Source organism: Cupressus sempervirens, chromosome 9 (assembly GCF_028749045.1).
Source record: "Cupressus sempervirens isolate cs-2001-9-10 chromosome 9, ASM2874904v1, whole genome shotgun sequence".
Classification (NCBI taxonomy): domain Eukaryota; kingdom Viridiplantae; phylum Streptophyta; class Pinopsida; order Cupressales; family Cupressaceae; genus Cupressus; species Cupressus sempervirens.
In genome coordinates this window covers 830003932-830076020 of record NC_143126.1, presented here as the reverse complement: position 1 = coordinate 830076020, position 72089 = coordinate 830003932, and the positions used below count along the sequence as shown (strand labels likewise).

At 34.4% G+C, this 72089-nt stretch overlaps 1 long non-coding RNA gene and 1 pseudogene across 2 annotated transcripts; both read left to right on the top strand.

Moving 5' to 3' along the window:
- The first annotated feature begins 49914 nt into the window (after positions 1 to 49914).
- On the top strand, positions 49915 to 52969 carry LOC149541249 (pentatricopeptide repeat-containing protein At2g39620 pseudogene; annotated as a pseudogene). Its single transcript, XR_016356498.1, has one exon. The product of XR_016356498.1 is annotated as a pentatricopeptide repeat-containing protein At2g39620 pseudogene (transcript).
- On the top strand, positions 52873 to 54039 carry LOC149541248 (uncharacterized). Its single transcript, XR_016356499.1, has 3 exons — positions 52873 to 53010; positions 53212 to 53275; positions 53883 to 54039. It is a non-coding gene; the product is annotated as an uncharacterized LOC149541248 (long non-coding RNA).
- Positions 54040 to 72089: the final 18050 nt, after the last annotated feature.

Sequence of the window (72089 nt, the reverse complement as noted above, 5' to 3'; positions counted from 1 at the left end):
TCCTTTCTCTTAGTGGTTCTAGAGCCAGATGCCATTGTTTGCCAAACTAGGGTTTATAGTTTAAACAAGGTTATAAACACTACGTAGCTCGGCACACAAGTAAAATACCTCAAATCGATGAAACTTGTGCTGAATCACTGTGGAAAGCTTTTACAAATGGCTTCTGAGCTGACCTTGATCTTCTGTGCTCTTCTTGTCTTTGCTTCGCATTTGAATGGTGAGAAGTGATCAAAAATCAAACTATGTACCTTCAAAATAAAGAAATTAATGCTTAATGTGCTGACAACTGTCTACTCATCTCCTGAAGGATTTCAACATGACTCGGCACCCATTGTGTTTCACTTCGCTTAGCTCCCATTGATATTTCACAGCTCGGCATCATCTATCAACTCGATCGTTGTTAGCAACTCGGAACCTGAAGACAACTTCAGAAAATTTTGCAAGATTCTTAATTTTGACTTAGCATCTTTGTTTATGTTGATTTCTTCTTTGTAGTTCTTCTATGTCTTGGGACTGATGTATGATGTAACTTAGTTTATCAATCCCAAACACACCCATTCTTACTTAATTAGATGAAGTGTGATCACTTGACCCATTAGGTGAAGTGATCTCTGCATTTGATGTGCCACACTCATCTTTCTTCTTCCATGTCTTATTCATCTCACTTCTGATGTGTTCAACATCTATCTTTGCCTTTCCATTGTTGTACTTAGAACTTGGTGCCTTTGACCTTGTTGGGCAATTCCTGCTGACATGACCAATTTTTAAGCAACTGAAACATGTGGTTTGACTCAACCATCTTTTATAGTTCCCCCTGAAATCTGTTCTTATGCAATTCTGGGGTATATGTCCATATTTTTGACAATAGTGACAACTGTACCTGGTGTTGTAATCCCAATAGTAGTGATTTTCATGGTTTGATGTCTTTGCTGGTTGATTTGATGTCCACATAGGCTTTGATCTGCATTCAAAATCTCTATGCCCATATTTCTTGCAATTATGACAGTGACCCTCAAATCTTGATGTCTTAATAGTCTTGGTTCCACATTCATGTGCTTGATGACCTTGCTTCTTGCACTTATGACAATAGTTTACACTCTTAGGCTTATCATGCTGATGGGCATTCTTTCTTCTACATACATTAGATGTATGTCCTTTCTTTCCACAGAAATGACATGTAGGTTTGACATTTTTACCTTTGTCACTTCTTTGTTCAGCACTCTTTGATGATTCTCCAACTTCAGTGCTGTTGTATCCAAGTCCTGATGTATCATGGGTTGATCTTGGGGATTTTAGTAATTGCTCAAAATACTTGATAGCTTCATTGGGTTTGTTGATGCTTTCTAAAAATTTCTTTTCTCTTCTCAAGTCAATCTGCAATTGTTCATTCTGCATCTTCAGTGTAGAGATCTCAATGTCTTTCACATTGAGTTCATGATGAAGGTTCATCATTTGGGCAAGTGTATCCACTGCATGTTTGAGATCCTTGTCAATTTAGTACATTTTTCTTCAAGTCTGTTTGCAAGATTTCTTTTGTCATTTTCCATCATGACTTTATCTTCAACTGCTCTTTTCTTTTGTTCAATGATTTCACATAGCATTATGGCCTATGATTCATGTTCCATCTTGAGAGATCTTATTTCATCTGCTTGAACTTTGTTTTTCTCCATCAGTTCTGCAATTGTTGCATCAAACTCTTTGATATCACCATTGGTAAATATATTTGTGGTATCAATCTCCTTGTAGTTTATCTCATTTTCAGCTATGGCTAAATCCTTCCTTCTTTTCAAGGAATTTCTCAACTTATCTCTAGCTTCCTCCAAGCTATGCATAGCAAGTTGCACATCTATCACCTGGTTTTCAATGATCTTTCCAAGTTTGAAAACTTCCATCTTTAGATCTTTTCCTCCAAGCTGTTAGGATTTTTCTTGTGAGAACCTAATTTTCTCTAATACCAATTGTTTGAATATTCAAATATGGAAAGAATACTTATGAGAGGGGGGGAGGGGGTGAATCAGAAGTATCACACTTTAAGCAATAAAAATTTTAACTGAAAGTAAATTGCATGCATGTAAACACATCAAATAAACATGAAACTAATACATGCATCAACAACACATAATACTGGAATTTGATAACCTAGAAACCCTCCAGAAATAAGAAGGTAAAACTGGGGTGGGGATGATACTCACAAAAATCACTGCAGTAATATTGTTCAACCACTTTAGATGGTTTGCCTTGTTAAAGGCTTTATACTATGTCAATAGTGACCTGGTTAAAGGATTTACAAACACTTAAAATGAAGTGTCACCCTGTTAAAGGATTTAATCACCTTTTGATAAGGATCTACAAATAGCTATTAAGCCAACCTATCTACATAGGATTTCCTTTCTAATACAATGGTAAAAGAGTATTAGGTATTATAAACCTGATAGTTTGTAATCCTTGATTGCTAAATGTAGGCACTTGTTCTGGCTCTCTCTCTGATTTTGATCCTCTGAGATTTGATTTCTGTTCGTCTCCTTTGCTTTGTTCTGATCAACTAAATACTGAATTGCTGCTCTTACTCTCTATGTCTCCTTTAACTGAATTCCATTATGTTTTTCTTTTATCACTATTCTCATTCTCTCATCGCTATTAAAATGAAACTTTCATCTTCCTTAAAAAGACTTCAAAGACTTAGGGTTAGATATGGATCTACGATCTATATATGAGCAATGTTAGTATGCTAATAGAAACCAAATTTAAATAAAGCTTCTACAAACTAAACAAAATTCATAAACTTCAAGATAGACTAAGATGAGCTCTCAATTGAGAATATGAGCCATTAATGGGCTCTCTCAATAAGAAGCTCTCTTGTTGAGTGGCTTTGTCTAAATAGATAGGATGTATGCTTAAGCTTATGCTTCAAAAAGGGCTTCAAATGGAGTTGGAATTTGGGTGTGAGTGTATGGTTTTGATGTAAAATGGCTTCTTAAAATGGCATTATGACTTTACTTCATGGATTGTGTGTTTTGCAAAGGGGAAGGATCCAATTTATAGGCAAGAGGCTTGAGGGATTGAGGGCTAAGATGCAAGGATATGGAAAAGCTCATGGAGGGCTCAGATTGCATGAGAGGAGAGAACATGGATTGTGCTTCCTTACAACCAATCAAGGAGTGACACATGTCACAGGGTGAGAGGATGGAGGACAGGGGAATGCTGAGTCAACAAAGGAGGCTCAAGGGATAAAATCTTCATAAAGACCCTCATAATGGCTTGTAAGAGCAATGAAAGGGCTTGTAAGAGTCATTTATGGCCTAGTGGGCTTCATAAAGTTTTATGGTTGGGATATTTTGAGGGAGATGAGAGGAATTTTGACTTGGGCTTGATTAGGAAGGTTTTTAGCTTGCTTAGGATTGTGCAAATGATTAGAGGATGGATTAGGATGGTTTAGGATTAGCTTAGGGATAGGCAAGTGGATGACATTTAATGAGGGTGGGTGAAGGAGGAGATATTTGTTAACTTTGGCTTGGGTTAGTAAGTCTTAACCCATGTTTAGGGAATGTGACAAGGTTAGGAGGGGATTAGGATTAGGTTTGAAGACATCTTCTAGAAGAGTCTAGACTTTGGATGAGGATAAAGACTTTCTAGAATAGTCTAGAACTTCCTAGGATGAGGATGAAGACTTTCTAGAAGAGTCTACAACTTCTTAGGATGAGGATAAATTAGATTTTAGGAAATAAATAAAGTTTTATTTATTTCAAGGGTTTGGGTTGAGGAGATATTTATTAAAACTTTTTTAATAAACATGAGGATTAATATTTAATCTTAATTAAATATTTTGAGTTAGGATTAGGGGTACGAAATGATGGGATTAGCCTTTAATCAAAATTAAAGAAGGATTAGAAGATTTTGGAAGAGGTTAGTGGTCTTAAGGAAATTGGCCAAGTTTTGGGCAAAAAATAAATTTTTTATTTATTTTGAGTTTTTTGGTCAATTTATTAATTAAATAATTAATAAATAAGGAAATAATGTTTAAATAAGATTTAAACATTTTTGGGAGGGATTCCTTAATTAAATATTTTTAATTAAGATAAAGAGATTTAATGGCATAAAGATAAATAAATAAATAAAATAATTAATTAATTAATAAATGATGATGTCATCAGGAATTTTTTCAAAAAATAAAAATACTTTATTTTCTAAAGGATTTAGGTGTCTACATGATCCACATTGAATCTCAATTTCTCGCTCAATACTTCCCTTTTTGCTGATTGGTTGCATGCCTTTCCAATTTTTCAATTGGCTGCATGCAAATTGCATAGGAAGTGTAAAATATTGGTTCTTATCTCTAGATCTTTTGAGATTTACCTTGTGTCGGCTACAAAGATGGTTTACATCATAGTTTGTGCAATTACAAACTCTTATGCTGATATTCTGAGTTACTCGGCTCATGAAGCATTACTGATGCTCGACACATGTTGTTTCCTGGATAGCTCGGCACCTAAACAAAACTGTATCACTCAGCACCTTATGTTACTCAGCACTTGATATCACTCAGCACTTGATATCACTCGACACTTGATATCACTTGGCACTTACTCTTTTCTTGGCATGTATAGTGAAAAATGATTAAGTGTATTAACACTCAGCTGTCAAAATTATTCTTTAAACCAACACATGTTTGTTTGCCAAGTTACAACAGAATACAATTTAATCAAAGTTTTGATTTTTTTGACGTCTAAGGGATTTGAGATTTATTTTTGTAGTAACTAATTCACTCCTCCCCTCTTAGTTACTCCTCTTATATATCCAATAATTGGTATCAGAGCCTTTTGGTGCTTGTAGAGAAGGCTTCAAGGAACTAAGCTAAAGATGAGGATGTCTTATAGAAGGGAGATCCCAAAGTTGAATAGAGACAACTTTGTAGTATGGAAAGAACTTATGAAGTTTCATTTGGTAACCATCAATGATTAAAGTTTGAAAAAATTAAACACCACTTACAAAGCTCATACTGGTACAATGACTGTAGAAGAAATTGTTGAAAAGAAAAATCATAATATCATGATGATTGATATAGCATCATCTCTTAACTATGCTGAATTTGATGAAGTCAAAGGATGTGCTACTACTCATGAAATGTGGACCAAACTGAAGGATATCTATGGAGGTGATGACAATGTAAAAAGAGCCAAGGTAGAAAGCTTGAGAGACCAGTTTGATTAGATGAACATGAGAGAGGATCAAAACATTGCAAAATATGTTGAACAAATCAGAGCCAGTATCAATGATATCAAAGCCTCTAGAGTAACAATTGAAGATGTAATAGTGGTAAGCAAGGTAATCAAAACCCTTCTTCCTATCTATGCAATCAAAGTGCTTGTTGTTCAAGAGATGAGATGTGATCCAAATAACAAGATAACTTTGGATGCTCTAGTTAGAAGATTGACTACATTTCAACTAGATAACTATGATAATTATACTCCTAGTTCTAGCAATCTTGAGTCTACATTTGAAGCCAAGGTATCACTCAAGAAGAAAGCTAAAAAGTATAAAAGAAAACAATTTGAAAGTAAAGAGGAAGACAATTTTGACAATTATATTGAAGCCATTAAAGCATTTCTTGCAAAAATGTATCCCAAAGGTAAAGGAAAGTATAAAGGTAAGATTCCTCTAATCTATTTTTCTTGTGAAGAAGTTGGACACATTGTTGCAAGGTGCCCAAACAGAGAAGACAAAGATGAAAAGAAACATAGCAATATAATGCAAGAAGGATTTTAAGAACTTCAAGCACTACGAGGAAAAAGGTAAGAAATCTTTTTTTATGGCTAAAGATTCAAATAGTAGTAAAGATGATAAAATGGTTTATATTATTGTAAAAGATGAATCTGATGATGAAGGAGATAAAATGTCACTTATCTCTCATGTTAGCAAAAATGATACATGGATTATTGATAGTGGTTGCTCACATCATATGATTGGTGATAGAACAAAGTTTAAACACATGGAACATTTTGATGGTGGTAGTGTGAGATTTGGAAATAATGAACCTTGTTGCATAAAGGGAAAATGTTGTATCTAACTAACTAATGAACTTAGATGTGACAATGCTTATAGGGTTGAATGACTAAAGGATAATCTACTGAGTGTGGCACAGTTCAATAACATTGGATTCAAGATAGAATTCATGAATGGGAAGGCCAAACTGGCGGATGGAAAAGGAAATTTGGTTGGGTCTAGCAAACAAACAAAAGGTAACCTATTCTACCTAGATCATAGTGAATGTTCATGTTTTATTGCTCATGTAGAAGAAATCTCATTATGACATAAAAGGTTGTGTCATGTGAACTTTGATAATTTGGTAAAGATAAGAAAAAATAGAAGAGTAAGAGGTATTTGTAGTATGAGGAAACCTAATATGGGTCTATGCAAAAATTGTCAAATTGGTAAGATAAGAAAGACAAGTTTCAATAGTAAAAACTATCATTCAGAAGATAGTTATGTGGACCTATTGGAATAGAGAGCTACAATGGAGATACATATTTTATTCTATTTGTTGACGCTTATTCTAGAATGATGACTGTAATGTACCTAAAAGAAAAATTTAAAATTTTTCAAAAGTTTAAGTGGTATTTGGATAGAGTGGAGAATGAAATTGGAAAGAAGTTGAGATGTTCTAGATCAAACAAAGGAGGTGAATTCATTTCTAATGAATTCAATAAATTCTGCACTGAAAAATGAATTAAGAGACAAGTATTAGCTCCTGGTACACCTTAGCAGAATGATATAGCTAAAAGAAGGAACTGATCCGTCATGGATTGTGCAAGAACCTTAATGATAATAAAAAATGTTGTAATCAAATACTGGAAGGAAAAAATTACTACTGTAGTGCATACCTTGAATAGAGTACAGATGAAGAAAGGATCAAATCAAACTCCTTGTGAAATGTGGTATGGCTACAAACCCAATATAAGTTGCTTGAAAGTATTTGGAAGCAAATGTTATATCTTGAAGGAATCTAGGAAAGGTAAATTTGATGTCAAATGTGATGAAGGCATATTCCTAGGATACTCCTACAAAAGTAAAGCATACAAGTGTTTGAATCTAACTACTCATAAGATCATAAAAAGTGCAAATGTGAGAATTGATGAATTTGTAGAAAAGAGTGAAGAAGAAAGTAGCAGAGAACCTGAGGATTACAGAAAGTTTGTTTATTATGAACCTGATACATTGCCAAATCTATTTAGAAGTCAGGAGGCCTCATCTCTCAAGTCCCCAAAATCTCCAAAAGTTATTGAGTTGCAACCAGTGCAATCTAAGTCATAGTGTGCAGGACCTGAGTCACAGCTAGAAGCTACCAAGCTGTTGTTAAAGCAAATCAAGTCAGATGGACCCGAGTCACAGATAGTGGAATCCAAGCTTGATATAGAAGATCATGAAGAGGTTAGTGGAATATGTTCTAAATCCAAAGTACCCATGTTAGAAAGATATGTTAACAGATACCATGCACCTAATCAGATCATTAAAGACAAGTTAAATGGAATAATGACAAGAAACAAATTGAAAGGTACATGTTTGCTTGCTGAATTTGAACCTAGAAATGTTAAAGATGCTTTGGATAATGAAAGTTGCATTAAAGCTATGAATGAAGAAATATAATAGATAGAGAAGAATAAGATGTGGACTCTTGTTCCTATTCCCAAGGATAAAAATGTAATTGGCACAAAGTGACTATTTGGAAATAAGCTAAATGGGGATGGAAAAGTTTCAAGAAACAAAGAAAGGTTAGTTTGTAAACATTATTCTCAAGAAGAAGGTATTGGTTATGGTGAAACTTTTTGTCCTTTTCCAAGATTAGAAGGTGTTATAACTTTACCAGCATATGCAACACATAGAGGATTTAAAGTTTATCAAATGGATGTAAAATCTACATTCTTGAATGGAATTCTTGATGAGGAAATCTACATAAAATAACCTGAAGATTTTGTAGATCCTAGTAAAAGAGATATATCTGCAAATTACACAAAGTGATGTATGGTCTTAAGCAAGCTCCCAAAGCTTGGTATGAAAGACTTCATAACTATTTGATAAAGATTGGTTTTCAAAGAACAAATGATAAAAACAATCTATATATCAAAGAAGGACCATACAAGAAGATTGTGTTGGTTGAAATCTTTGTGGATGACACTTTATTGATAGGAAATGATAGTTTATGCAAGGCATTTTCAGTAGAGATGAGTAAACAATTTGAGATGTATGTGTTTGGAGAGATAAAATTCTTTGTTGGATTGCAGATCCAACAAAAGAAAGATGGTATCTATATTACTCAATCCAAATATATCAAAGAGATACTAAAGAAGTTTGGAATGGAAGATTCAAAACCTGTTGGAACACCTATGTCTACTAGATATAAGCTTTCCAAAAATGATGATTCCAAAGGGTAGATCAAATCACATATAGATCAATTATTGAAAATTTTTAGTATGTAGTGCACACAAGGCCTGATATTGCATTAGCAATTGGTATGGTGGCAAGATTCTCAACAAATTTCAAATAAAATCACATAATGACAATCAAGAGAGTCATGAGATATCTAAAAGGTACTGAAGACTATGGATTATGGTACAAAAAAAGAGGCAATTTGTATTTGAAAGCATTCATAGATGCTAATTCGGTAGGAAGTGTTGATGATAGAAAGAGCACAAGTGGTGGAGCATTCTTTTTTGGTAAAAGACTAGTGTCTTGGAAAAGTAAGAAGCAGAATTGTATTTCTCTGTCCACAACATAGGCCGAATATGTGGCAGTAGCAATTAATTGTTCCAATATTGTTTGTTTCAAACAACTGCTAGAATGTATGAAGATAGAAATCAAGGATCCAGTGGTTATCTTCTGTGATAACTGTGGTGCAATTAATATATCAAAGAATCCTGTGATGCATGCCAAAATAAAGCACATTGCTATAAAATATCAGTTTTTGAGAGAATTGGTACAAGATAAAGAGGTAAGATTAGAATATGTGAATACTAATGAGCAAATTATAGATATATTTACTAATCCATTACCTAAGGATGCATTTTTGTGTCTAAGAAGTAAGTTAGGGGTCATTCCCCTATCTGAAGCTCACTAAATGCAGTTTTAGTGATGCATCAACCAGAGCACATTGAAGATAAAATAGTTGATGCAATATTGACAAAGCACATTACATATGAATCAGTACATGAGGTACATTGATTTCACTGAATATTGTCTTTGGCATGAGATTGTCAAAGAGGGAGAATTTTTCTATCATATCTCATAGAAATTTTATCACTTTAGAGATGTCAAAGAAGGAGAACTTGGTCTGATATCAAAGAAGGAAAGTTTTCTATAAAAAGAAGATGTTGAAACCAAAGTTTTGCTGATAGAGGGAGAAACTAAAGGTAGATGGAGTTTACATTGATAGATGGAGTTCTCATAGATGAGAATTAGAATGAAACTAAGGATATGTTCTTTATATTACTCTTGCTCTAAAAAAATTCATTGTATTATGACATGTTGTGTTGCCATCAATGCCAATGAGGGAGATTGATGAAAATAATTGATTAATTGTGTGTTATCTTTGATGGTTACACAAAATATCATATCATTGCCAGTTAGTGCATGATGATCTCACTCAAGTGATAAAGACAATTTCTTATGCTTGCCGAGCATTCTAGAGTTTGCCAAGTTCAGAAGACTTTGTCTACCAAGTTCACTCAAACATCAAAGGAAAGTTTGCTAAAGTTGAGTGTTAAATGAGCTCGCTCAGCTAATGAAGAAAATGTTGAATGGAACTAGTGTTAACTGAGCTCACTTGTTTACCAAAGGAACTTTGTGAATATGCAGTGTTAACTGAGTTCACTTGGTTAACATAGGAAATCATTTCTGAGTTAGTATCTGCCGAGCATGGTTGGCTAACAAAGAATTTTCTTATTTTGGCATATTGAGTTCAATTTATTTAGTTGTTGGTTATATCCAACTAAGAAGATGAATATTAAGTATTCTAAGTTGTATTCAAGCCGACTTGACAATATGTAATATATAAATATAAGATCAAGTTGAGGATTGAATGTGTGGAACATAATAGACGATTTAATGATGCTTAGAGGAAGTGATTTAAAAGGACAAGAAGAAAATCCTTGTTGAGCTAAAAAGATACATTCGATTAGGAAGGATCAAGTATTCAAGCTAGAATTGAGATATGTAATCAACAATTTAGTTACATCAGAAATAAGGTCATTTCGTTGTTCCTCTCTAACCATTGTAGCAGTGATCTACATCTCTTAATAAAGTTGGCTTAAAAAATATTTTTAAATCCTCTAACAAGACCGCTCCTAATAGGGTGATTAAATCCTCTATAGGGTCACACCTAAAAATGTGTTTTGTAACCTTTAATAGGGTTGGTTCCTAAAAGGGCTCACTTCAAAAGAGTGAAAATCAGCAACTAGTTGCAATTGGTGTTTTTTTCCCAAATTGGGTTTCCACATTAAATATTGGTGTCACTTATGTTCATGCTATTTATTTTATGTGTTTTGTAACTAATTAAAATAAGGATAAACACAAATAATATCTTATGATTTTTTAGTTAAGCATTTTCCAAGTTATTTTAGTGCTTGTCGAGTTAAATAGAATATAATTTAATTAGAGTTTTGATTTGTTTTGACATCTAAGGGATCTAGGATTTATTTTTGTAGTAATTGATTCACCTCTCCCCTCTCAGTTACTCCTCTTATATTTCCAATAGTACCATATGCTTGAGGGTTTTAGGTTTGAAAACTTTTACATCCCTAGTAAGATAGTTCTTTAGACCTCTAATAAAGTGATGAACCATCAACTTGTTGAATTCTCACTGGCTCCAGAATAAGGCATGAGCTCATAGAATATTTTCTCATAATCTATTATGGTCAAAGTAAATTGTCTTAGTCTATGAAATTCATTAGCCCTTTGTTGGTGCCATTCCTTTGGTAGGAAGAGTTCATGGAAGTTCTTAAGGAATAACTCCTATATAACGGTGTTCATGTTTATACCCTATTTCTTCTATTTGATAGTCCACCATGTGGCTCCAAAGAGTTCTAGGTGGGTGATGGCAAACCTTGCTTTAGCATTAGATTCAAAGTCCTATATAGAAAAACATCGATCTAGAGCAATAAGCCATTGCTTGGCCACATAACCTGAACCTAGCCCATCAAAAGCTTTGATCTTCAACCTTTGAAGGTCCTTCATCTTAGCAACTACAACTAACCTCTGTCTATCAATGTGAAAGTTCCTTTGAGGACTCTAAGACCTAAGTCTCTCCTCACTCCCCGCATGGCATGACTCCTGATGATTAGCACCTCGAGGAGGAGGTAGACGATCCATGATGGTCCTCATGATCATTTTTTGCAAGTCAACTTCTTCTAAATTTGCCTAATTCTCCCCATTATGTTCTTCCATGTTTCTCTCTGCAAGAGGAATATCTAGAAAAAGCTCATGTACACTAGTATCACTACCTTTCCCTCAACCTCTACTATAGTTTGAGCTACAACCTCTAACTAAAGATCTCATCCCAGATGTCATCCTACAATAATATTCAAGATAATAAGATACTATGATAACCATAAAAATATACTACTATAAAGCATACACATAAGAAACATGTTTTGAATATAGTACAAGATCAATTTCAGTTTTTCCTATTCTAAGTTTAAGTATATTTATGTTTTGAAGTTCAAGTGTTCAAGTTTGACAATATACATATCATAGTTTAAGTTTTGTTTCAATTCAACTAGTTCAAGCTTTCAAGTTTGTAATAGATACATATAACAATTTAAGTTTTGTTTCAGTTCAACTAGTGGTGTTCCAATATACCCAAAGCTCCCAATGTAGAAACTCATGCTCTGATACCAAATGTAGCTCCCCCCCCCCCCCCCCCCCCCAAGGGACCCAAAAGAAACTAACCTAAAGTTTCACTAAGTTTTTCATACAATTTTTTTTCTTCTAAAAGATAATATATAACAACAATTATAAAATATTGGAAACAATAACATACATTCATACATAAGCAATACATAAACAAATTACATCTCTTAAGGATCCCATGATATTGAATTACGTTTAAGTTTAATTAATACTAAAACCAATATATAAAAAATCCACATTAAAGAATATTTACAAGTACGAATCCATATAAATAATATACAATTATCTCGAATTCCATTGGGAAATAATTAGAATAAACAATCATCTACTATATAAGTCACAAGGTATTAAAGGCTAAAAGAATATACATCATAAAAATAGATTACATCATCTTGTAAGATCTATGAAATCAAATACAATACAATACAATACAACCATCCATCATAGTACATAAGAAACGAAATGAAAGAGAATACAGAATAGGGAACTCCAGCCATGACATCAAACTATCAGATCTCAATGGTAAAAGTAAAAAGCACTACCACTTGACCTTGTGAAACCCAAAAAGGTCCACTCCCACTATGTTGAGGAGATAATCTCAAGTCTCAAATAGGATATCAAACTCCAAGGTCAAAATCAACATCTAGGTCAAGGAAAACCTGAAAGCAATCTAACTCAAAGGTACCAAGATATAAATGACATCTAAACCCAGAGGCAACAATGAGACATAGGAAATCTACTATGTAAGTGACAAAGTGTCATTGCATGAGCCAACTCTAAGGTTACCCAAGTAGTCTTTTAATATTTTGGCCCCCTAGTGTCTCTATGCAACATCAGTATCCTTTCATATAGACAAGGCATACTAATGAAGCAAGGTCACAATCAAACATCCTCCATACTATTGAGTTGTTATTTTGCATGATGCTTAACAACATGAATCCTTTCAAACTCCTCTCTTGAAAATTTGACCTAGGATCAACTACAAGGTTTCAAGCAATCTTGTGACCTACTGGAATCCGCTTAGTAGAAGATAAATGTGATTGTTATCAAGGAGGCCTTTGCTAGTTCTAACCATATTTGGATAAAATGTTGAATCTGTTTGCTATCTCAAAAGCATAACCACACAAAAAGAAATATATTTTTGTATTTTTGTATTTTATAATGAATGCAATTTTAACTATGCAACTGTATGAATTCATAAATTAACCAAGTGTTTGTAAAAGAAAATAATGAAGATAGGGTAACAAGAAGCTTAAGAAAATGACTTTGAAAAATAAATCCCTAATGGACATAAGCCACAGAAATAGCATGTCTATGAGTTAAGCCTTTGAAAAGATCGTCGGGTAACCACTGAAAATAGGAGTAGTGCTTCCTTAATTCCACTAATGAAATTGTCGATGGGAATTCAATAACCATAAGATGTTTCACTTTTCATCAAATTGCAAGGCCATAGAAAGTGTGCTCATGTAAGACAAAAAGATATGTAGGAACAATAAGGTGATCTTCTCTCCAACTCAGTACATAAGCAAAATTTATAAACATGTGGAAAACACCAAAATTAAAAGATCACTCAATCAAAATAATGCAATAAAATAATTGGCTCCATTACACTCCATGAACACACATTCACAAAATATAAAACACTCAAGAAAGATTAACTACACTCTGAATGAGAGCACCAATAGCATATATTATTGCATCAAAATAATGACCTGGAATACATATCTAATTCCTCAATTTAGAGGAAATTTTCTCCTCATTTTTTTTTGTGAGTGAGAGATCTCTTCATGCAAATATATGCTTCTAAACTAATAAAAAAAATCTATTAGTTTACAAACTACCTCTCTAACTAGTGCTAAGTAGGATTCCACCCTTGTTTATATCACTTAATGGGTGCACGAGCCTTTACATGTCTTAAAACAAAGAAATACGAAGTAGATAAGAAGAAGTGAGCTATCAGATGATGTAGGAGTCTTTGGAGATGCCAAAAAGAGAAGCTCAACCTTCTCTAGAAGTTTATAGGAGTTGAACTGCTGTTAGAATGCATTTTTGGTGCATGAAAAGCTCTAAATTTGGAACTAGCAGTTAACTGTCAGTGCACCTCTAACTTCTCCAGAAACTTTTGTTGTACCTTTGGAGAAGCACACCTTTGGAGCAATGCACCTTCAGGGAATTTGTGCAAGGTGCTCAAATCACCAAAAAATCAATGTTCTCAATTTTGAAAATGGTTTCTCGATTTTTCTCAAACGAGGTTTGGGAGCACTCTTGTATCCTCATTTTCCCCTTTTTTGATGATTTATACCCTCTTTATAGCCAAAAAATTTCATAGATTTGAACTCCTCCTGCTTCTTCTATCTGAACTCCTTGATCCTTCCTAGTCAAAGACTAGGTGATCTAGATTATCCAAAATGATCAAATGTTTGAAAATTTTTCATATCTTTTTTTAACAAGCTTTTCTAGGCATTTTTAGCTGACTTTTTTGGAGGTCTTTTGCTCAAAATTTCAAGTTGAAACTTTCATCGGTCTATAAAACTAGGAAGTTGAAGGCTCACTATTTTAGAGATTGAAATTAAATTTTTAGTTCTCCTTTCCAATGGTGTAAACGGTTTTGAATTTTGAGTTTTAGGTCAAAAGTTATGACCTTGACAAGTTAAGGATTCCTTTTTACCTACATAGAAGCAAACATTAGTCTGGAGAGTTGAAAATATAACCCAAAACTAACCCTAACTAACAAAAACCTAGCCCAAATTCTCTAAAATAGTGAAAAACCAATTTAGTCACCCCATAATAACCTTGAAAAGAAAAATAACACACTTTGTACACCTTCACAGGTGTGCTAGATGTATCAAAAGGGCATTCCAAGAGTCTATTGGGTGCAGTATGTGCGAAGGGGAGACTTCATTTAAGTTTTTATGTACACAAAGGGTGCACACATGTGCACCTTGATAGGTGTACATGTTCGCACTCTTATGTATGCCTATGTTGTTTTTTAGAGAAAGATGTGCATGTGCGCACCTTGGGGAGGTGCACACATGCTTACCTTTCCTCTATGTGTTTTGCATTTTTGTATGAATGAACATGTGCACTTCCACAATAGTGCACTTGTGCACCCTGCAATGGTGCACATGTGCACTAGGTGCGGTAGTGTGCCCTTTAGCACTAAAAGACCATTTAACACTCAAATTCTCTAGTTCTAAGCTTTGGGTTTATCAATTAGAGGACCAGGGTTTGACCCAAACTCCAGGTGGAGTTCCCAAAATGACCCAGGACCCAGACTAAGGGTTTGGGAGACCAAAAAAATTACCAGAGGGTCCCCATTTCTATGAGAAATGGGGTGCACATTGTGAAACCACAACACATACTCCCATCCTAGCCTGTACTAGCACTAGAGGCATGGGTAAGGAAAAATAATGACTTTTATTGATTCATTTTACTCTCATTTAATGTAGTATTATCTCTTATTAAAACAACCTACAATGGGTTACTCGTCAGCCTCTTAAGGGCCTCAGTATCCATTGCAAGCCACTTCCCAACATGACATACAGATATAACCTACCCTAAGCTTAGTAAAAGAAGTAGGTCTCATACGACCATAAATCTCTCATCAGTTTTTAAATAAGCAATTGGAAAATTATTAAAAACATTACTGATCGTAATCACAGATTTTACCAATACGATCATCCTAACAGGACTGGTCCAAAATCAAATACACATATACAAAATCATGACATCACATGACATCACCAAAACAATAACTCAATATCACCTCAGTCCTATACAAGCAACTGGGAAGCAAACCAATGATAATTGATCCAAGACTCAAAGGTTATATCAAGAAAAACACGACATTCACCTCAGTTCTATACAAGAGAAACTGAAAGCAATAACAAAACATCTAATCAACTTAGCATAGAGCACACATGACACATCGACATGGTTGGGTATATAAGATCATATCCAAAATAAGTCATAACATCATCACAAAACAAAACTCCCAAGCCTCTAGTAAACATCCTAATTTGGTCAAAGAACTAAGTCAACCCTGAAACCCAACACACAAGAAAACATACAGTTAACAATGTAGTTTCATAGTTCTGTTTGGTTTTGAAAACACACCGTTTTGGTTTAATAGTAGGGTTCACATTTACATTTTGTTGTAATTTTTGTTTTGATAAAGTTTATAATCTCCCATATAAAAGGATCCATATACACTTTTAAATTTGAATGCACAACTACCACTAACTCATAAAATAATATTGTCTCTATTACTCATTATAAAATTATTTAAATAATAATTATTAAATTATTAAAAAAATAATTATCAATTTATCAATAACATGATACACTCATTAATAAACATAATCACTAATTAATAATATAATAAAAATTAATTTAAATTCATTAAATAACATTTAATATTAATTTAATTAATTAATAATACAAACTATATTAAAAATAATAATTTATTAAATTTAATAATTTTTTAAAAATATAAATAAAAAACATTTAAAAGCATTTTTAAAGGGCCACTGACCTGCCTAAACAAATATTGTTGTAGCAGGCCATGCTACGATCGTAACAATTTTTGTTGCCATCACAGTAGGACTACTATGACAATCCATGTGCACTGTTGGGGATAAGACAAGGAGGCAAGGTGGGATGTGGTGGCTCGCCTCTCTCCAAAATACATGTATTTGTTAGAATGGGGTTGTTGTTGCACCAAAAGACTGATCTGTCAATGCCCAATACAACCACTCAACTAATGGTACACAGCAGGCAGTTAAGCCCTTGTCACGAATCCTGAGGGGAGTGCTAAACAAATTTCTAACAATCTCCCCCTTAGTGTTACTTGAGAGTCTGAGGATTCAAACTTGTGACCAAACTCTGATACCAATTGTTGGAATTACAATAGGAAAGGTAAACTTCTGAGTGGGGGGTGGGGTGAATAAGTGCTTTAAACTTTGACCCATAAAATATTCACCACACATCCATCTCATATATTCAGCAACTAAATTTAAATACCATGTAAAGCATATAAATCTAAAACATGTAAATAAATAAGCATTCACACATATATGGCACAAGATATGATTACCCAAAAACCCTCCAATGAGAAGGTAAAACTGGGGTGGGGATGCCACCCACAAATCTTCACTATTGCAGTAATAAAGTGTATCCAATGAAGGTTATAATGTTTGATCATGAAACATGATCTACCCTATGAAAGGTCTGCCTTGTTAAAGACTTACAAAGACTGTTAAGTCTTACCCTATTAAAGGATTTCAACACCCCATTAAAAGTGTGCCTTGTTAGAGGTCTTCAACTCACAATTAAGTAAGCAACTTGTTAGAGAATTTCAATATAGCCTATTAGGACTACTTTATTATGATATTTAACAAGTTCATGTGTTAGAATGTCTCAACATTGATCCTATGATTAGCACTATTATGCTTGATGATAGATCACCTCTATCCTGTTGTGTTCTTGATCCTTCTTGATCAGATGTCTCTGTATTGTTCACTATTTCCTTCCTCTACTCTCCTTTAACTAATTTTGTAATATGATTCTGATCATGATACCTTGGTCACCATGAATGTCCTGGTTTGTGCATACAAAAATCTCCTTGATCATTCATTCATTCTCTTTCACGCTCATAAAAAGTTTAGGGTTTGTCTTCCTTAAGAAGACCTAGGTGACTTAGGGTTAGGTATGAATCAATGGATGTGATTAATCTATATTTCCACTTAAACCTTCCCTTTTCCTAATTGGTTGCATGTAATACATAAGGAATCCAACTTAAAATTCATCCTTATTACCAAAATATCATAATTCAATATTTAAGTCATCTCAAAAATGGTTTACATAGTAGTTTATGCCAATACAATCAACTATGACAAAATTTTGTTAGTTAGAAACTGAAGTCCTTGATGCTCAGCACATACTAACTTCAATATTGTCACTCAACATCTGAATGATTCAGCATGCACTGCTTGCTCAGCTCTTGAATCACTCGGCATATGCTGTTTGCTCGGCACTTGAGTGACTTGACACATGTTACCTATTCAGTATGAACTAAGTAAATGATTTAAGTGTATAGACACCGACTTATCAAAACCATTTTGAGATCAACAATCTCCCCCTTTGACATGAGTGTTAAAAACACTTGGTCATGTATTAATACTTTTATTCTTACGAGCATAACATAACTGACTATTTGGCTTCTATAAAAAATTTCAAAATATCAAAATTTTGCAACAACTTATAGCTCAAAAATCTCATAACTCCCCCTGAGTTGTTTGATTTGTTATGTTCTATATTTTGTATCAAAATCTCTCCTACTGAGGAGATTTTCTTCAACTTTTGATACTCTTTCTCTATATTTTTCTTTTTGCTCTTTCTCTCCCTTTACTCTTATTCTCTCCCTTTACTCTTATACTCCCATTCTTGCTCCCCCATAGCTCTTATCACCCATAGTTCTTACTCCCCCTTTTTGAAACTGATGTCAATGGGTTATACACTAATAGTGTGTTTGTTCAAAAAGGATTTATGGACCTCAAGAATAATCTTAAGAGTAGCATCCCAATTGTTAAAATCTACCTCCAAAGACTTAATTTGGAGGACCAGCTCGGTAGCAAGGTGTACTAGGTAATCTAATGTAGAAGATTGGAGTCTTTCTTCATAATAGTTTATCCATAGCCTAACTCCTTGTGTAAAATATCCATGTGAGGAGTCAATGTAGTTTGGATGCTTATTAGAGATTACTTTAGTAGTGAATCTTCACCATTTGGTGATCCCGTCTCATGGGTCGATTGTAATTTGGCGAATAGCGCATGCGACATAGGTCAACTGCATTGTCAGATATTTATCAGATTTGGGTCTAATGCCTGTGGTAGTCGCCCATTGGTTATCACATGATTGGTCAAAAATATCAGTCCAATCACTAATGAAATATACATTTTGGATACATTTATTTTAAACATTTTTCCATCCTTTGCATGTTGTTTCTTATTGGCCCACGTTCTTTTGTGATTACTACAACCAAATAATTTTTCCTTGGGTTAGTTGTCACCTACTATTTTCTCGACGTCTGTCAACCACTAGCCTTGTTTAACCAACTGTTTCCTACTTTGGGCTTGCATAGGAAAGTGTATTTTGCCTACATTTGACATTCTCACTTGTTACTCCCACGTAATTTGCCAACCTAAATTAGACTATAAGATATTATTATTCTAAGCAATTCGCTCTTTTCTGGTCTAGAGACTGGCATTTCTTATTGTTGTCAAAGTTTCAGATTGTTGAGTGAATTTCCCATTGACTCATTGACCATGGTTTTCATAAAAGGCAAGTGATTTTAATTTATTTTTTATGTTGATAGTGGTACTGGTACAATAGTACTAGTTATTTTTTTAGTTTTATTGTTTAGTGTCCACTGGTGACACCGTGACAATGCATCTCACATGCTAAGATAGCCTATAGGTTTGCAAATTATATTGGGTAGTATCGTAGTAGTAGTACCTTTTTTTTGAGAATGAATCATATTATTTTTATTATATGTAGTTTAAGTAGTCTACTGTCACTGTTCACAGTCTTTGACTCATCACTATTTGAGTCTTTTGTTCAACAACTAAGTTGATTTATTTTTTTGTAGCCCTTATCAACTTGCAATGTCATATAAGAGGGGTAACAGGGGTTCTGATAAGATCCCTGAAAGCCAAGAGATGCCACCATTACCAAGAGACAAAACCATATCAACACATTTTGGTGGCAGAAATGTTGGCAACCTATAAGATTCACAAGTTAGATCTCCAGTGCTTGTTGAAAAAGGAGATTCACCACAAGCTAGAGACTCAGATCGTATTGAAGAAGTTCAAGTTGGTGAACTTGATATCTCAGTCAAGGATGAAATTGAACACAATTTGGAGGCACTTCCCATGTGAAGGGAGTCACAAACTGATATTATAGAGTTGGAGTCAGTTCTGGACTAGGCAGGTGAGAAAACCAAAAGTGACTCCATAAATCATGTTCATGCACAAAATGGGAAAATAAAATTGGAATCAAAGAAAGATTGATCTTGTTGGGATCTATCCAAAAGGAATTTTCAATTAGAATGGGTGGAAAACTACTAGTTCATTGAACCAGTGGCCAATCCAATTGATGGTGAGCCTCCTGTAGAATGTAGATGTAAGATTTGCACAGAGATGAGAAAGAAGGATAAGAGGTTGTAGCTTAAACTTGATAACATAGAAAAACATGTTGGTAAAGTTTACAAAAAGGAAACTATTGATAGAGTTGAAAAATTTGTGCTAACTTGGAAAATAAAGGACAATTGTCTGCATATCAGGAATGCCAAAAAATATACGAGTTATACTAACAATTATGGGAGAAGCATTCTACAGTAAAAGGTTCCATTGAAGATTTCATTGGGAAAGCAATGAAAGTGCAAAATATGGGAAAAGTAGTTCAATTAAGTGTGGTCTTTTATATTTTGAGTAAAGGATGTCCTATGATAGACTACCCTTCAATTACTACCTTATTGCAATCAAAATTCAAAACTATTCGAATAGTCACTGGTTAGTAAACAATAGGTGGGAATGGGCTAGATGTCTTGCACAGGTTGAAAAAGAAGATATGAAAGAAAAAATAAAGATACTCAAATTTCATTGCATTGTCTCTAGATGAATTTATAACAATTCATAATACATCCTGGGTGTGCATGCATGTTTATACTATAAATGATCTTTATCATCAACCCCTTCTACTATCTATTGATAAATTGAATTGTAGTGCGACAGCTGAAAATTTATATGATTATTTAAAGAGTACTCTAATTGAATGTAGAGGTTTGGATAACATGGAGATTTCCAAAAAGTTGGTGTGTTTCGGAATGGATGGAGCTTCGATCATGCAAGATCATAAAGGCAGCCTTTGTAAAATGATCAAGAATGATTTGGCACCCTATGCTATTCTCATTCATTGCATGGCCCATCGAATGAATCTAGCTTTTGGAATTGTCAGAAATTTTGGTTGTGTAAGTAAAGTGGAATCTCTAATCAAAGATATTTACCAATACTTTTGTCGAAGTCCAAAACGAGTATGAAAATTTCAACACTTTTCTCAAGGACTTACTGATGGGAGGAAGCTTCTTAAAGACAATGATACTAGATGGATCTCTTTGGATGGACAAAAGCATCGAGTATCCTCTGAATATCCATCATTGCTTAGACTAGTCCACTCTGTGTGAGACATATTCCCTCTATTATATTCAAATCTAACTAATGTTAAGATACTCTTAGCTTTAGAAATTATTCTCCCCATGCTACAATACATGAGAAATATTATAAGAAAGGTTCAACAAAGAGCTATGTACATTGCAGAATTTAATAAGTTGTGTAAAATGACATGTAATAGCCTGGATACTTTGTATCGATTACTACCATTAGATGAATCAAATTTTGCAAAGTGGATAGAAATCATAGATTTGAACAATCCTAGGAACTTTTTACATATTGGTACAAATGATGAGGTATGTGCTAGGGTATGTGGAGTCAACATACCAATGTAGTACTATGCACATGTCGACCCCAACTCCAACCTCAATGAAGCAGGAAGCAAAGTAGAATCAGAACTAGAGAAGGTACTTTCATGTGTTACAAGTGAAGACTTCAATAAGATCAAAGACTCAATGCTTGACTTTCTCAAGCGATTTTGCTACAACCTTTCATCAAAAATTAGATTGAGATTCCCTCCAGAGGAATTGTTCAAAGCAATATCAATTGTTTTTCCTCAATATTGGTCTCTAAATTGTTCAACTAATTTTTGAAGAGGGATGATGACTTTGATTCAGCATTTTTGCAAACCTAAAGTAATCAATGAAGTTACTATAAATGAAAATTTAGATGAATCTTGATTGAGAGATCAATCATATTCTTTTGAAAATATAATGAGGGAACAATATGTTCTTATGGAGAATCCAAATGAAGAGGGAACAGTAAAAAATCTTTGGAAAAACCTTGGTGAGAGCAATCAGTTGAGAGACACAAGAATATTTCAAGCTTACCAATTTATGTTTGACAATGATATTGAGTTTAGTGGAGGATGAGAGAGTTTTTAATACTTTGGGCTTCCTGAAGTCAAAGGTTAGAAACAAATTAGAAAATTGGATAATTGTTTGAGGCTCTATAATTCTAGGTATGAGGTAGATAGTTTCCCTTATGACAGGTCTCTCAACATTTGGAGAAACCAATGCCAAAGAAGAGGGATGACCAACATTTCAAACCCAAGTGATAGTGATAGTGGCGGTGGCAGTAGAAGTGGCAGTGGCAGTGACAGTGGTTCATGTCCTCATACTGGAAGCAATGAAGATGATGTTGACTTTGACATGCATATTGACACTAAGAGTGAATCTGAAGAAAACACAACGAACAATGAGGTGTTGAGCCAGTCTAGGTGGAGTGGCAACTATAGCAGCTTCTCAACTTCAAGTTCTAACTTCTATGTGAGTCAAGTAGTAGGCTAGTAGCTTTGATCTAAGACTCTATCTACTAATTAATTATGTTTGTAGAAGTTAATTTATAGACTTCATTCATTTTCCTTTTATAGATGCTTAAATTTTTTTTTTAAGCATGTTGATTTTACAAACTTACATGTTGAGATTTTCACTAAAACTAGATTTTACTTTTAGAGTCTACACATGTTGAGATTTTCATTAATTGTATTTTTAAACATGTTGAGATTCTCATTGATTCTAGTTTTAATACAATAGTACATGTTGAACTTGAGATTTTCATTCATTCTAGTTTTTAGACATTTTTACTTTTAGATTTTCATTGATTCAAGTTTCTTTAAGAAATTGTAACATAATGCATTTAACAGAATAAGCTCTATTTAAAAAAAATTGTATTATAATTTATAATTATAAATGAGCCTATAACATAATACATTTAACAATTACAAACAATTACAACCCTTTGCAAATGACTCAATGTCAAATTGAAATGACCCTGAATTCCCTTTTGTAGATGCAAGGGAGAAACAATAGCTATAGGTTGGTTTGTAAGTGTATATATAATCAGATTATTACTACATAATACATTATGTGTGTACAATCACATTGCCAATTGTACAATTTTTTCAAGTATGAGTAGGAAATTTTTTTCCATCTGCTCTATGTAGTAATAGTATGCCAGTGCCTAGGCCCTAGCTGTCCAACTATCCTGACAGGGTGGCTCTTGATTCCTGTAACAATTAACATTAAACATAGTTGAAATTAAACCCAAAATTTAAAATTAAAGAGCAAAAAGTAACAAATTGATTATAGTACTATCACTTACTAAGTTTTTACTTCTTAGTGCTATCAACTATGACTGCCACTAACATCAATAGTAACAATTGAGAAGATGACTAAGCTCTAATGAAGTTCTTTAGGGCGCTCCATTCTGCATCATTTGGAAGCTCCAGTTGTTTGAGGTTGTAGCTAAATAGTTGTAACCTCGTCAACAAGGAATACTTCGTAGAGATAGTTTTATATGAATCGAGAAATTTATCTATAACTGCATTCATTGTTGATAGTGGTTTGATGTAACTTGCAATTCTTTCTGGAGTGGTTTCCTTAGGCAAGTTGCCTAAATTAGAATTCATAATGTTCTGCAACTTTTTTATGTAATCTTCTTTTCCAATGAATTTTTCATTTGAGTAAGCTGGATTTGGTAATCCAACATTTAGCAAGTTTATTATGTTGTGATTCATCTTCATCAAGTCTTTGGAAGTAGATTTGAGAGCTTCATCTATTTCTATTACTTTTTCACAATTGTGACAGACAAAAAAGGTCATTAAGAGGCATCCAAGTAGTTGTTTATTCCATGGTTTTCCAAGTCCTTGTCATTGGATCTATGTACTTTATTCAAAATTTGTTTAGCAAGATTTTTTAAGGAACTGGTGAAGATTTGTCTTTTACCCACAACATCTTTTTTTACATTTTCAAAGACAAGTCTAAGATTGCTATTTAAATCAAGTGATTCAAACAAACTATCACTATTCTTCATTATTTTCTCCCAATTTTCTTGTTTGATAAGTTTAACCATGTTTATTATAGTATCCTTGACATGATGATCTTCAGAAGATGTTCTTCTATTTTGTGCAATTACATTCTTCATCTTTTTCTCTCTTTTTGTATTCCCTCTAGTTGCCCTTGCCAATTAGTTGCTCTCTTCCTCTCATCCTCCAATTTCTTCTTCAAATCTTGGATTGTCTTTGCAGTAGTTACCTCTTTTTTCTTCTTATCCTCAAGTTCCCTTTTCAAAGTATCGATTGTTTTCGCAATGGACTCCTCCTTTTTCTTCGCATCAAGACCAATTCCTTCTTCAAATCATGGAGTGTTTGAGTAGACTCTTCTTTCTTTGCATTTTCCAATTCCTTCTTCAAATTCAAGATTTTTTTTGCAGTTGACTCCTCTTTTTTCTTTGCAATTTCCAATTCCTTCTTCAAATCAAGGATTGTTTTTGCAGTTGACCCCTCTTTTTTTTCATATTTTTCAATTGCTTCTTTAAATTGTGGATTGTCATGTTTGCACTAGACTCCTCTTTTTTCTTCTCATTCCCCAATTCCTTCTGTAAATTATCAATTATCCTTTCCTTAGACTCCTCTTTTTTCTTTTCATTCTCCAATTCAATCTTCAAATTATTATTTTCCTTGACAACAGAGTCCAAGTCAGTTTTCAATTTATTGTTGACCTATGCACTACTCTATATAGACTTGAACAACTGTGTAATAGAGGCTTTTTCATACTGAATTTTTTCTATGCACTCATCCAATTCTTTAGTCAAATTTTGCACTTGTTCATTCATCTTTTCTTGTTGGACAATTGCCTCTATAGGAGAAGAATTCTCTATCCTATTTTGCAATTCTTTGAACCTATTGTCTGTTGCCTTCTTCTTGGCCTTCACATTATCAAGGTTTGCCTGTAATTTTTCTATTTGTTTTATAAGCCTTTTGTTTTCTGTCTCCACCTTTAGAAGTGTAGAGTAGACCATTTTTTTGCTCTCTTTTGATATATTAATTTTGTCAATATTTTTCACTTTTGACAAATCCATTTGAAGACTGGTAACTTGTACATCGTTATAATTTCTTACATTTTCTGGTGGATTATTATCTCTAGCCAGGGGCATAACATCCATAAAGTTCATCATTTCATTATTTGGATCATATGTTGGAAATATTATGTTAGTAGATCCCTGAGATTCAACAACTACATCACTTTTCAAATTCTTCATAATTTGCCTATTTCTTTTGCTTGTCTAATCAAACTTTGATGCAAACTCGTTCAAACTAAAATTTAGGTTTGTTGACACAATTGAGTGTTTGAAAGGTGAATTATCAATTGTATTGTTCTATGCTCCTCCAACTCCAGTTAAACTTACTCCACCTACAATTGTAATTTGTAGATTGCCAACATATTGAAGAAGGCCCATTCCAAATCCTGCCATTCTTGGAATATTTTCAGGGTTTTGTATAGAAGCTACTAGTGCATACGTTGGTGAAGTAACCACTGACATTGCTTATGGTGTAATTTTCATAACCTTTTTCTTTTTTGCACAAGATTCATCCATGATAATGCCAGTGTCAGTGCCAATGGGATCAACTACAACTGGATTTGAAGATTTAACAAATAATGTGTTGGGATGACCTTGAGAAGCTGAAGTATAATGTTTTTTGGCCTTTCTAGATGAATCATCTTCAATCTCATTAGAGATTCCAATGATTGCTTGACTTCCTCTTTTGGCTGGGTTTGGTACAAGAACTAGATTCCAAATCCCTTCACCACTTGCACCAATGGGCCCTATGTTGAACCCTTGGTATTTGGTCTTTGATTATTGTCATTGATGTCAATAATGAGCATACGGTATGACTAACATCATGTAATTGTATTATTTTATGTCCTTCAATATTGTTCAAAACATATTCAAGACAAATACTTAAGTGTTATACAATTAACACTTAATGTTCACATTATTTTTGAAAACGGATAAAAAATAGTTTTGGTCTATTAGAAAGTTGACAAGATTTTTTATCAGATAAACCCCAACTATAATAACATTTTGGAAAGGCCTTGGAGTTAGCTAAAATGGGTCTTTGTTAGTTTTTGCGTAAAACATGTACAGAAAGAGAAAAAGTTTGTTTATCAAAAATAGGTACCAAATTGTTATTACAGTTTTGGTAGTTTTGAGTAGTTTTGGTCTAATGGAAGTTTGGGGTATGTAATTGCCTCCAAAATTTCAAATTTCTTGGTTTATAAGTAAAGGATACATTCCTCTAAAACATCCAATAGATGGTTTTAATAGAAGTTGCAGAATTGGTGTGGAATTCCTTGTAGATCGAATAGTTTGCAGGCAGATTTTTAACAACAAAGAAGAGGGTAATGCTTTATGTTTCTATTTTCATATTTGTGATTTGATTTTCATTGAAGAAGTTTATTAGAAGTAGAAGAAGGGTTATATATTGTTGCTTCATTCATTCATATCAATATTTGATCAGATCTTTTAATGGAAAAAGAAAATATATTTGGATATTGGATGTTTTGAGGAGAATAGAAGTATATCCTGCATTATGTTTTCAACAAGAAGTTGAAACTAGTGATTCAAATTTTTTGTTGTAGCAGACACGATCCTTTGATTTTATATCTCATTTGTTCATTTTGGAAGTTAGTGCTTTAGGTGTAAGGGATTGGTGTTCCTTGAAATTGGTGTTTTTAAAACAGGGTGTTGGTGCTTCCCACAGTTGTAGCTCTAAAAGATCTGCCCAAGAGGCCACTACAATTTCATATTCAAAGTGGTTTTTAACCTTATGGGGTTTTCGATGTTAAAATATTGTGTCACTTTATTATTCATTAACTATCTTTCTCATGTGTTAAATTTTTATAACTTGTACTTGTTTCAAGTTTTTAAAAGTATTTTAAACCACTGATTCACACCCCCCCCCCCCCCCCCCCCCAACTCTCAGTGGTGTTTTTATTCCAACACCCTATACTTTCATAATCCATTTTTTGTGTCATAGTTGCCCCTTTACTAAACATTTATTTAGTGAATCACTCATTTGAAGATTAACAATATGTCTACCCCCGATTGACCTAGAACCCTAAATACCTTGAATATCAACATCAGACTCCAGGTCCTTCTATCTCTGAATATCACTGTCACTGCAAATGCCAAAACTGTATAGTAAAGTTGGATGCTCTTTATTCTAATAATCGTTGAAAAGTTCATCCTCTTCAATTTCCTCAAAACTTGTTGATGTCTTTGGTTCACCCAAATTTTGCCTCATTTTCCAAAAATTAGCCATCATGGTCTGACACCACAATTCAACTATGCATGCCTCTTTAATTGCTTTTAGCATAGACCTCTTAGAAGGTTGAGATGCTTTCTTGTAGAAATTTAAGTATGTTAGAGGCTCTGATTTGTGTGACTCTAATATGTGCAATGTCGTAATTTGGGATAAAAATTTTTGCATTGAAATATTAGTCTCTGTTGGATGTTTCTCCATCTCTTTCTTAACCTCATCCCACAAATCCTTGTTTTTTAACTTTTCTATCAATGACATCTCCTGATGTGGATATTTTCTCTCATAGTTCCCATTGGCAATAAGTCTTGCTTTTATTATGTTCAGTGGATCATAATTCCAATGACTGACATAATCAAAGCCAAAAAAAAGTTACCAATTCATTTGCCACTTTGAAAGCTTTTCTCTTAAATGTGAGGCCTCCAATTGTGAAAGGAAAGGAAGGAAATATCATTTTATTTTGTTGTCCACTAAAAAGTTCATTTGTGCTCTCCATCTGTCATACATATTCTATTGCAGAAACTCTTTCTGTAACATGCATTAGAAGTTTGCATGGTTGAATTGTTGAATCGTAAAACCTTAAGATGATGTACTCTTCCATGAAGAACCAGTCAGCCAATTGAATTTAACTTCCCAATTGAATACAATTTTTACAAAACATAGGCAATCTAGGCATTGAAGTGCTTGTGATTTTTTGGTAAATAGGTGCCAAAAAGAAGTCTACAAAATGGTTGTAGTTATTATTGTTAGCAATCATCCTCATCTTATGTGTCCACTCATATACTGGACTTGGAGTCGCTGATTTCTTCTGGGTTTTCTCATCAAACTTATAGACCTCAATATCAAGCTTGTTATTCTCTGTCTCAAATATTGGGTGATGCTTTGCTAAAAGAAGGTAGCACAAGTAACTTGTGAACCTAAATGGCTCCGTCTTGCCTGTAGTTGTACTTTTCTTAATCATTAGTAATTATTGTTGCATAGATTCAAAAAATGTGCTGAAAAAAATTATATTTTGCATCTACCTTCTCAATTGACTGACCTCAAAAGTGGATATTATAAATCATTTCAAGAACATTGGCCCCCACTTCCTTGTTACTGTCCAATCCCAGACAAAATGATAACAAAGAAATAGTATTTTGAACCCATGGCAGAAAAATATCATACTGATAAGGAAGCTTATGGTCTATGTCCAGTGTAACACTAGTAGACAACTCTAAGTTTATTAAATCCTTAATATATGAATCTTGAAAAACTCTTTCCAGTTTGTCATTAGCCGCGGTCATTAAAACTTAAACCTTTCGAATAACTAATGTTAATTATTTAAACAAGGTTCCATAACAACTAAGTTTGTGGCAAAAAAAATGATAGAATTAGTAAAAAATTGATTTAAAAAAATATTAGCATGAAAAGAATTTAAATAGCATATTAATTAATATAGAGAAAAATATTAAAATAAATATTGTTAAAGAAATTGTTATTAATTATTATTATTTTATTTTTAAGTTTGACCATGTCAAAATTGTGATGTTTATTTAATTATTTATATAAAATATAATTTATAATAGTTATAATATAATATAAATAAAAGATTTTCTTTTCTATTATAGAAATGATTTTCTTTTCTATCATAAACTTTTTATTGTAAAGATGATATGAAAAATTCGATAAAGATATATTAAATTTTATAAAATAAAATTGGTGCAAGATATGAAACAAGTACCACATAGTGGCTTAGTACTTGCCTTCAGTTTTAATATAAATATAGTTTTAATTTAATAAATTTATTATAGTTTATTAAATATTTTAATTAATAAAAATATTATATTTTTATATTTTTAATAATGATATTAATTATAATTTAAATTTAAGTTTTATTTATTAATATAATTATTGATATATATTTTTTATTGCATATATATCATGTGATACTATTATATTATAAATAAATTATAATATCTTTATAATAATATTTTTTTTTAAATGATTATATAATATAAGAAATATATATTTTAAATTTTTTAATTGAATGACAAATTAAATTATAAAAAAATCTAATATAAAAATATAAGCCAACCCATTTACATTTAAAAATATATTAAAAATCAATCACATTCATCTTAATAAAAATCAACTATACAATCCATTTAAGTTAACCCAACCAATATAAGAGCTAAATGAATTCACCAATCAAATTTCAGAAAAATATTTTCTAAAAATTGTAAAGTTAAAAATCTTGCATCTATGTCATGCAACATATTAGTTTGATAATAAAAGTTAAAATCAATTGATTTTGAGTACACAAACCCAAAAACTTAATCACTAGTTAAAGCCTAAAATTCAAAATGTGTCACAATAGTACTTAGCCTACTGACAAGTACTAATAATAATGACAATAGTTTAATTTAAATAAAATAATTAAAATTTAAAAATATAACTACAAATGCTATATATTTTTATTCATATTTATTATTTAGTTTCAAAATTAAAATGTAATATAGTTTAATTATCTATAAATTATTAACATATATTGAAAATTGTGATAATTGTTTATAAACTATTCTTCATCATTTAAAATATTTCATAATGAAAAAAAGTTAGGTGACAAGATAGGTATGAAATAAAAAATTGGCACATAAATTATCAAATTTTTATTTAGCTTTGTTAAGGTTATAATCTTTAGTTTTCCTTGAAATTCGCTCTTATCGCTCCATTTGTTTTAATCAATCAAATTTTAAAAAAATAGTTTTAGAAATTACAAAACTTTTAATTGGATAATTTTCAATTAAATAATTTTTTACTATAAATCGTCAATCAAATATGAAACCATAAAGGGATTATTGAAACCCTTTTTTTTTGTTTCTAAGTTTATAACAATTAACAGTTAATTTTTTGTAACAAAGTCGCAGACTAACATTTCAACAGTGCATTGAGATGCCAAAAACAAAGTCGTAGACTAACAAGAACAATGATTTAAGAAACCAAAACCTATTATTTTCATTGATAATGTTTTAGAGTGTACAATGTATATAATATTGATTCATAGCATAGATATTCAAAATAGCTGATTAAATCAACCAAGTTTTACTATTTTGTAATTTACAATGTACATTAGAGGGCAAAGACCCAATCCAAAGAAAAAATAGATATCTTAAAAACATTTTTTTGCCCAAAGGGCAAGCGTTAAGGAAACAGGATTTAGGGAATAGGGAATAGGGAACTAGGGAACAAGGAGGCTGGAAGCATCAACGGGCTGAGGGGTCGAGGGTTTGAAGCTTTCAATCAAAAAGTTCTTCAAGTCCCTCCATGAGAATCTATTGGAGAAGATGATTTTGCTGAACTCATCCAACCATGTGAAGTTAGTCTCGTTGATGTCATCCAACAACAACTACTGTAGAAAATCCCTTCCGAGCCACACCCACTTTCGATGGTGAGTCAATTATCGTTTGTTCATGTCAAGCAGGAAGGGATACTTCTGTATAATGTCCCATATGCCTTGCTCCCAACACTTTTCTGCTACATCTGCAAAAGGGATGCCAATGCCTGACGTCGGTACCTGCTTGACCAATACAAGAATTTTGACATCTTCTAAAAACATTTCCTTAAAAATGTTATGCAGAAGCATCAGAATGTCAATTTGACTGCCTCCAAGGTTGAGAAAAGATGCGAGGGAGAAGGAGGTAATATTCATGGACACACAATACCTCTTATTGTTTCTTAAGAATTCATGGCCAAGGACCATGAATATAGCATGGTGGATAAAAGGACTTTGGGCATATGGCTTGCAAACCATGGCAATGACATCATCAGGAATCCTGCCCAAAAAGGGCTTTTGCAGAGCCATTGTAGTGCATTTCAAGCAAATTGGCATATCTATGACTAAAATTCAAGAAAATCTACAAACTAAATTAGATTAAAGAATTTGAGAAATGATAATGAAAGAGGAATTGAAGAGGATATTTAATGGTAGTTGCATTAAATTGTTTGGCATTCACGATCTTTCATATCTTATTTTTTCGTATTCCTATTAATTTCAAGTGTGTGAAATGCCGAAATGTACTCACATTAATGTCAGACAGCTGAAAGCTTCTAACATTGAGTACATTCCAGTTAATGCCTTAATGGTTTTCGTGCCCATGTGTCTCCATTCTAGAGATTTTCATGCGAGTCTAGGTCTTTTCAAGCGAGTGACCTTGAAATGCATCTTGTGTCGTTGATCTCTAATTAATCAATGGTTGATAAAACCATTGTATTAATAATATGAAACTTGAAAGTGATGGTAGCCGACTTGGTAATAGTGACACTAACGTAATGATGTTACGACATTATTAATAATAGACATAAGATAGTACACAAGTTAAAACTTGAAGTGACTACTAATTCGCTTTCAAATTAAACAATTTTTCAGTTTACTACTAAAGATTAGCCAATACCATTATTATTCATTTTCCTACAAAACAAGTAATTCGCCTCTGACATTATTAATTTATTTTTGGCGAGGGAAAAAATAGCCATCATTTATTTATATGTCAGCAAGATAAAATATTAATTCACCACATTTAAAATGGTTTTTGCTAGGGAAATAAAAAAATCACCAACATATAATATTTTATTTCCCTATACGGAAAAAAGATTGCCCTTGACATTAAAATTTTCCTGCCCACAAAATGTTGGATTCGCCAACATTTTAGGCATTTTTTTGGGAGGGGTTTCTTAAAGTTATCGCTGATGCTTATCAGTTTAGCCCTTATGTTGGCTTCATCTGTAGATAGTGTAGCTAACTGACTTTGGGTTTGCAAGTGGTCTGAAATGTTTCTCACTTTGAGCTAGAGTCATGGGAAATTTAGCTCCAGATGACTGCATTTGATTCTCCAAGCTTAGAATGTGATTCCTTATTTCCTATGTGAAGAGTGTAGGATTACACAATTTGGTGTACAGAGAGAAAATGTTCTCTAGTACCTTCTTCACACTATCTATCTTTGTTGTCAATGCAACTTGTGTAAGTGCTATTTCACTAGATATCTTCTCATTTACTTTACTTTGAAACTTATCAGACCATTCTAATAAGTTGGCATTAGTATCAAGGTCTATATTACTTACTCTCTCTACTATGTTGGTCAATTGTTCAATGATTAGCTTTGTTTCATTTGGAGTAGGCAAATCGAATGCATCTAAGAAGATGTGTTTGATATCAAGCAAAGCTTGCTTCTACCTATGCTCCCTTATGAACAGTTCTTGATGTTTCTTTCTTGCTAGGGCTTCTTGAAGTATACCCATTTGCTCAATTGTTATTGCTGCATAATCAAACTTGGGTAATATAATTTCTTCATCTAGGCTAACATCTCCACAGGTTATCACCTCTTCTTGCTTGGATGAACTAGGACTCGACATTGAGAATTGCAAAGGTGTTGCATCTATGCTCGGCCTCTAAAGAGTTTGACTGGAAGGAGTGCTAGATTCTAGTAAAGTTACTAGTGCTTGAATTGTTGCTATCTCCTTTGGCTTGGGTGTCAAATCAATCTCTTTAGTCTTGTCATTTTCTACCTCATTGATTTGAATTGCACCTTACTCTTGTGCTAGAGTTGTAGGTGAATCTACCTAGCTTGTTTGAATCTATGTCTCCTTAGTGACTTGTGTTTCGACCTTATCCTCTCCAATTGTCTCAACCTTATCTATTGCAATTTTTAGTACATTTTTTGAGACTGGAGTGCGACCTATGTCTGAACTGATAGTACATTCTACTATCTTCTTCCTTTAATATACAACCAAGGGTTTTGAAGGTTGTACACTAGTGACTTGAGGAGTGATTGAAGGCAGTTCTTTTGTTTTCACCTCTTCCCTTGAAATTATAGTCACTAATTTCTGAATATTAGCTACACTTACCAATACAGGATTTTCACATAATTTGGCCTGTAGTGTGGATTGGTAAAGCAGTTTTTTTAGATCTTCCTCTGTTAAGGGATTGATGTTCTAAGAAGTAGGATCAAAAAAATCCTTTACTATAATAGTTTTAGTACTTACACTTATTACCTATGGAGGGCTAGCACTCAACATTTGTGTATCTCGTATACTTTGTTCTTGTTACTACTCTTCCTCAGTTGTACCTTTTCATTGTCATCATCTTCATCATCTTTGACCTTAATAGGTTCTTGTTCACCTTCTTTGACTATGGCTAGTTCATATGTGATCTTCCACATTTGTTTGGACTTCTTTACAACATCCTCTATGTTGTTCTATAGTATGCTAAATGCCCTATATTTAGGAACAAATCTGATAGCACATTTCTTTATGGCTTTGGATATTTGTGCCTTGCTGAGTTGGGTGAGAGATGTCTACCTAATTTTCCTTTCTAAGTTCAAAAAGTAATGTCATTTTTGCTCAACTCTTTCATATAGACTTTTAAGTATGGAATTGGCAATTTCTAGAGGAGCCTTCTTAAAAGTAGCCATCATGGCATATATTGCCTCCTCCATTTGATTATTCTCAACTTTTCCAAGATTTTCAAAATTAATGTGAGAGAAACTTGATAAGTCAACATTGTTTCTAACATTCTCACATAAGTTATCCAGATCTGAAGATAGATTATGACTCACCACTTGGAATTGGTTGATGTCATCAGATTCAGTCCTTTCCTCATCAGATTCAGCTTGAGCAACATATTTTCTCCTAGGTCTTTTTCATGCTACACCTTCCTACTCTATAGGCTTGGCTTTCTCTTTAACCTTTTGTGTAATGACTCATGTACTGGCCCTTATGGTAGGTGCTGTTGGTTTGGGCTGGCTTGGTTTAGTAAAAATTTTAGGTCTTGTTACTCCTTGTGCCTTGGCTTTTCTCTTCTTTCGATCAGTAGGACTAGGTACTTCCTCAACACCTTCAAATGTTTTTGTTTCTTCCTCTTGTTGATCCTCACCCTGATCTCGTGTCAATGGCAATGGTGCTTGAATCTAAGTGTTTTCTTCCTCTTCTTCATCCTTCTCAGCACCTTCACCAAATTTTTCTTTTAGTTTCATCACCAGTTTATCCTTCTTCCTAATTATAGAAGTAGTCTTCAACTCCATAGTAATCTTTGATTTGGCCAACTCATAGTTACCAAAAGCTTTGGCATCTTTTTCCACTTCTTCTACAAGTAATGTTATGATTGTTGCAGAGGCCTCATCTATATTAATCTCATAACCTAATAGCATTAGCCATCTCACTCTAGGAAGTATTGCTTGAAAAAATGTGTGATCAACATCAACTAGGAAACAAACATCATCATAATATTTTTCCACTAATCATACTAGAATCTTTAATATCTTCTTCATGGATTGTTTGAAATCCTCAAAATAACTAGTCATTACTAACTCAAAGTTATCACCTAACTATTCAATGAACTCTCCTATTTGAACTGCAACAAACCTATTTGTCTTCCATGCAACATTACCAAATGTAGGAAATGTGTTCTGTACATAAAAGAAGATTCATACCAAAATAGATCTGAATTTACACTAAGCACTCATTGTTTTCCTTATTGCTCCTAGGTCTTAATCAATTATTGTAGCTGCAACTTGGCAAGATCAAATGTATGATCCTTCACAATCTTGTAGCCCATATCCATTGCAATGCAGGGTACACTATTCAACCTGCTTGATTGATAAAATTTATGTGCAATTACCCTCACTAGAATAGCTATTAGGGGATTTGGGATTGTGTCTATGGCCATTCCCCTCTTGTTCCACACAACCCCTTTGTTCTTTTCAATAACTTCTTTGGACTCACCCCTCATAGTCTTTGAGTAATCTAGGGTTGGATACCTTGTCACCCTATGAATTATCCTCTTTGTGATTTTGATTGATCCATTATCTAACTACACTGAGCTATCATGAATTCTGCTCAAAACAATCCTGATCCACTCAGTTTTGAAAACATTAGGAAAGTCTAGGGCACAAGTTAACCCTTTCTTTTCTACAATCTTGAATTCTTCCCTCAAAACACCATTTCCACATAGTTTTCCATAAGATTCTCTAATTTCCATGTCACCAATACTCCCAATCTTACAATTATAACACTTTCTAACATCTTGAATCAATAAAACATGCGGTGGTATTATAGATAACACATCGAAGGGATCTTGTTTGTATGGTATGTCTGGAATGGCCTTGAAAATAAGTTGTTTTATCTTATTGCTAACTAACTAAACATTTAAAACCTCTTTCCCCCCTACATCTTTCATTTTGGAAGAACTAGACACCATTATATAAATATAAGTTTTAGAAAATTTGAAACAGTGTAGCTCAGCACATGATAAATACCTTGTAAATCCTGATGAAATGATGTCGAACAACTACTCAAATCTCTTGCAAACACTTCGGATGAAATTTTTAGATTTTCTCTCTCTCTCTCTCTCTCTCTCTCTCTCTCTCTCTCTCTCTCTCTCTCTCTCATTTTAATGATGTTAAATGAGCATATATCAATCAATCGAATAGCCCTTTAAAATATTGCAATTAATGCTAAGTGCTTACACAGCTGTAATCTCGGCACCAACTAATTTTTGGCTCACTTAACATCCATTTGTCTTTCCATTTGCTTGGTAACAATTATGATCTCAACATCAACTAGCCAATCTGTTAGCTTGGCATCCACTAGCATTTCACTCGGCAATCGTAGGGTACTTTTCATGCTTGATAGTAACATGAAAAAGTTGATAAAACTTGAAGATTTTCCCTAATTTTTAATAACACTTTGCATCTTTATTCATGCTTATGTAATCTTTTCAGAGCTAAATTCTTTGGAACTGATGTATGGTATAATTTTTAAATATCAGTCCCATATACCTCTTGATTGCTTAGCTTGATGAGGTGTGATCACCTAACCCATTGGGTAAAGTGATCCCATCTGCACTTGATGTGCTACAATCCTCCTTTCTCTTCCATGTCTTTTTCATCTCATTTATGACATTTTCAATATCTACGTTGCCTTTGCCTTTGTTGAACTCACAACTTGGTGCCTTTGACCTTGTTGGACAATATCAACTGATGTGACTAGTCTTCAAACAACTACAATATGTGGTTTGGCTCAACCACCTTTTTTAGTCACTCCTGAAGTGTGTTCTAATGCATTTTTTAGGAACATGTCCATACTCTTGATAGTAGTGACAACTATACCTTGTATTATAATCCCAATTATAAGAGTTTTCATTGTTCTTTACCTTTGTTTGCTTGTTTGATGACCACATTGGGTTGGATTTGGACTCAAAAGCTCTATGTCCATACTTCTGACAATTATAACAATATCCTTCAAATCTTTGAGTGTTCATGGTCTTGGTTTTGCATTCATGTGCCTGATGGCCTTATTTGTTGCAATTATGGCAGTGACCCATGCTCTTTTGCTTAACATTTTGATTTACAATCTTACTCCTGCACATGTTAGTAGTATGTCCTTTCTTACCACAGTTATGATAAGTAGGTTTGGAATTCTAACCTTTGTTACTATTTTCTTTAGCACTTTTGGACAGTTTTCCTTCTTCAGTACTTGTGTATCCCAGTCTAGATGTGGCATTGTTAGATCTAAGAGATCTCATCAATTGTTCAAAGTACTTGATGGCTTCACTAGGTTTATTGAAACTTTCAGTAAACTCCTTTTCCCTTTTTAGGTCATTTCACAATTGTTCATTCTACAACTTTAGTGTTGTTATCTCAATGTCCTTGGCATTCAATTCATAGTTTGCATTCATTAGTTGACCCAAAGTTTCTAAGTGCATGTTAGCAATCCTAGTTACCTTTGATGATCTCTCTTCCAATCTGTTGGTCAAAACTCTTTTGTCATCTTCAATCATGGCTTTGTCTTCCACTTTTTTTTTCTTTTTTTTCGATCACCTCACATAGTAATATGGCTTGTGATTCTTGTTCTAACTTAAGATTTTTGATTTCTTCAGCTTGGCTTCTGTTCTTTTCCATTAGATCTGCAATTGTTGCATCAAATTAATTGGAGTCTCCATTTGCAAATAGCTTAGTAGTGTCCATCTATTTGTATTGTGTGTCATTTTTCTCAATGGTGATTTCCGTCCTTCTCTTCAGTGATTTATTTAGATCATCTCTTGCTTCATTCAACTGATGTAGAATGAGTTGTGTTTCAATTACCTAATTCTCAATGATCTTTCCCAACTTGTAGGCTTCTATTTCCAAGATCTTTCCTCAAAGCTACAAAGCTTCTCTTTCAAAAGACCTTGCTCTAATACCACTTGTTAGAATGGGGTTATCGTTGCACCAAAAGACCGATTTGTCAATGCCTGATACAACCACTCAACTTATAGTACACAGAAGGTAGTTAAGCCCTTGTCATGAATCCCAAGGGGAGTGCTGGACAAATTTCTAACATTAATAATAATATTATTTTTTATTAAATTTATTTATTAAAATAAATTACCAAATTTGCCCCCCTCCAATAAATTCTAATTTATAATTTTTATATTTAATTATGTAATTACAAATTACTATGTAATATATATATATATATAAAATAAATTTTCCAATAGCAAATCTAAAAGAGAGTTTACTAGCAATCAAATGAATTTGATTAATCAACAATCTTTGTTCGATTTCAAAACCTACCCACAATTTCATTTTCTAAAATTTACCATGCGAGGGTTTTTAATTCACAATTCCTAAAATATAGACAATTTAAAAAATGAAGAACAATGATAAACTACGACAAGGGTTTCAATAAATTAATTCGTTCACAGATGAAATCAAGAACACAACCCAGTAAATTACAACACAATGATATCAACTAAATCTAAAATTCTAAGAATGGATTTATTGAGGCACGAAGAAGATAGGAAATTTAAGAATGGAAATCTATTGCGCAAATTAACCACAAGATTCTACTTGAATCTAATGCTAATTCGATAATGCACACAACATGCAAGTATTTCCCTTTCTTTCTAAAAACCTCCTTCGAAATTGCTCCTCCAAAACTTGGTTCTTGCAAAAATGAGCTCTAGATCTCTGATAAAGAGTTCCTCCCTAAATTTAGGGCTTCGATTGTGCAATCATGCGAGAAGACTCATTGATCTTTATCTTTTATTATTTTATTATATTTTAAATATTCATGCACAACCTTTTTGCCATTTAATTAAAATATCTTTATTAAATAATTTTATTTCTCTCTTTAATTAATTCTTGAAACATTTTTAATAAATTATTTATTAAGTAATAATAATATTTAGCATTTGTTTAAAAATGAACTCCTAAATATATTATTATTAAATTAAATTAATATTATTACACCCAAAATTAGACATTAACTAAATCTTTAAGTTTAATTCTTTAATTTAATTAATTTCTCAATTAATTAAATATAATTAAATATCAAATTTCCTTCATAAAATTTCCATAAAATTAAATCATTAATTATTCTTTTAATTTGATTTAATTATAACATAAAGTAATCACAGACCCACAAGATTGAAATGAAAACCTATAATAAAGTATAGAAAAACTAGATCAAACGCAAGGGTTATAATCATGAATTTACGTCACTTGACAAATTTAGAAGGGTAAACAACTTAGGTACTTGCCCTACTTTCTAGGACAATTGGCTTAAGGATAGGATTTAGACTCAAGAGTTATCTCCCCTCTCTTACCATTGATATATTGCGATAGGGTATGCTCATCCTAGAAATTCAGGGAAGTTGATACCCAGTACCTACAATCTGCATAAAATCCATGCATGTACATACACATATATTCTAAACTAAACAAGCAATGGCGGGAAGTGGTGCATTATGTAGATCCTGACTAGTAGGTGACTATGACTTCCTCCCTCAACCATATCAAAAACATCATACACAAAGTAAAACATATAGGTACACCATAAACATGAAAGTATGGGGTAAGTATTCATAAAAAACCACAAACAAATAATCCATGTATCTATCATCATGGAATAACTGAAATTAATGTATACAAGTATCATCATTGAAGAACAATCATGCATACATGAAATAACTAGTACCAAAGTAACTCATTATATAATCAACTGAGTATGAAATAATATCCAACAATTTGGAAAAAAATGTCACTAATCATCAAGCATAAACATAAAGCTAGCCTAAAAGAGTTTGACAATGTAATACAAAAAGTCAACTAGGGGTAGGCATTACAAGCAATAGGGACAAACTAATCAAGAAGGAGATAAGAGTACCAAGAAATGAACACGAAATATAAATGATGGTACTAATTAGAATGATGAAGATACAAAAGATAATATAACATATGATTCTTCTACTAGTAGTAGGCCACAAGCCTAGAGACCTCTGAGTGAGGGAATGAAAGGGAAAGGACAAGGAGCTCTACTTGAGTTGAGTTCACTAGGTGAACAAGGAAAAGATAAACATAAATAATTTGAGGTTAATTCTTAAGTTCCACAAACTCAAACTATTATACAACCAATACCCAATCAAGGAAACAAGGAAGAAGAGAAAAAGAAAGAGAATGAGCCTAGAAAGACAAACCACGAGCGGAAGGCTCCACTGTTACCAAAGACATCACCGAGAATGAGCATGGTTACCTCAAAGGATAATAAGTAGAAGAATAAGACAAGAAATAACAAGTTCAATCATGCTACACCTAATAAAGTTATTGTCATAATTGATTAGGAACCTAAGATTCTAGACCTAGATGCTCAAGTTGAATATGTAAAGATATGTAGTAAGAAGGAAGAGCAAGAAAGCTTGAAGAAAGAGATGAGACACAAAAATGTGTTAGATGTGATAAAGGATATTATGTTGGAATTTTTTATAGACACAAATCTAGATGAAAAATCACTCATTTTGGAGCAACTAGTATATTTAGTTGATAAAGTGAATGAGCATGATGTGGATACATAGGCCAAAGTGTCAGAGAGGTAAAATAAAAAGTTTGAGAATAAGGTGTTGGAGAAGGTAGCATAGACAATTTCCATATACCAAGTAGAACTTTTCACCCTTGTTACTGACTTGGACACTATTATTCAAAATGTTCTTTCTTTGTTTAGACATTTGTGTAACATTCCAAACCTTACTCGGGAGATTAAAGATAAATTGCAGAAATTTGGTGAGGACATGAAGTCTAATGCAGATGGATTAAATGTTGACCCAGGTTCATACATGGTCCACTACTCCTGAGTGAAATTCTATTCAGGGGTTCAACAAGAACTATTAATTGAAGAAGCCAAGACAAGAGAAGAGATAAATGAGATGCAAACTTTTTTGTTACCTCATCTTGAGGTTATGAAAAGAAATATAAAAAAGGATAAGGACTTGATAACTACACCTGGATTATAATTTGTAGATCATGTGATAGAACTTGTAGCCAAATTAAAAGTTGAGAAAAAAATAATAAAAATATTGAAGACCAACTGGGACACTACTATGACCTTTATGATGAAAAACCACAAGAAATTTCTTGATCAATCGAGTGTGCATTTTAAGTAGGAATTTTAAACTTTTGATTTTTATTTTTTTTAACATTAGTGTCCAAAAAGGGGGAGTATTATCCCTATGTATGTAAAGTGAATGATATATAGGAATAGTATACAGGGGGAGTATATGCTATGTCAAGAGATGTAAGGATTAAAATGTATAAGTGTTAAACACAAAAGAGAATTTCAATAAATACTTTCTCTACCAAGCATAAGGGAATGATGAGAAGGGAGTATACACTTAGGGAGTGCTACACAATTTTCCCTAAGATAGTTTTTGAGCTATCATGCTTAAGGTTTTTTTCCACTAATGACAAAGGGAGAGAATGTTACTCCTACAAAAATTCATTGTTGTGATTAGTGCAAAAGGTTTAGTCAGTGAGAATAGAAGATGATGGTCAATGCATGTTTTTATCAACCCATAGTATTAACTGAGTCTAGGCAGAACTAAAGTGTAAGTATGAATCAAGTTGTAACTAAGCACTATATACACCAAGAAGATATATGTACATTGAGAAAAGACTTTACTGAGCCAGACAAGTTCAACTAAGCCACAAGGATATTGAATGACAACATATCTAAGGAACATGGACAAAGTATTTACTAATATACATATGAAGTACATAAACATTTCAAATGGTACAAAATTTTGTATATTTCAATTCCACTGAGAAGGAAAAGGTGTTTGTACATATCGATAAAAATATTTGGTAAGATTTATTGGGAAGAAAAATTTGATTGTTTATGATCCCAAGGTAGAATGAGGAACAATGAAATACAAGAAGGCCAATAGCATCCATAATGGTTGTTTCCAGATTATTGATTTAGATCAATCATGAGTTCTATAAGATTCCTAAACACTAATTAGATCAAGGATCGAAAGAGGAAAACTATTTCTGTTCAAAGACCTAAAAGGAACAATTTAAAGTTGATGTAATTGTTGTTGAATTTTCTATTGTTGAAGTTATGAGAGGGATATGCGAGAGGAATGAGAAGTTAGATCTACTGTAGATCAGAGTTTCAAGCAGCTAAAGAAAGCATTTGATACATCACTCGTCAAAGGTGATAAATCATTGAACATAAAAGAGATTTGGACATGAAAGTAAGTTACAATCACTCAGATCAAAGTTCACCACTATTTTATTGTAAGGAAACTTTCAATAAAGAATATAAACGTTTCCACATAACCCATAATAGATATGAAACAAATATGCAATTAAAATCCACATGCAAGAGAATATACAACATACCCACAAAAATGTGACACAAGATATACCTTGGGAAACCCTCATTGAGGGAAAAACCTAGCCTCCAAAAGCATCCATCACTATGTATTATTCAACAAAAACACCATTGTAATACAACCATGGAAGCCTTTAAAGCCATAACCACAATCAAGAAATCCATGTGAACAAGCATGAATCCACACATTCTATGTCATGCTTCCAACCTTCAAAAATTCTCCCTTGGCTAACCTGTCAAGCGTTGTCTCGCTCGACTCTTGCCTTTTTGCCTTCTGTCTTCACACACAACTACCCTTGTGGTTGCTTATATAGTAGCAAGTCCCACAAAACCACCAAGTGGTATTACATAAACCATGTGCTAATTTAACCATGTGCTAGCTAACCCATTGACCCCAAATTTAATAATGGAATTTTAATTCTCTTCCCCAATATTAAATAATTATATGAAATATTATCACAATGTTACAATATAACTCATCAAATATATCTCATGGGAATCTTTACATGTTGCACGTCTATCTAGGTGCAACATTACATAATAAAATGAAATAATACAATATAACAATATTATGCAATGTGTGCAACACCCATTATCTCAACATTTATTACCATTGTAGCAGATAAATCCTTTAACAGGGTAGACTTAATAGTCTTTTTGTAAATATCTTAACCAAGTACATACATTGTATTTGTGTTGTAAAATCCTTGAGAAAGGTAGATCCTTACAAATCTTTTGTATTACTTCTAACAAAGTAAGTCACCAGAAGTGACAAACAATTGTAGCCCTAGCAAGGCAACCTCTTGTTACAATAGTGAAGGATTTGATGGTGTCATCCCTACCACAATTTTCCCTCTAACCAAGGGTTTTTGCATGACTAAATCTCTGTGTCATGTGTCATGTTTTGCGATGTTATGATTTATGTTTACATGCATATGTTGAAGTAGATTAGTTATATTTACTTTCATTTCAATATTGAAGTTATGAATGTGCATGTCTACGGAGTGGATAAATTACAAAGGGCTAATCAGATTATGTTTAGCACATAAGGGTCATACAAATTTTATCATGATACTTATAATCATATTTTGAACCATGGAAATGTCTTTTGGTACTATTTTGTGCCTCTGTGAGCCTATACATTGAGGGCTTGAGATGCAGTCACACTGATAAGTTACATAACTATGTAGATAGTATTGGACTTATTGTGGGATTGAAGGAAGTGAATGCAATGTAACATTTATGAAGATAATATAGATTTGAGTTTATTTTCTATGAATTTTTTTACTCAAAAGGATTTTTCTTTGTATAAACATTATGTTGTGTTAATATCCTATGTTGTTGATTTCTTTTTTATTATAGATTTGAATTCAATCGGTATGATATAAGTTTTAAAAATGATATTTTAATTTTTTTTTTTTAATACTGTAGTATTTTACCTTCATTTTCTAGCAAGCTCCTTGGGATGAAAGATACAAATGTGATGATTAGGACACACATGATACTTGGCATAACTTAGGTTCTAAACTACAACCCATGATTTTCAAATGTTCTAGTAAATTTAACTTAGTGAAGAATCATGATACTTTTTTATAGACACAAAAACCCAAGATGGGAAATATATACGTGGCAATTTCTAGTGTTATGAATCTAGCACACACTAGGCAATATACTTGAAATCTAAAAGAGTACCGATTAAAATATAAAATAAAATATTTTTTTAATTGATGCAAGATTTCTCTTACAACCTAGATGCTCCTACATTGTCAATCATCCAAAAGTAAAGGCAAGCCTAAGACTAAACATAAGCTCTAATAAAGGTATAATCCAATATTTAAGAGAGTTTACCTCCATGAATAATAATGAGCTCAATCCCAAAATCATTATCGCTTCACATTTTTAGTTTAATAAATTTACCTTTAGGGAAAAGAAGAAATTACGCAACACTTACAATATTGAGGAAACCTTGATCATATTTCATCTTCTTGATGTTGTATAAACTGAAATGCTTGGAGAAAGACACAAGTTGACATAAGATTTCCATTCCTTCACCCTCTTTGACCAGTAAAAGGAAATTTTTTTCAATTAAAGATTTGGATTCCTCTTATAATAGTTGCATACTTGATTTATAAGGCTCTCACCGATGCCATATTCTTAGTAGCTATTCAATTCTCCTTTTTATAATAACTCTTTGGATATTATTGTTGGAGACTCTATGCAAATTGATGTTTTAAGATTAAACATTATTTAGCTATCATATGAATTCATCAATGATGTACTATACGTTTTGAGATTTCAAATAATATTCTTCCCCTCTATGTTTGTTTGCATTTTAAAGATGGAAAAATAACAAATATTTCACCACATGATGTTTGTGTAATGAACCCTTTTGGGGGTCATTTGTTTATTTCAACTTTTTCTTTTATTTGTATCCTTTTTCCATATTTTTTCCTTCTATTTGTCATTCCTTTGCTTATTGTTCAGTTGGGTTGAAGCTGCCAGTTTACAGTAAGAATTATGATTGGTTGGTCAATGGTTTCTGAATTGTTCAACTCCCTATCTTTTTATTCATTTCGTTTCCTTTCCTCTAACTGTTGGGTTGTCATTCGATGGTATATATTCCTTTCAATGTGTTGTTCATTTCCTCCTACCACCCTAGCATTTATATCGATGTATATACTAGCCTTGCATGGTTGTGTCCAGATATGACATCAGTTTATATATAGTCTATTGTATTAGAGATACATATATATTGTTTAGTTTTTGGTTAGTTTAATTTGTATTTTATTAAATTTATATTTAAATGTCTATATGTAAATCTTATCGGTTAGATATGTATACTATATATTATTATAGATGATAATAAGTAAATTCATATATATATTATTATGAATTCATATATGAATAATACAAATAATTATGAATGATAATTTATGTTATTATAAATAACTTATTATGAATGGTAATTTATACTATTATGAATAATTAAGTAGAGTTATTATGAATAATAATAATTTATATTATTAAAAATAGATCATAGATATTTATCTATATCAATATTATTTCTTTTGGAAATAATCAATAATAGTATATAAATTATTATTAAATCTTATCCAATTATAATTATAGGATTCTCTTTAGGAGGGGTCATGACAGTCCACCCCTCTCAAATTTGCTTGTCCTCAAGCAATAGACATTTTCATATTTGTTTCACTTTATATAACGAAATTGACTACTAGATCCCATTCAAATTTTTACTTGTAATATTACTTCATTCTATTCTATAAAAGAGCCACACATGTAGTATGCATTTGAATGCAAAGTATACATATGAATATATGAAGACATAAAGAAAACACAAGGCATACACATTGATGCATGAAGACACGAAGTAGACATGATGTAAACACATTATACATAACCTTGATTAGATCCTAAAATTAACAATGTGCAATGACTATACTTCTTCATTAGGCTTATGAACCCTGCAACCACAAAATAAGCATCAATACATGCATATAAATATATATAAACTTCAAAGAAATTTGAATAATAGTAAGTTAATCCAAGCCAGTTCTATACAAAGCCCAAGAGCAGAACTTTGGCCCCCTTGGCCCTGGTGGCAGGTGTTAGGCATCCACACGAGGTGGTCTACTTAGTGGATTGCTTGTTTGGCTAGAAAGGTTCTTGTGAAAAGGAGCCATTACTATATTTCCCTTAACTAGCACTGCAATAGGGTGTCCTAACCACTCTCCCTTGATTGCAGATTCCATAGGAAAGTTGATAGGGTGCCCTTACTATCTTCCCCTTAACTAGTACTACAATAGGGTGTTCTCCCCTTATTGCAGACTCCATAGGAAAGTGGTAGGGTTCCCTTACTATCTTCCCCTTAACTAGTACTGCAATAGGGTATCATAGCAACTCTTTCCCGATTGTAGACTCCATAGGAAGGATAGATGCCCTTAACTAGTACTACAACAATGTGTCTTAACAGACCTTCCTTAATTGCAGACTCCATAGGAAAGTTAAATGTGGCCTTTCCCTTAACTAGTACTACAATAAGGTGTCTTAACAGACCTCCCTTAATTGTAGACTCCATAGGAAAGTTATATATGGTAGGGTTTCTATATAGTCTTCCCCTTAACTAGTGCTACAATAAGGCATCTTATAGACCTTCCTTGATTGTAGACTCCATAGGAAAGTTACTTGAAATCCCTAAATCATTTCTTAAATAATCAATTTTACACTTTTATGATTACATTAATTAAGAAAAATTACAATTTCATATTTTTAACTATGGGTGAACTTCCTCGAAGCTCCATTGGTTTCCCTCTCTATTCATTGATTGAATGTTATTGATGTTCCCTTGTTCATATCTCATCTTCTTCGGTGTTGTGCCTTCTAATTTTGGGTCGAGTATTTCCTCTATTCTATGAACTTGACCTTTCTTCCCATATTTATGTCCTAGTTCCCATGATTCCTTGCATTTGAAAATTATTTAGTCTCAAATAATATCATAATGTAGAGATATTATTATTTGAGGTGAATTCTTCATGAAATTTGGACAGTTATATTAATCTCGCAGTTAATTGGGTGGGAAGCTGGCTCTGATACCAATTGTAATGAACCCTTTTGGGGGTCATTTGTTTATTTCAACTTTTTCTTTTATTTGTATCCTTTTTCCATATTTTTTCCTTCTATTTGTCATTCCCTTGCTTATTGTTCAGTCGGGTTGAAGTTGCCAGTTTACAGTAAGAATTATGATTGGTTGGTCAATGCTTTCTGAACTGTTCAACTCCCTATCTTTTATTCATTTCGTTTCCTTTCCTCTGACCGCTAGGTTGTCATTCGATGGTATATATTCCTTTCAATGTGTTGTTCATTTCCTCCTACCACCCTAGCATTTATATCGATACTGGCCTTGAATGGTTGTGTCTAGATATGACATTGGTTTATATATAGTCTATTGTATTAGAGATACATATATATTGTTTAGTTTTTGGTTAGTTTAATTTGTATTTTATTAAATTTATATTTAAATGTCTATATGTAAATCTCATCGGTTAGATATGTATACTATATATTATTATAGATGATAATAAGTAAATTCATATATATATTATTATGAATTCAGATATGAATAATATAAATAATTATGAATGATAATTTATGTTATTATAAATAACTTATTATGAATGGTAATTTACACTATAATGAATAATTAAGTAGAGTTATTATGAATAATAATAATTTATATTATTAAAAATAGACCATAGATATTTATCTATATCAATATTATTTCTTTTAGAAATAATCGATAATAGTATATGAATTATTATTAAATCTTATCCAATTATAATTATAGGATTCTCTTTAGGAGGGGTCATGACAGTTTGTTTAGGATTTGTAGAAACTTGATCTTGTGGTTTCTTAGGGGATAATTGAGCATGGTTTGTGTCTATACAAATTTAGTAGTTTTCAATCCTCTATAGATTCATCACTATCTGATTATGAAGTTTCATTATGTAAATTGTAGCATTAATACTTTGGGAATTTGAACTACATGTATTTATAGAATTTGAAGACCTAGATTTTGGTGCGACTCTCCCAAAAGTAATTGGTATTGAATGAAGGACGTTCTAGGTTAACGCTAATAAGAACATTTATCTAAAAAAAAATGCTTGACATGCTACAACAACTCTTGGTTTGGCACATAATGATCTAATATCTCTTCCAACTCCTTATTCCAAGGTCAAATATGCACTCACATTTATGGATGACTTATTACATTGCACATTGGTGTAATTCCTTCATTTCATGAGTAATGTATTTGCTACTTTCAAAATCTTTTAGTGATTTTCTAAGAAGAAGATTTCTCTTCCTATCATAAATATATTAACATAAAATAGCATAGCACACAAATTAATATTCTCGAAACCTCAGAATGAAATTTCATGTTAGCACTCATTTCCTTATAAGCCTCACCATAATGACGTCTTTGAGATATATAGTATAACATTTTGATACATTGAAAACTATATAATTTTGTTCTAGAACATTGAACCTACATTTTAGGTTTAAGGGGTTAATTGTGCCCACTACATCTAGAACAAAATGCTTCAAAAGGTAGTGTGTAAAATGACTCTCAAGGAGACTTGACCCCATGTCAAACATAATATTTTTACTTCAAATTTTTGATAGTAAATGTTAAGCATTTAAATATTCTAAATGGTTTGTGTAAATCCATCTAGTAATAGAACAACCCATCATTTTTGTTTATTATTATTATGACATGTAATTTATTGGATGTTCAAGATTCCATTACACATGATCTATCTTCACAAGATTTATTGGTTAATGAACATTTTCACTAATAGTTACTCATCTACAACTCCTCCTTCACCTCTTGAATATTCTCTCTGTTGATGGCAATGTGATGATGCCATTGAAGATCCTAGTCCATCATCTTAGATTTACATTATTTGGCCAACACCACTCTTTAAGAGGCAAATCCTTTGGCTAGTGATCCATCTATTGTACTTGCTCTTAGTTATAAGTGTTTAGTCATCAAGTCACACACTTTAAGGTAGTCAAATGCATTAGATACAATAAGTATACCTATGTTGGATAATGATATGACAAAAGAGTATTCTTATTTAGTGAAGAGTCACAATTTGAACCTTGTACTTTCTCTTAATATATTATAAAGTTGGTTTGTTGAAAGTATGTTTGAAAGATCAAATATGTAGCATGTGACTGCACTTTTTTATGTTGACTCAAAGGTATATTTGTATCTCAACCCAACACCCATCTCGCCTTACCTCTATCTTACTTATTGCCAAGTTGGGGTTCAAAAAGAGGTGAGCTGAGACAAGACTAATCCTCTAAGGATGCACACAATAACTCACAAATCACATGCATTAGGTAAGTTTGGGCCTAAAGCTGAACTTGAAACCAATAGGAAGAAAACCCGTGACCCAAACCAACTCCACTACCAATATAGACTATTACTAAATTTTGCATTACGAAACCATACCATGTCACTAAGAATATTGATTACTTTAGAGCTTTGACCATTTGACAAGACAAAAGTCTATTTACCTTACACTTTCCCTTCCTACCAACTGTGAACATTACAAATATGTGAAGAATGTTTTACAAATGTTGATGTTTGCACTATTTCGATTTTGTCATGAAACTCTCTTTTAGAAAAGCTTACTTCATTTCGCGACCATCCTCCCTACAAACTGTATAGTTGACCAATTTCCAAAAAATTGAAAACATCATGGATTTTTCTGAAAATTTCAGCATTTGATCTTCATGATTTGCATAATTTAAAGTCGAAAACAAAAAAAAATTTGGAAAAAAATTATTACATAATTTGAGAAAAATAAAGTTTAACTTTATTTTGTCATTTTGTCTGGATATTAGCTTCATTTCCATCTAATGTACGTACAATTTCTATGAAGAATATCTATATGATTTTTAAATAATTCTATCTTCACAGATTTATTCAACATTCCCCAATTATACGGAATTGAATGAAAGAATGTTAGGGTCTGTTTGGTTCTTGGAAGTTGACAGGAATTGACTTTTTCAAAATCTGGATTTGAAAATTTTCGCGTTTGTTTCAAAATTGACAAAATGGAATTAGCATATTGGACTTCTAATTCTGCCTCAAAACCAGGTTTTCCAACTTCCTACTAGCAAGTAGGAATTGAAAATCAAAACTTGGTTATGTTTTTTAAGGAGTGTAAAAACAATAGATTGGACTACTTTTTGAAATTTGCCTTCAACTCCAAGATTATGCATAAACATGTCATCTTCCGAGTGAAACAACCAAGTTAAGTAAAATCCCAAAAATCAGAATGAAGATTTGCAAAACCTTGATTTGGATAAACCAAAGTTTGTAGAAATCCAGGGTTTTTTAATTCCCCGAACCAAACGAACCCTAGAGAAAGAGACTAGCTCTACTACAGTCTGCAAAAACATTTAATATAATCAACACGTATAAATTTTACATTTCATTAGCTGAAAGCCAGCAGGAGGAAATTACTGGTCGATACCTCCTGCAAATTTTCCACTAATGTAAATGGAGTCGACGCTGACGCTAACACATTATAACTGTCATCTGAATTTTCACAAATGTACAACTCTTTCATCGCTCCCAAGTCATTTGCATTTGTTACATTCAGAACTTTTCACAATAAGCTTATTTACATGTATGTCCAGTGCGGAAGTTTGGTTAATGCTCGCAAAGTGTTTGATCAAATGAGAGAACGAGACAATGTCTCATGGAATACGATGATTACAGCTTGCAGAAGACATGGGTATTCTCAGGAGGCAGTCACACTGTTTCACCAAATGCAACGAACAGGTTTCCAACCAGATCAGTGTACATTTGCCAGTGTACTCCCAGCCTGTGCCAAAATGGGGATTCTGGAACAGGGCATAAACATCCATCAAAACATTAAGGATAGAGGAATTTCATTAAATGTTGTAGTTGCAACTGCTCTGGTAGACATGTATGCAAAATGTGGGAGTATAGACAAGGCACGTGAACTGTTTGACAATATGCCTCAAAGAAATGTTTTCTCATGGACTGCAATGATTGCAGGTCATGCACAAAATGGATTTGTTAAAGAGGCTCTAGAGAATTTCAAGCAAATGCAATTGGCAGGTGTAAAGCCAAATTCCACAACCTTTGCCAGCATCCTCCCTGCCTGTGCCAAGATGGGAGCTCTGGAAGAGGGTATAGACATCCATCAAAGGGTAATAGAACAGGGAGTTTTGTCAGATATTATAGTAGGAAATGCTCTGGTAGACATGTATGGAAAATGTGGCAGCCTACACAAGGCACGCGAACTGTTTGATAGAATGCCTCAAAGAGATGTCATTTCATGGAATGCAATGATTGGAGGATATGTACAAAATGGATTTGTTGAAAAGGCTTTTGAAACTTTCAGGCAAATGCAATTGGCATTTGTAAAGCCAAATTCTACTACTTCAACCAGCATCCTCTCCGCCTGCGCCAAAATTGGAGCTTTGGAACAGGGTATAGACATTCATAAAAGCATAATGGAGGGGGGATATTTGTCAGATATTATAGTTAGAAATGCTCTAGTAGACATGTATGCAAAATGTGGAAGCGTAGACAAGGCACATGTACTGTTTGACAGAATGCCTCAAAGAGATGTCATCTCGTGGAATGCAATGATTGCAGGATATGTACATAGTGGGTTTATTGAAAAGGCTTTAGAAACTTTCAAGCAAATGCAATGGGGAGGTGTAAAGCCAAATTCCATAACCTTTGTCAGCATCCTCCATGGCTGTGCCAATCTGGGATGTTTGGAACAGGGTATTGACATCCATCTAAATGCCATGGAAGGGGCATTTTTGTCAGATATTATGGTAGGAAATGCTCTGTTAGCCATGTATGCAAAATGTGGAAGAATAGAAAAGGCATGCAAAGTGTTTGACAAAATGCCACAAAGAAATGTGATCTCATGGAATGCCATGATTGCAGGATATGCGCAAAATGGATTGGGCGAAAAGGCTTTGGAAATTTTCAAGAAAATGCAAATAGCAGATTTAAAGCCAAATTCCCCAACCTTTGTAAGCATCCTCCCTGTTTGTGCTAAAATGGGAGCTTTGGATGAGGGTATGGACATCCATCGAAGCATGGTGGAAAGGGGATTTTTGTTAGATGGTATAATTGGAAATGCTCTCATAGACATGTATACCAAGTGTGGAAGCATAAGCAAGGCATGCAAACTGTTTGACAGAATGGCTGAAAGAGATGTCATCTCATGGACTACGATGATTGCAGGATATACACAATATGGACTTGTGGAAAAAGCTTTAGAAACTTTCAAGCAAATGCAATTGGCAGGTGTAAAACCAAATACCCCAACCATTGCCAGCATCCTCCCTGCTTGTGCAAAAATGGGAGCTTTGGAACCGGGCATGAATATCCATCAAAGCATAATGGAAGGGGAGCTTTTGTCTGATATTATAGTTGGAAATGCTCTTGTAGACATGTATGCGAAATGTGGTAGCATAGACAGGGCACGTGAAGTGTTTGATGGAATGCTTCAAAGAGATGCCATCTCATGGAATACAATGATTGCAGGATATGCACAATATGGATTTTGCAAGGATGCTCTCAAAATCTTTGAATTGATGAAGCGCTCTGGAACATATCCTAACATAGTAACCTTTTCTTGTGTTCTGTGGGCATGCAGCCATGCAGGTTTAGTAGATGAGGGCTGTACATATTTCAATCATATGAGTAACTCTTATTGTATTACACCAACAGTTGATCATTACGTGTGCATGGTTGACCTTCTTGCCCGGGCTGGCTATCTGGGGGAGACCCTAAACTTTATCATTAAGATGCCAGTTAAACCTGTGGTGATTGTGTGGATGTGTTTTCTTAGTGCTTGTAGGTCACATATGAATATAGGCTTGGGAGTATTTACAGCAACACTACTTTTTGATTTGGATCCTAAAACTGATACAACTTATGTGCTTCTCTCAAACATCTATGCAGAAGTGGGCAGGTGGCGTGAGGTTCAAATGGTAAGGAGATTGATGAAAGATAGAGGAATCAAAAAGATTCCGGGATGTAGTTGGATTGAAGGCCATAAAGAGGTACATGCTTTTTCTGTAGGAGACATACCACATCTGCAAACAGGAGGTTTATGCAAAGATGGAGAAACAGGTTTGGAGATGAAGGCAGCAGGTTATTTTCCCGATTCAACTCATTTAGTTAATGATGTTGAAGAGGAGGAAAAGCAGGATTCTATGCCACCATAGTGAAAAGTTGGAAATCACATTTGATTTGTTAAACATTCCCTGGAACAACTATTAGAGTTGTTCAAAGCCTTAAGTCAGTGCTGATTGCCACACTGCAAATAAAGTTTTCTCCAAGATTGTTGGAAGACAAATTATTGTGAGAGATGTGGACCATTTCCATCATGTTAAACAGGCACCATGTTCTTGTGGAGATTAATGGTGTTGCTAAATGGAACAATCTTAAAATAAGTTGACATTATAAGAAGGCACAATGTGTCAGAACTGGAGCAATAATGAAGAGATAAGGTTATAATTTTGTGTCTAGAGATTTATATTTTATTTTTCAATTTATTTTGTTTTTACATTTGACAATCTAGACAATGCTGTTGGTTTTGTAAAACAATAAATGCAGAGCGCAATGCAGATCACTGCTTATATACATTGTTAGGGCATCCATCAACAAACTTAATTTATGATAACATAGAGATTTCATTGAATTTTTTTCAGGAAACCTGCATATGTATGCAATGAAAAGCTGGAGGAGTTGGTAGAGGATTGGAAAAAACAAAAGGTGAGCACTATTTCAAGTAAATGAAATATTCTTGACTAATAAGAAGTGGGAGAGGACTCACAATGAAATCTCGTCATTTTGTATATTTCTTCTAACTTGGATTAACTGTGTTGCCTTTTACTTATGTGAGGTTGATTGTTTAAGATTAAACTACACGTCAGATTAGACACACAATTTATATATGTTCATGTAGTTTTTACTACATTTATGGTTAGATATTTGCAATGTTGTGTGACATCCCTTTGCTTGGTGGAATAGCTAAAAATCTCTTTGTTTGGTAAGTGTAAGACAACTAATGGATTTGAGAATTCACAAATATTTCTTCCTTCAATTTGATTTTGATTTGTTTGGTTTTAATTAGAAATAAACCATATATGAAGGCTTAACAAATATTCCAATTGCATCTATTATGTAATCACTAACTAACATATATGCATAGCTAGTGAAAAACTCACATAATGAGGTTTATAGATTGATGTTAGATAAAAGAGAATGACCTTTGTACATGTGAAACTGAAATCACAATTTATATTGCACTGTTATCGCACATTCATGATTTTTCAAAATTGTGCAATGTGTTTAAATCAAGAGGTTTGAAAAAAATCAGGTACATACAAATTTCAAAGAAACACATTGGGAGGCATCCATAGGCTTTAAAATTTCCTCCACGGGGACGCATCTTGTATGCTGGTACACCAATTCATGTACCAACGACGGCACTGGGAGACAGGGAAGACTTTCAGATGTACCCTAATATAATATATACGCTCATCTACCATGGAAGCATTTGAATTTTGATAATTTGTTTATTAATTTTCTCATGAAATCTGAATTCAAGTCTAATGCTATGTATTAAGCTTCTACAATGTTTGTGATGAATGCTATATCAATGTTATGATATGAATATTTAAAATTCCTCTATATTTTTTAAATTTTGTCTTTTTTCTTAAATAGCCATACCTTGTTACCCCTTAAAAAATGGTCCAAAAGTGTCATCTTACCAAAAACATACATGTCCCACCGCACCCTATCATCCCCACCCTTGAAACTTGGTGAAACATACATTTAGAAAGAATATTACAGCCAAATTCATAATATGGTCAAATTGACTATTTTAGCCTTGTCTAACAAACTTGAAAGACATCACTAGAAGTTATATTCCATTTGATATGACAAGAATCAAAATTTTTGCATTAGTGGCATACGTACCAAGTGCTAGTGAAGACAAGGTTCCATATGCCACATCTAAGGTTTATTTACAATCCATATGCCACATCTAAGGTTTATTTACAATCCTCAATTACAACTACATTTAAATTTTTGAATTTTTATACTTGTCTTAAGTCAGAATTTATAATAACTCAACTCATAATGTTTAAACACTTATGAGTCATTTTGTTTCTGATTATTAAAACAACCAAGAACAAGGGGGCTGAGTCATTGCAAACTAAAGACCATCAAGAGATTAACATGCCAATAACAACACAATGTCAGCACAACAGGTGCTAATAAGGTTTTGATAATAATTACAATTGTTTTAAAAATGTAGGAATGTAATTGTAAGCATTCAGATTCATAGACAAGAAAAGCATGCAAATATAGTTTTTGATAAGAATCTAGAATGATAAACTTTAATTTTTAATCTCATGCAGATGTATTTCAAAACTATATGGTTATAAGGAAACATATTGTTGCCCCATTTTTGGTACCTACCATGAAAATTGTCTAATTTTTTTTTCATCAGTAGCAACTTCCTTTCCTTTTGTTTTCATTATAGTTGGTCAAAAGGAACTATCTTTTCATGTATTCCTTGTGTCTCTCACGTCGGTCTTGTTCTTAGTCTTTCGAAGTCCAATTTGTTTTACTCTTTCAAAAGTTTGATGTTGGCATCAACAAGCACTTCTAGAACTCCCTTCGTAGTCCGAAGCAAAGGATGGAACCGGAGAAACAATAAAGGAAAGTCGAGCAATCCTTTAAAGAATGTTCATTTGTGATGAAGAGTGCTCCCATTAATACCACAAACACACAACATAAACAAATAAATAACACCAATTTACGAGAACAAAATATGGACTTCTTATTATCGCCACAAATGCGGAATTTTAGTATTTTGAAATACAATATGCAAACTCACATGGGCTCCTTCCTTACAATAATTTGCAAGACAGAGTTGTGAACTATCACCCAGAGTTGTCCTAGATAATGTATGGGCCTTGCTTATATATGCAATTTTATGTTGCCCGGGAAGTTTCTAGATATCAAACCGTAACCCTTGAGGCCGACCAACCCTAAAAATACATATAGAGCCGGCCTACTACAATTATGACATTTATCTTGGAAATTTTAGTGCGCCCAACTTCGGAAGACCATAACTTGTGAACTGTTTGTCCGATTAGCTATTATAACCCCATTCGAGTATCCTCAACTTTCGATCTATAGGGCCTAATTTGTGCAAGCTGTAGTTGACCCCATTTCAAAGCCCATTTGGGGCTTTTAAGGCCTTCAAAAGTGAGCATGAAGTTTTTCTACCAAAATTACACACCGAAAATCCGCAATAACTTCATGAATACTCATGATATGACATCGAGCCTCAACTGACAGATTGATCTATTCAAGATGAACCTCCACCTCTGAAATTATGACATTCTGAGCTTGTATGACTGATTTACTAAGTAGCAAGCCTCCAGAAACAACAACTCTCCATTGAGACAAACCTTATTCTAGAAACATAAATGAAATATTTTTGGGTGATGCAAGATTGCTCTTACACCTAGGATGCTCTTGCATCATTTTGGGAAGGAAGTGAAGTTTACGAACAACCATTGGGTTCTAAAAAGCAATTAAGAGCTAAACGAAATCTAAGAAGTAGCTAGAAGATTTTTGAAGTCAATATGTCGGAGCTAAACTTTTGTAACATGCTAAAATTTTAGAAAAATCCTGATAGCAATATCATAATTTGACTTGCTGTGGAAATTATCTCCTACTTATCAATTGATGAGCTTAAGGGGCTTTCTAATGAATGGTTCATAAGGCACAACACTTTGTGAAGGTTTTGCAAATGGGGTTGCAAGCTTTGGGTTTAACCATGGAGGAAACTCCGTAGTTAAGCGCACTCAGGTTGGAGTAGTACTGGGATGGGTGACCTCCCGGGAAGTCCCGGTGCTTCACCCCTGTGAGCATCACCTAGATCCAATGAGTGTTAAGTGTTCCATTTATTCTCATGAGAGATGGATTCATGTTGAATCACTACTCATGAAATATGGGTCAATGAGTTTGACTCAAAATCACATAGTTAAATCCTGATAGCAATATCATAATTTGACTTGCTGTGGAAATTATCTCCTACTTATCAATTGATGAGCTTAAGGGGCTTTCTAATGAATGGTTCATAAGGCACAACACTTGGTGAAGGTTTTGCAAATGGGGTTGCAAGCTTTGGGTTTAACCATGGAGGAAACTCTGTAGTTAAGCGTGCTCAGGCTGGAGTAGTACCGGAATGGGTGACCTCCCGAGAAGTCCCGGTGCTTCACCCCTGTGAGCATCACCTAGATCCAATGAGTGTTAAGTGTTCCATTTATTCTCATGAGAGATGGATTCATGTTGAATCACTACTCATATATGGGTCAATGAGTTTGACTCAAAATCACACAGTTAAATCTTGATAGCAATATCATAACTAATTAATTCTTAATCAAAGATAATAGATCTAATTCTTAACCGAATGGAAAAAGATTATAGTTAAATAGTTACTCAACTACTTCACATGAAAAGGAAAATACGGACTAACTACATTATTTATTTGCATATAAATAGGAAATAACAAACATTTAACTTCTAGTTCACATGACATTCAGTTATTAACTACCATTTCCATCATAAAAATACTTAAGGAAAGCAACATTCTTTACAAGGAATATAAATGAAACGTAAGAGGATTACCAGAGTAAAAGTAGTAGTTGAATCAGAGTTGTGCAAGTCTTGGCATCTGGGAGAGAGGAGAAGTATTGCCATAGGCTTAACCTCCCAACCGCGGACTCTTAGTATCCCCTCACAATCTCCAAGAAGAAAGGTCCTCCCTACCCTGGGAGTTGGCTTGGGACACCCTTATCTAGCCAGTAAGCATCCTGGTGTTAGAGTGTCGACTAATCGATTGTCGAGACAATGGACACATTCCAACTAGCCTATCTTGCAATTGCTAGCACTTTGACCTCTGGTTCATGATGGCAAACTCCATTTACTACCTTGGTCAATGATTTTGGATGGGCAACTCATGTGCTTGATCACCCGCCGCTTGACTTGACAACAAGAAAAAATGCAAATGGATTGCCATGAGCTTTCATTCTTAAGTACTGATTTTAAAGTATTATTACTAATTTGTTTGCTCCCCTTTTACTGCGGGGTTTTCCACACTTTCCTCCTTAAGCTTGACCATGATGGCCTTGGAGGAATTCTCGTGGATTCATGATAACTTATTCCTTTGCCATATATCATGCCTTTATCGGCCTATGGCATCATAAGATAGTAGGCTCTTGATTTTGTTTTGATATTGCAAAGAGACATATGGGCTATGCCTCTGTATGGAACTCTTATTTAGATCTTTTATTAACATAGCATGATAATATCCCTAATGCATAAACATATCAACATAAGATTATTTTAGTTCAACGAATCATGTGCAGCCCTGAGTCTTGCAACAAGCATTGAAGTATTAAACATGACTGGTAATCATGACATAACTCATATGAGTGACAAGATATTGAAGTAATAATTCAGGACTGATATTCATAACATATCACATACAAAATACATGGCATAATGAATACAAGGAAACAAGTGCATGCCCTGATTCTTGGTATCGGTTCAAAGTATTCGGTGAAAACAGAACAACCCGACACTAATACTGTTACATCCCAATTTTTGACCTAATTTGAAATATAGCCGTTGAGGTTCACATGAAGTCAGTTGACAGTTAAATTGGTTATAATCTAGTGAAATGATAAGATGGTTAGTCATTATAATTTCATGCGAAGATAACATGCTAGATGATTATTTATCACGAATTCATGGAATTGAAAAGGTAGCTAGTTGTTATGATTATTTATAACTTGTTATAATAATATGATTTAATTATGGAGAATTTCCTTGCAGGAAACACGTTGAATGGGTGGAAGCATTGTTAGAAAAGAATTAGGCACAGGAGCATCACCATCACTGGGCAAATGGATTGAGGACTTAACAACTTGAAACAGGATACATCTATTGGACCCGCATGAGCTATTTAAATAAATAATTTGAAAAACATAAATAATTGAGTTAAAATATAAAACGTACCTCAAGGGATTTTTAATGATCTTTCACCATATTATTATAATACATATATATAGATATAAAAATGAAATGGCACCATTTTATTATAATAATTTAATAAAGTGATGTCACCCCATTAATACATCTACATGTACATATATAATATAAAATTATAATAATATTAAGATATAATAACATTCGAATTATAATAATATTCAAATTATAACCTTCCAACTCTTTTTCCATCTTTTATTCTTTTCCTTGTTTGTAACCGATTAAACACTTGGTGTTTTTAATTGGCAAGATATTCTTTAAGTTACGGAAGCCAAAGAGTCTTCTTTAAACTTTTTTGTATCATGAGTCGAGAAAGAGGCAAGGGATACATATATATATATAAAATTTTTCCTAGTATCCGACTTCTTGCATTAACCTAAGTTTTATTTTAAAACATACCCGACTGCCTTTGTTAGGAACCTGTGTGTTCCTTCTGTTTATTTTGTCAGAGTAGTGTTGTTGGACGCATATGCTTTGTAAGTCGTCCCGTGAGTATATTTTATTATCCCACATGCATAGGTAGTATTACTTTTCTAGATCGTACTCAGTATATAAGAATAGGTTGAGGCCCTTGATGGGCACGGACGAATTTATTGTATTGAGCTTGCTCAAAGGAGGTTACCCCCTCGAAGTGGCCTACGATCAGTAGATTCATTCTGAGTTCTGCTATCACTTTGTATTCTGTTATTTCGAGCATTCTCACGATATTGCTATAAGGAGGTTCTTCACATCTGGTATCAGAGCACTCTCTTGGGCTCGCTGGGTGGAAATTACATCAAATTTTTTTTTCTGTCGTGGCCTTCAGGTTCCTCTCACTTCTAATATCTCTTGTTATTGCAATAACTCTTTTCAGTTGTTCTGTCTGTGAGTGAATTTTCCTAAGTCGACTGTTCAAAAAAAAAAAGAGTAAAAATTTTTCTGTTTTTTAGTCGTAGCTTCCTTGTTTGCTTTCTGTTTTTGCTCATACTTCCGCAGAACGTCTGCAATATCATTTCGCATACTTCCTTCCTCGGCGACCCAACCCCAAATTTTACATATCAAAGCCCTAAATCCCTCATTTATCTAATTTTAGGGTTTGCCCTATCTTTTTCACCTCTCATCCAATCGCCACCAAACTGAGCCACAAGATTCAATTCCTCATTTTGCTCCCTTATCCCTCTTGGACTGTTCGCCTCATTTCGCCTCCCTACCCTTGAAACCCTCATTTTTCTTTTTCCCTTGTCCCCAGATAGTCTCCCACCACCCGTCGAACACCCATTTCCTATATGAGTTTTACCCAAATCCAAGTTTGCCGTAACTAAAAAAGTTTTTGTTTCTCATCTTCTACCCATTCCAAAAAAAAAAAAAAAAAAAAAAAAAAAAAAAAAAAAAAAAAAAAAAAAAAAACCTTGTTTTATGGTTGTTACGCGTACAGGAGCAAAAATCATGGAAGAGGAAATTGCATCCCTCAAAACCAAACTTCAAGATCTGGATGACAAAATTCTGGGTCTTAACTTTCAGCAGTCAGCCATGAGCCGAAACCATTCAGGAGATACTGGGTCCTCTTCTGGCAATTTCCGTGGACCAAAGCTTGATTTTCCACGCTTCGATGGTTCTGATCCGACTGGATGGATCTATAGGGCAGAGCAGTATTTCAGCTTGCATAATACTTTGGATAACCACAAAGTCCCCCTTGCATCTTTTCATTTGGAACATGAAGCTCTTCAATGGTTCCGTTGGTACATCAAGGCTAATGTAGGCCCAACATGGACAGAATTGTGCACCCTCATTTTGGAGCGCTTTGGCCCTAGTTCCTTTGATGATTTCACAGGAGCACTTACTAAACTGCGTCAAACAGGCACTGTAAGAGAATACCAGACAGAGTTTGAAAAATTAGCTAATCACACAGAGGGCTTGTCTGATGAATTCTTCCGTAGTTGTTTTGTCAGTGGTCTGAAGGATGCACTTCGCTCAGAAGTCAAAATGTTTCAACCTACTACAATGATGGAAGCCCTTGGGTTGGCTAAGTTAGCGGAAGACAAGATTAGTGCTCTACAACGCTCCAGATCTAATTTTGTTCCATTCAGAAATACAGGTTCTCACAACCCTCCAGTCATACCAGCTCCCAGAACTACTCAGATCAAGCACTTGTCTGAAACAGAGATGCGAGTCAGGCGAGACAAAGGGCTTTGTTATAATTGTGATGAGAAATGGTCTCGGGGCCATAGATGTGTTCAGCAAAAGCTCTATCTCTTGGATGTGGATTCTCCACCGGAACTGGAAGAATATGTAGATGCTCAGGAAACAGTGGATGATGCGGTTGAGCCTCACCAGCCTGAACCTCCTTCACCAGAAGCTCCACCAGAGATATCTGTCCATGCTTTGGCAGGAGTCACTACTCCACAAACCATGCGGGTCCAGGGTTTCTTCAAGAAGATCCCTCTTACTATACTCATTGATTCTGGTAGCACTCATAACTTCATTGATCCACGAATAGCCAAACAGGCTGATTGCTTTATCCATCCCTGCTCTAGCTTTGAAGTCATGATTGCCAATGGGGGCACTTTACCTTGTAAAGGGAAATGTCGCAATGTGCGTCTCTCTATTGGAGATTATAACATGCGCTCTGACATGTTTGCCTTACCCTTAGGTGGCTGTGATGTGGTTTTGGGTGCCCAATGGTTACGCACTCTTGGCCCCATTCTCTGGGATTTTGCTGAACTTTGGATGCAGTTTTCAGCCGCGGGGCACCAACACACTTTGAAAGGCTTACAACCAGGGTCTCTCAGCATCATCAGTTCACACCGTATGGAAAAACTTCTTAAGAAGAATTCACATGGTGTCATCGCTCAGCTCCATTCCATTCAGATGCAGCCATCAGCAGTCTCTAGCACTCCTGCCGATCTCCAACACATTTTGGACAAGTATTCTGGAGTATTTGCTGAACCTGTGGGATTACCTCCTTCTCGTCCAGAGGACCACCGTATTCAGCTCCTTCCTGGCAGTGTTCCGCCCAACATCAGGCCCTACCGCTACCCATTTCATCAGAAGACCGAAATCGAGATACTTGTCCGTGACTTACTGAAGCAAGGTATTATTCGCCCTAGTACCAGTTCCTTTTCTTCTCCAGTTCTGCTTGTTCGCAAAAAAGATGGGTCATGGCGACTCTGCATTGATTTCCGAGCACTTAATCATCTCACTATAAAGGACAAGTTCCCCATTCCAGTTGTTGATGAACTTCTTGATGAACTTAATGGGGCTCATTTTTTCTCCAAGTTAGATCTTCGTTCTGGGTATCATCAAATTCGGGTTAATGAGGAGGATATACCTAAAACTGCCTTCCGCACACATGATGGTCACTATGAATTTTTAGTCATGCCCTTTGGCCTCACGAATGCTCCTTCAACATTTCAGGCAGTGATGAATAACATATTTCGACCATACCTCCGGAAATTCATTCTGGTCTTCTTTGATGATATCCTCATATATAGCAAAACTTGGGCTGAGCATCTCCATCATCTGGAGCTTGTCTTGCAACTTCTCTCTGATCATCAACTCTGTGCCAAACTATCTAAATGTGTGTTTGGCCAGGAGGAAGTGGAGTATCTCGGGCATATTGTTGCACACCATGGAGTGCGGGTGGATCCTACAAAAATAGATGCCATGAAAACTTGGCCGCATCCTAAAACTCTCAAGAGCCTTCGGGGTTTTTTGGGGTTGACTGGCTACTACCGCAAGTTTGTTAAAGATTACGGGAAAATTGCAGCACCATTGACAGCTCTGTTAAAAAAGGATGCCTTCTCGTGGACCCCTGTTGCTGAGACTGCATTTGAACAACTGAAACAGGCTATGTGCAGTACACCTGTTCTCGCGATGCCAGATTTTTCCAAACCCTTCACTATTGAGAGTGATGCTTGCGGCAATGGATTGGGTGATGTTCTCCTGCAAGATGACCATCCTATTGCGTTCACTAGCAAAGCCCTCTCTGGTAAGAATCTAGCCCTCTCTACTTATGAAAAAGAAATGATGGCTATTTTGCATGCTGTACAGAAGTGGCGGCCATACCTCTTAGGGAGTCATTTTTGCATCAGAACCGATCACCAAAGTCTGAAATACTTCCTGGAACAACGGGTATCCTCTCCTACACAACAGAAATGGGTCAGCAAACTCATGGGGTATGATTATGAGATCACCTACAAGAAGGGTAAGGAGAATATTGTGGCAGATGCTCTTTCTCGCACATTTGATAATCAAGCTTCCCTTTCCGCTATTTCTATGCCCATTCCCAATTGGTTAGCGTCTGTTCAGCAGGGCTATGACAGTGACTCTTCTTTATCTCAAATCATTCACCAGCTAGCCAATAATCCTTCTGCTATACCACATTACTCTTGGGATGGTGCTTCTCTTCGATACAAGGGTCGGCTAGTGCTTCCTCAGAACCCAGCTCTACATCAGGCTATTTTTTATGAACTCCATGCTTCTCCTTCAGCAGGGCACTCAGGCTTCCTCAAAACTTATGAGCGAGCAAGGAGAAACTTCTTTTGGAAAGGGATGAAACAGACGATTCAACAGATGGTGGCTGAATGTGATACTTGCCAACGCCACAAGGGTGAAACGACCCTCCTTCCTGGCTTGCTCGAACCATTGCCCATCCCTACACGGATTTGGACTGATATTTCTATGGATTTCATTGAAGGGCTTCCTAAATCCGGTGGCAAGACAGTGATCTTGGTTGTGGTTGATCGTCTCTCGAAATATAGTCATTTTTGTGCCCTCAGCCACCCCTATACTGCCTCCTCTGTTGCACAAATCTTCATGGACCAGATATTTCGTCTTCATGGACTCCCTTCTTCCATTGTCTCTGATCGTGATGCAACTTTTACCAGTCATTTTTGGACTGAACTGTTTCAGAAAACTGGCACCAAACTGAAGATGAGTTCGGGCTATCACCCACAAACTGATGGTCAAACTGAAATTGTCAATAAATGCTTGAAAACTTATCTTCGTTGCTTCACTTCCGAACAGCAACATCAGTGGGCCAAGTGGCTCCCTTTAGCTGAATGGTGGTACAATACCTCTTACCACACTGCCTCTAAAATGACTCCATATGAAGCAGTCTATGGTCAGGCACCTCCAGTGCTCCTTCCCTACACTCCCAACAGCTCACCAGTCCAGGCAGTTGACATAGTTCTCCGCAGCAGGGATCAGATTCTTCGTACCTTACAGGATAATCTTCACATGGCCCGTAATCGGATGAAACAGCAAGCAGATCAACACCGTTCTGAGCGCTCATTTCAAGTTGGGGATATGGTTTTTCTTCGTCTACAGCCATATAAACAATCCTCCCTAAAGCTGAAAGGGCGTCATAAGCTGGCCCCAAAATTTTATGGGCCTTATAAGGTTCTGCAGAAGATTGGTTCAGTTGCTTATAAACTGGAACTTCCTCCTTCTTCCCGCATTCATCCAGTCTTTCATGTTTCTTGTCTAAAGAAAGTTCTGGGTACCACTGTCAGAGCACAAACTACTCTCCCTGAAATGGATACGGAAGGATCCATTATCCTGGAGCCGGTGGCAATCATTGACCAGCGCACTCGCCAGCTTCGCTCTCGCTCCATCTCTGAGGTCTTGATTCAGTGGCATGGCATGCAACCAGAGGATGCTACCTGGGAACCCCTTCTTCAGATTCAACAACAATTTCCACACCTTAAGCTTTGAGGACAAAGCTTTTTTCTAAGGGAGAGAGGATGTTAGGAACCTGTGTGTTCCTTCTGTTTATTTTGTCAGAGTAGTGTTGTTGGACGCATATGCTTTGTAAGTCGTCCCGTGAGTATATTTTATTATCCCACATGCATAGGTAGTATTACTTTTCTAGATCGTACTCAGTATATAAGAATAGGTTGAGGCCCTTGATGGGCACGGACGAATTTATTGTATTGAGCTTGCTCAAAGGAGGTTACCCCCTCGAAGTGGCCTGCGATCAGTAGATTCATTCTGAGTTCTGCTATCACTTTGTATTCTGTTATTTCGAGCATTCTCATGATATTGCTATAAGGAGGTTCTTCACAGCCTTCCTCTCATTCCTGACTCTCTCCCTCTCATTTCCATCTTTCCTTCATAGGTTGAGAGCCTGCAAATACCTTTTGGGAAATCACTACCGCCCATAGCATTTCAGGTTTATTTTATAGTCTTGATTTCAGAAAACGTGATGCATTTATGCATTGAATATTGGCGCTTGAAGAATGTTTGAGGGAGGCTGAATCATAGTGGCCAGCTGGGCTCCTACTTCCTTTCTTTCCATAAGATTCTCAGTCTGCCGTATGTGATCTTTTCTATGCTGAGGATTGAAGTTGTGATTATTCACTATGGTTACGCCTAGAAGACATTCTTATATTTTCAACACCCGCCTACCTCAGACCTAGCAGATACCTGCTATATATTTTTTTAAGAAGCTTTGTTCAAATCAGCCCAATCTGTACTCCCAGCTGTATCAGTATTTCTTGCCAAGGATAAAAGTTCGTATACACTGTGGTGATAATTTCAAGCAACTAGAGGGAAGCTGTTTTCAAATCGACTTGCAAACTCCAGACATTTCCAAATTTATATCAGGTCATGTGTTGATCATTTCAGATTGTGATATTCCAAAGTTTTAAATCATTTTCCATAGCAGCCAGCTAGACTCGGAGAATTCTTTCCCTTCCATGAATAAGTTATAAGTTTTGTTGAATATTCCATGTCATTGTTATTGATTATTCATAGCAGCAAGTTTCGGCATTTATCATGATGATATCTTGTTCGAATTTACAGATTGAATTTCTTTAATTTAGCCTTGTTCATGGCAAGTGATAGCCAAGTAACCATAGGAAGGATCCATAAATCATTATGCCAATGGATATTAGAATTAAACAATCAATTCCGCAATTTTTAAAGAATATAATCTCTCAAATCACGGATTGTGATAAGCTGGTATATATATGTTAATTATAGAACAATTGAGAATCAACAGAAAGGACCGGTTGTTCTAAGAATTCCAAACACCTGGGACTCACCTGGCTATATAGCCAAGGAAAAGGGTGAAGAGGTGAGAGTAAGGAATCTGCAATAATATGAAACAGTATTAGTTATGACATAACAATGTTTATCATTTTTAAAAGGAAACATTTAATAGCTCATGCATGCCCTTGTTTATTGTACCCTCCTGTTGTCAAGTTGAGTGGTGTGTTTAGATATCAGGATGCTCAGTGGATGACAAGATGTTCCTTGTCTATTCCGGGTAGGGAGGGTCTTTCTCGTTAGAGATTGTGTGGGGAATAAGTTAAGGTCCGAGGTTGGGTGGTTAAGCCCCTGACAATGTTTCACCTCTTCTCAAGTTGTCAAACATACAACAGACAAAGATAAGCTATACATTCAATTGGTTGCCGGAAACATGTATTTTTACTTTTATGATGTATATGTAAGACTAAGGTAAGATTAATTGAGTTATATCATTGTTATAGTTATTTTACATTTAGTTGCGAGAGATAGATTTATCTGATGAATTGTTACATCAACATTTCATTTATATGAATAATAAATAGGAGCATATCTTCTAATCTTATGTTATTGCCACAGTTAAGCAATCAGAAGGAAATGAATGATATAGTGGTATCTGAAGCCCTAATTGATTCAGTGGTATCTGAAGTCCTAAATGATACAGTGGTATTTGAAACCCTAATTGATTCAGTGGTATTTGAAGCCCGAATTGATACAATGGTATCTAATGCCCTAAATGATCAAGTGGTAATTGAAACCCTAAGTGATACAATGGTATCTGAAGCCCTAAATGATCCAATGGTAATCAATGCCCTAATTGATACAGTGGTATGTGATGCCTTAATTTTATATAGTGGTATTTAATGGTAATCGTCATTTAATTTCAATATAGCAGTATTGGATGGTAGTTGTTATTTGATATTATTATAGTGGTATTTGTGGACTAACCTGGGTGGTTGCAAAAGCATCCCTACAATGATTTCTTGGTTCAAATTCCATGGTATGTGGATTTTAATTTTTATAGTAAATTCATTGATGGTGTTTTAAGTTCTTAGTTAAGAAATTTTGTTTAACTGTTTTTAACCGTCAATCTCTTTCATATGAACATGACTGATATAACTATAATTTTTGGATAAGTTAGTTGTTAATTAAGACCCAGGAAAACTGGATGTTACAAATACCTTAATTGGGTTGATGAACAATACACAGCTTGAACTTACAAGCTTTGGCTCTAGTAGTGGCTTCAATCGCACCACCTCAATGTGACATGCATCAATATTATAGTGTAGATACTTCTCAATGCTCGGAATGTTGTAGAAGAATAGAGAGAGAACAATGAATATCATCTTGAGAAAGAGTCTGATCTGCAGGGATCATAAAACACATTATAAACTTGTATCGGCCAAGATGGTAAGGCTTCTCTCGTGGTTCAGTTAGAATCAAGATGGACATGGTGCAAATGTTGCGAGATTGCCTTGTTCTTTTGAAAATTCAGAAATGAATAAATATATAAGCTATTAACCCAATGCCATGAGAGGGTGATAATAAAGTTGATTGAGCAAAAAAATAATTAAGGACCATGGCCGTGCCAAAGAAAAAATTATAAAAGCATGGTGCAAAAAGATATATCTAAACATAGATTGGTATAAAAATATCACCTACCATATATTCATGCTTGCTTGAGGCCTGTGATATGTAGGTATATATATTTGCATACATACATATATGTGTGTGTGTGTGTGTGTGTGTACGTACACATTTCATACCCACACAAGTATGAGTATGGACACAATATTTTTATATCAAGGTATGTATGCTTGCACAGAGCGAGGAAATGATGAAGGTATTATTCTTACTTAAGTTACTTTTAATGCTTCTTTTTATAATTGTTTAACCAATTAGCTCATGGTAATCATTGTACTTCTTTGATTGTCAAGCCATTCAAATCCTTGGTCTAGGTGGTTAAGTTCATACGTGTTATTTTGACGGTGGATTTGGGTGTCCCCTTCCTAACTCTCATTTTGGCAATGCTTCCCCTTACTTGTCTTGCTCCTGCAAAATAGAACTGATTTCCAAGATTTTAAAATAAAATACATCGCATAATCATTTTAAATTTCTATGATATTCACTCTTCCAATTTCATATTAATGGCTAGCTAACATTCACATGATATATCAACTACTAACCGCTATTCCATTTCACATGAATCAACAATTTTATCATTATAGCAATTTCACAAGAACTGTTGTCTTCAACGAAAATAATGAACTGATTTCTCATGAAATTTTCCAACGGCTAGAATAAATGTAGCAAACATGTGGGATGTAACAACTTCAGTTTTGAAGGGGCATCGGAATCCAAAAGACAAAGTGGAACATATACTTAAGAAGTAAGATGGCCTATTCAAGTGTTTCAATACGATGATTGGAGCCCAATAAGAGAATGGGAAACATTAAACTGAAGGATCACTAGAAAGAAAGATATGAAAATGAAAAGAGGGGAAGACCAAGTGTTCAAGAACGGTTGTCTGAACCTGAGGGTTAGATTGAACAAATGGTAAAGGGGAAGGTTTTCCTTTCCATGCAAGATAAAAAGGTGGAATGAGGAAGGACTTTAGGAATTATTATCGAAAACCGCAGCTTGAAGTGGAACTAAGTTTTAAAAAGGGAAAAAATAGCAATTCAAAAAGGTGATGTGTCCAATGTGTAAGTGAAGATAGAGCATTAATTGCCAACAAGACTGGCATTAATGGTGCCACTTGATGATCAATGAAGGAGGATTTTTTATAAGATCAAAATTACATTTTTGAATCATAATGTGCAATCTAAAGTTGAAGACATACATAGAGCTAGGGCATCAGAAAATTTTATCCGCAATGATTAATGGCTAAAATCCAGTAAGTAAATCAGTCCAGTGCTGCTGCTTTGTCTGGAATTTTTGTTGAGAATTTGCATCTGTGAAGTTGGATCTTTAGAATGAGGTTTAAACACCCTGTTATGACCATTTAAATGGTCTTGAGAGCTCTTTATGTGAAATTGGAGACACAAAATTAGGGCAAGTTAATTTAGGAGAATTCTGGGGTAGAATAAACAGAGCCAATAGGCCCCCCATCATCAGAGATTAGTTTAGAGTGGATTGCCGGAAGCAGCAGGTTCTCTCGTTGCCATGCAATGCACAAAATTAGTGATGGAATGCATCAATTGTTACAACCCAGAAACTAGACATATTGAAACACAGAATGAGAAGGTTCTCATAACTCTAGCCTGGGAAATGTGATTCAGAATTCCTTCCGCTTCCCAGTAAGGGAAGAGTTTACTCTTTGAGATTTCACTTCATCAGAGACATAGTTCAGCTTGAAAAAGGGTGTGTAAAGAAAGGGGCAATCAAAATTACCTAAGACAATTCTATACACCTCTGTTAAAGGAGAACTTGCTGATATAATCATATTTTTACACAGATTAAGAGGAGACGAAGATACAATCAGCCTTGGTGAATGGATGTATTTCTTTGTGACAACAGTTTGCTCAGAGTCTAGATATATTCACAGTGCTGAGATTATTAGTAATCAAATTTGCCAAGTAGTCAACCAATTGCGCTCGATTAGCTCTTTTATATGTCTATTGTACCTGATTTATGCCCTAGCTTTTACATGAAAATGGCCCAACTTAGAGCATGTAGAGGAATTTGAGGATGATATTCAGGTGTACGACTTCAATTGCACAAAAGCTACACTAATATTCATAGATGAAACTGATGTGTTTACTATGGAACTCGTTTGGGAATCGCAAGGGCCTTGAGAGGAGGATCTCCTTTGAAGCAGATACCGTGATTCTGAAATATGGTAGCTATTTTATCCAATTTTCCACTTTTAGTTATCTCAGAATTAGTGCCTTTGATGACTTTCCATGGAAGTTGCCTAGATATGCGGATGATAAAAGCATTATGGTGGAGCTTTGTGGACAGATTTGTGAAGTCAATAAAAGATGCATGGAAAGGCATAAGGCTGATATCCCTTTCCCTATTTCAGTAGGAGCATACTCATGTTCCTCTCTCTTAAATGCAATTAATATTGTCAAATTTGCTTTTAAATATACATAGGAAACTTATGGTGTGCTGAGACCTCACTTTGATTCAAGTAATTATGTGAAGAGTAATCTACAGTCAGGTCCCACTTATCACTATGTGCCAACACTTGAAGACTTATGGGCTAAATGCACTGATGATTTGTAAGTCAGGAAAAGGACTTGGTCTAGATGGACCATCAACCAGATTTAGAAGTATGGGCTCCTTTTGGATATTCAGAAGACAAGTCCGATATGGTAGACTCTCAGTACTACACAAAAATTCAGGGCACTCCGTTGGCTCAAATTAATTGGGAGGCCCTAGAGATGGATGATATAGATGTGAAGACGATTCCTGTTTAAAAAAGAGAACTAAAGCCTGAATAGCTAAGAAGAGAGGTGATGGAAAGAAGCTACTCCATCACAAACCCCCACTGCCCCCAAGCATAACACACTGCTCACTACAATGCCGAGTACAAAGCTCCACAAGTTTCTACAAGAACTTGATCAAATGTTGTCGAGGAAGGACATGACCCACCACTAGAGAAGGAGAAGGATACTAAGGCAACATGTGGATCCAGTTGCCTCACATTGACTTGACAGGGAAAGATGAAGTTGAAAAAGAGAACTTGGAAGTACTCGAGCAAGTAGTACAAGGAGAAGAAGCAAAGACTTTTCAAGAAAATGCTGATCGAAGGGAAGAAGCAACACAATATCCTCAGCCTCCGAGCTCAAGTTCTGGTAAGACTTCAAAATTTCCTTTAGCTAAAGCATCTTAGAGTGTTACCCCACTTGTCAAAAAAACTCTTTTTGTTAAGTATGAAACTTTGCAAAGCGTCACTCAAGTACTCTCTACCCCCTAATGGTTGCAAATAACATTAGAAAAGAAAAGGAAAGAGAATCAGACAAGCAACCATCTAAACAAAAAGTTTCACAAATTTTACAATCTCCATCAGCTCCCAAAACCAAAAAGTTAAAGAGTACTCGTTTTGTAAAAGATGAGCACACAAGGCATATATTTGAAATGGCCCAACCAATGATTCAAAAGGACCCTAACACAGCTACAACAGCTGATTTTCATGTAACTAGAACTGATACTGGTCCAAAATATGACCAAGAAGTTGGAAGTTGGGTATATGCAAAGCAGAGGATGCATAGAAGATTGTAAAAGACAAAGATGGATAAATAATAACTCAAGGTTATGGTTCGATTATTGTCAGATAACCTCAGGAAATTATTGGCTCCTTTCTTCCCAAATAAAAAGTTCATCAGATATTAAATTCGATCCAGCAGCTGATAAGAATATAGCATTGATTTCATGGTTACAGGCAGCTAGCTATCTTGGAATTGTAACTAGGGATCAGATTGAAGATCTGAAGGTATGTGGTCTACCTTTCACTGGCATGCTGAGTGAGTCTTATGACATAAGAAGTGAGGACGGCTAAGATAGAAGAGAATACCTGCAAACAAATCATGAAAGAAATAAAGGAAGTACTGGATATGAAAGCAGATAATGCTGTGAACTTGGACTCGTACAGTCACCCAAGGAACAACTCAAAAGTGGATGTTAATTATGGTATATAAATGTGAATGCAATTCTAAGAGCATCGAGATATTGAAAGAACTCTTAAATGACGCCAAGGAAAACACTGATCATATAAGAACATATTTCATGGACATTGGCTGTGATTTGTGCAAAAAAGGAGATTCAGGGGCAATTACTGTTGAGGAACTAAAAACAATCTTCAAAAAAATTTGATAACATAATTAGTCCACAGGTGTATTGCAAGGAAGATCATTAGAAGTTGACAAAGATTGATGCAATGCTGATGTGGGGTGGTAACCATTATCAGGCTAATAATGCCAAGGCAAAGGAAATAAGAGAAAATACCACCTATTGGGCCCTTAGAAACACCAATGTGAATGAACCTGAGATTGACGATGTCACTCGTGTGGTTGCGGCTCTGAAGAAGTATTAGGAAGATCAAGCGGCACAAAAGACAGCTGTAACGAGAGAAGGAGAAACCAAGCTTGCTTAACACACGAGTCCCAAAGTTATTTTTAGTTTTAAATTTCATAACTATCTGGCATTTCATTAAGACTTTCTTTAGTTTATGCTTTAAATGGGTTTTCTTTTGAAGACAATTTCTTTGTAACTGTCTCAGGGAGACAAAAAGACTATATTTCAATTTGAAACTCTAAGCAGAGGATTGACAATTTTGGATTCAAATTTCCCCGTGTACCGTGACAACCGAGTGTGACTTGAATTATGAGTTACAACTCTTCTTTATTAAATGTCTTTAAATTCTTTCTGTTGAATGGATGAATGAATAACATGTAGGATGAATAGATTGCAGATATCAACTGTGTTTCGAAATCAGTAA